This window comes from Anopheles moucheti, chromosome 3 (genome assembly GCF_943734755.1).
Source record: "Anopheles moucheti chromosome 3, idAnoMoucSN_F20_07, whole genome shotgun sequence".
In the NCBI taxonomy this organism is placed as follows: domain Eukaryota; kingdom Metazoa; phylum Arthropoda; class Insecta; order Diptera; family Culicidae; genus Anopheles; species Anopheles moucheti.
Window position 1 is genome coordinate 53,139,165 of NC_069141.1, and position 55,433 is coordinate 53,194,597.

The 55,433-nt window shown below is 42.9% G+C and overlaps 4 protein-coding genes across 12 annotated transcripts; all 4 read left to right on the forward strand.

Annotated features, from left to right (window-relative positions):
- The first annotated feature begins 991 nt into the window (after nucleotides 1-991).
- Nucleotides 992-23,936, forward strand: LOC128300470 (matrix metalloproteinase-14). Of its 9 annotated transcripts, XR_008287334.1 has the most exons (8): nucleotides 992-1,376; nucleotides 6,179-6,486; nucleotides 17,649-18,332; nucleotides 18,406-18,676; nucleotides 18,747-19,123; nucleotides 19,268-19,421; nucleotides 19,995-20,164; nucleotides 21,906-22,856. XR_008287334.1 is itself a non-coding variant. In XM_053036535.1 (7 exons), the coding sequence occupies exons 2-7, from the start codon at nucleotides 6,382-6,384 to the stop codon at nucleotides 22,841-22,843; spliced, it is 1,722 nt and encodes a 573-aa protein (XP_052892495.1). In that variant the 5' UTR covers nucleotides 992-1,376; nucleotides 6,179-6,381; the 3' UTR covers nucleotides 22,844-23,936. The 9 variants fall into 9 exon arrangements, 8 of the variants coding, with proteins under 8 accessions (XP_052892495.1, XP_052892498.1, XP_052892499.1 ...); XM_053036535.1 differs by lacking the exon at nucleotides 19,995-20,164 and having other exon boundaries at nucleotides 22,713-23,936; XM_053036538.1 differs by lacking the exon at nucleotides 19,995-20,164 and having other exon boundaries at nucleotides 22,716-23,936.
- A 3,948-nt stretch (nucleotides 23,937-27,884) lies between these two features.
- LOC128305033 (uncharacterized) lies at nucleotides 27,885-34,311 on the forward strand. Its single transcript, XM_053042311.1, has 3 exons — nucleotides 27,885-28,083; nucleotides 29,303-29,406; nucleotides 34,129-34,311. Exons 1-3 carry the CDS (start codon nucleotides 27,885-27,887, stop codon nucleotides 34,309-34,311), a joined length of 486 nt encoding a protein of 161 aa, XP_052898271.1.
- Nucleotides 34,312-37,642: 3,331 nt separating this feature from the next.
- Nucleotides 37,643-41,415, forward strand: LOC128301094 (adenosine deaminase AGSA-like). Its single transcript, XM_053037415.1, has 4 exons — nucleotides 37,643-37,783; nucleotides 39,220-39,976; nucleotides 40,496-40,846; nucleotides 40,942-41,415. The coding sequence occupies exons 1-4, from the start codon at nucleotides 37,707-37,709 to the stop codon at nucleotides 41,389-41,391; spliced, it is 1,635 nt and encodes a 544-aa protein (XP_052893375.1). The 5' UTR covers nucleotides 37,643-37,706; the 3' UTR covers nucleotides 41,392-41,415.
- Nucleotides 41,416-44,478: 3,063 nt separating this feature from the next.
- LOC128302608 (adenosine deaminase 2-like) lies at nucleotides 44,479-48,437 on the forward strand. The gene is made up of 3 exons (XM_053039471.1): nucleotides 44,479-45,233; nucleotides 45,295-45,642; nucleotides 47,854-48,437. The coding sequence occupies exons 1-3, from the start codon at nucleotides 44,541-44,543 to the stop codon at nucleotides 48,289-48,291; spliced, it is 1,479 nt and encodes a 492-aa protein (XP_052895431.1). The 5' UTR covers nucleotides 44,479-44,540; the 3' UTR covers nucleotides 48,292-48,437.
- The last annotated feature ends 6,996 nt before the right edge of the window (nucleotides 48,438-55,433 follow it).

Consider the following 55,433-nt stretch of genomic DNA (forward strand, 5'->3'; position numbering starts at 1 on the left):
CAATAACAAATCGCTTTAGATATATATATTTAATAATTTTAGCTTCATCTAATATTGTGCCTAACAATTAATTAATCCCAAGAGTGATTAATGTTTCTCGATTCCAAATAGAACATTAAAAGTCTTTCTTTTACATCGAGAGAATGTTTGTTTGTTTCGTTTTACTACATGGTCCAAAGATCCAAATTTAAAAAGCATTTTACCCTTGAATGAAGTTATAAAATTTATTTCATAGCTTATTTGTTTGTAAATTAATTGTTTAAAATATGACTATCAAACATTATTAACAATGTACTAATGCTTAATACTCTAAACATTTTTACTTAATTCCACGAAAACATTTGCATACCTTTCAAACATTAAGTAAATAATGACTTTGTTGTTTAGCTCGTTCATCTCGTTTAGCTTTCTTCCTAAGATTTTAGTCATTAAAAAGCAAACAGCTTCAACAAACATTCAAACAGTATTTTCTCAGAAAAAGGCAATTTATTAGAAAACGTTGACGGTTGTCATATGTTTACATTTTCGTATAGAAATTTCATTAGAAACAGCTGAGATGACATTAAAATCCTAAAGTTATTCGTTCCACAATAGTTATTCGTTACACTGAACAATGAATCCCCAAACGTTGACGGTAATTCTTTAACATTTTATGACCAGAAATTCGATCTGCGCCAACGCACAGTGCACAGCCCATTTTGGAGCTCACGCGTTCTTTCATTCTCTCTCGCCGACTAACTCACCACCGTAGGTTCACCGCCCTGTCTCGCATCTCACGGGCCCGACTCAGCCCGGGGGAGAGATTTCTTTTATAAATATATTGTGCTCCGCGTTATCGAACTTCAATAGATGGTGAGTGCCGTGCCGTTCCAGTAGTCGTGTCGCGAGTGTGGCTCCGTCGAATTGCTTCCGTTGGTTTTACAACCCCCATTCAACCGGCTGTATCCGTCGGTACACCTGTATAACCGCTCCGGTAGGACACAATAGAACGCACACCGTTTTCGCACGCAAAGTCGCAAGTCACAGGCAAACTGTGCGGCAAAGGAAGCGCACGTTTTGCACTGCCTCATTGTGGTTGTCGTTGGTGGTGTTGTGGAATGTTCTACTCTGTTCGCTTCCTCGTTCGAATTTTCGGCGCCCAATTTAATCTCCGTGCTGCCCCGTTGGCCTTCCTTTTAGTTGTCTTCTCCGAAAGGGAATCACATCGTGTTAAACCGAGTCGCTAATGTATGTGCAACTGTGTGTTTGAAGCAAATCAGTGAATCAGTAATCCGTTAGTGAGGTCAGTGTTGCCAGCATTGTGCTATCCATTGGCGTTTAGTTAAGGGTAACAGAAGTGACTCATACCGTCCACCGGGCTGCTCCATCGACGAACGGTGAGTTCGTCGCTTCGAGTGAAAGAAAACCGAAAAGCACGTGCGTTTAGTGTGAGTGATAGTATCCACCACCAAACAAGTGTTGCCAGCGTGATGACGTAGCTGAAGGGAAGAAAATTCCTATGTTGCAACTACCCAAGTGTGTGATCGACTGGAACCGAAATGTTGGAGAGCCTGATGTTAGCAAATTCTTCTGTTTCATAGCGGTTGGCGTTTATGTCTCTTTTTTTTCGTGAATTCGTTTCGATTCGTTGCACCATCGCACGGGGCCGATCGATCTGTCAAACCCGTCAAAGTGGAATCATTCGCGCGTGGTGACAAATTGTCACCGACGCAATTGCGCTGGGATGGAATCGGGACCGGCGGTGTAGTGTTGCTGCAAACGACTGCTTTGTTACGTGCCATTGTAAAGCCACTGTCATTGCCAATAGCCTGCTTTTTCAGCAACCATGCAAATGAAATGCTTTTCAAATGGCTGAAATAATTCGATTGGACATGACAGTTTGTACTTCGAGACGCTTTCCTTCGCGAGTTACGGATGTCCGGCTCCGGTGCATAGTTGTCAATGTTTCATTATTTTTACGTCTATAATTTCCAACGGTCTTTTACACGTTTTATGTATACTTTATAGACGAAAATAGAGCTCGCTCAATGGAATGACCGCAATCTGCAATCTGCACTGCACCTTAACAATGATAACCTCATTCGCTGTTCTACTCAAACAATCGTTGTGAGATAATATGAGCTTCAGGGCAAGTTCTTATCAGACACCGCGTTTTAGCCACATTGATGGGGCTGTTGCGAAGCGCGTCTTTATTATTTCACGCAGAAGTTGAAAACATTCAGCTAAGAAATATTAAAATCTCTTAAGAATTCATGAAATTTTCAAGATCATTAACTCCCAGGAGGGTGTTTGTACAAATTACGTAAGATTATTCATTGGAACTCAGAAAGATTGTGGCAAAAATATCGAAATCTAGCAGCAGATAATGTACAGCAAAACTCAACATAACCACCACTACCCTCACATAGAAACTCCCAAAAAATCCCCTGGTGCCAACCGTTACTATAGCGAGAGTCCCAAACATATTCGGTAACATAACGAAAAACGATCAAAATAAAGCAATAAAAATGCTATGCTCCGTGCACAAACAACCATACTAAACAGAAAAGCATGTTGCTACCTTTTCGCCAACACTTTTCTCTCCAAACTTTGTTTTGTGACCGAAAGTTTAACGCCACCCTTACCTGCCAACTCCCAACCCTTCAAGCTAGTACCGAGCTGTGACTGAATTTTCCTACCATAACAACAACGGTAGTAGCGCTGAAAAAAAAACAAAACCAACGCACACACAAAAGCGAATGCATTTCGCCGCCGGCTGTTGAATGATTTTGTTTTGATAAATTCTCGCTGCGCTCCACACCCGTGGGAATGTGTTGATGGTAGGGCGCGCAAAATTGAGAAAATGCACCCACCGGCCATGTGCAGGTGCGAACGGCGTAAACAAACTGCATTCGTTAATCGCATTACGGCTAGATAATGTTTTGCGACGCCCCGAAAGGGTGATGATGGCTTCAAGTGATTAATCATGCCCTTTAAGTGTATGAGAGTGTGCGTGTGTGAGTGTGTGTGTTTGTGGTAGGAAACAAGCGATCATTTGGTTCATCGTCAACCATATGTCGATCGTGTGAGAACAAAAAATCGTTCGCCTACATTTAGGGTCCTGGAGCACCACCTGCATCGGGAAGGGAAAAAACAGCAATTAATCCCATCTAATGTGCTCTCCTATGAGACACTGATGAGCTGTAAGCAGGGGATCGGTTTTGCATGCCACTATGCGGTGCGGCGATTTATCGCACAAAACGTGACCGTGCGTGTGTGATTCCATGCTTCGGAGCAATGTTTCCGCTCACGCAAGATCGCAATACTTGATCATACGTGCCCGGGTTTTGGTGCTGGTTCGCATGAGTAATCTCACCAGCCTGCCTGGCGGGTCAGCATCAACCGTCTCATCTCACGCCAGGCTACACTTTTGCTTCCCATCCGTGCTTCGTTTAATATTCCACCTGACGCAGCCGCGAAACGATCGATTTGAATATTGACCGCCCGTTAGCCCTTGCTGCCCTTGAAATGCGTTTCGGTCCGACCGGGACTCACCGACTCGGACCAGACCCAGCTAAACAGGGCGTCCCATCCACACTTCCTTGAACCGAATTTGTGTACCACTATCTCGACGCTATTTTCGCTAATGACACTCTAAATATGGTGCACGACATCGGATCGTGTTGGCCGTGACTGGAAAACTTGAAGCCGAGAGTGCCTTTTTTGACACGAGTACGTCTCGTCACGGCCAAACTCCACCGTCACAGGACGATGCTCTGTGATACACTTCCCAAAAAAAAAAGATGGAAAAAACAAGCATACGCAAGTCTTGCGGAGCTCCAAATGCGGACTAGAACCCGGGACACGGTCAGAATTCGGAATCCGATCCGTTTCCTCTTCCCCCCGAAGCGTTCAGCACCGTTTCGAACTTCAAGCCTCGAAGCTGACCCCGCTGACGTCCTTCGGGTTTTTGGTTTTGCGCTCGCACCGGTATAAAGGCCCTTACAACGTCCAGATCTCCCAGGTCCCAGGCAAACACTGCCGCTCGGGTGCGACAAAAGCACTGCGCCCGACCTCCAAACTGACGTCGCAACGCCTGCAAGCGGTCCCCGTGGACGTGCAGATAATTTTTTAACACGGAATTAGCAAAATAATTTATTCCATCCCGATGGTCGTGCCGGTACGGTTCTTTGTACCGTGCTCGGCGATGGATCATCTTCGAAGACCGGTGACGAGCGCGAGGTAACGCACCGCGGGAGGTGCAGAATAGTCTGCGGCAGATGACGGACCGCTGACAAGTGGCCTCTCGGTTTTTTGTTTTGTTTGTTGTTGTTGACAGCGGCTAATTCTTTGTCTCGCTTACTTTGCATGTGCCCAGTGAGTACGTTCCTCCGTAGAATGTGATCTCCCTAAAGGGGTGGTGTGTTATGCAAATAAACTCATTACCGGCCGATTGAAGTGAGATGTTGTTTTCTTTTCCTTACTGCTTTGGCAGCGGTATAAAAGATTCAAAGTACTACCATGTGTCTGGCCCACTGAAGAGTCACAATAAAAGACTGAAAGGTCTTTCACCGTCCATTAGGCTTATTGATTGAATTTCATACAACTCTTTTTTAGATCTGAGCTCCAAAATATTCAGACATTTATATTTCTAAGGGAGATTAAATTGGAGAGCAAAATAAAAAAATGGCACAGAATTTAAGTATATTTTTAATAACACCAAAGTACTTAAATTAAGCAACATTTTAAGAAAGCTAATATTTAAACTGGTTGTTTAAAATACACCATTCTTACATCGCATAACACAACATAAAATCTATGAGGTATCTCGCTAAAAAAACCAGTTCTACTCATCATGCTTGGAAAGGGAACTGTTTGCATAGTTGCGATACTAACCACCAGACTCTAGAATAGATTAGATAGAGCGAATGCCTATCGGGACTCATTTTCGTGTAGGTGAGGCTTTCAATTTCGCAAGCCCTACACATTCCCGAGTTGTCAAGTACGGTGCCACCGATAAGATAGCAAAACACAAGCTCACATTCCGTGCGCTCCCTGACACATGTTGTACGTCAGTGCGGGTGTGATGGTGTAAGTGTATTTCTAAAATAAGCATCCCTTAGCGATAATCTACCCTGCCCGAAGAAGGTTACTGTGGGCGAGTAATTTAGTGGGTTTCTGAAAACACACTCCAAACCCGACCTAATGCAATGCCTAACCGACGCGCAGGGCCATGATCGTGCCCGGGGGTTTTATCAGATCGCCTGCAGCCGACCGATGAATGTCGATGTCAACTTCCGGCGGGCTGTGCAACTACTCCCCATGCATTGGATCGGCCTAGCCTATGGTTCAGAACGGAAGAAAAACCTTGACCACCGATGGTCTCACATGGTTGCCCTCGTGTTGATAAAGCGGAGCGATCTAATCCAAACAAACAACGACGATTTAACTTTTGTTTTGTTTCTGCCCCCCTGGCCAGTAATAGTAAGCGGAAGTGTTTAATCGGGATCGGAAATTTTGCTACAATTTTCCAGCAATTTCCCGACATCCATACGTCGAGTCCACTCGGGTAAAAACCCATAACATCCCCACCGATGGTCGACGATTTGGAGCAATTAGATTGACGTCGACTACTCCCGTTTAAAGCGCCATCCCCGTTTGTGTGCGCGCGGGTACTAGGCGTATTACAGTGGCCTTCGTTGGTCGCAGTGCGAGTGTCGTGCGGTGATGTTTGTCGGCTAAAATATATTCCAATTTTACCGCGGATCACCACGGCAAGCGGCATCCAGACGCTGAAGGTAGAATTCGAGGGTGAACACGTTGTTTAGAACGTTCTGCTCTGAATGGTCGGCCGGGTGAGGTTTACCTTGCATTGGTAATATATTTGTACAACACGTTTTGACCGTTTCGCCATCATCGATTGTCATCGAATATCTGTTCGACGGTGGAAAAATTACCCCCGCGATCAATTTTCGCGTTTAAGAAACAGGAGATTTTTCGTGTTTTTTTTTAAATGTTGTTGCGAATAATCACTTGATCACTTCATCGAGCAGCTACGGATGTGGTGTGCGCAGTGGGAAAAGCCACCCAATTTCATACACCTTCACTCGCCGTGTGCTTCACGGTCGTCACGCAATGGCTTTCGTTCATGCAGTTCTCTCACTCTCCATCTCTCTCTCTATGCGTCTTATCGTTACAGAATCTAGATGTTGAACTAAAGCGCCCCGATCGAGATTATACTGCCACTGCAATTAGTGCCGGTACTACCAGCCCCACCTGCCAGTTGCGAACCACCCATACAACCCACCCCGCACTCCGCACACCAAAACCGCACCCCGTCGGCCGGGTAAGGAAGGAAGGTGAGCGCACTGTGTACGGAGGCGGCCACGATACGACGTCACGATGCTACGCAATCGCGCACACTGGATACGGGCGCTCGCGATCGTGCTGGTGGGTGCATGTGCAGTCGGCACTGCATCGCCCGTCTCGACCACGCCGCAAGCCGAGGTAAGTGGTTCCACGGGCAGGGAAAAGCAGGGAAAACAGTAGGTGAAATGTCATGTCATTTTCGGACACAAGAACTCACAAACGAGATGATTACTTGTCGCTGCACTTCTTGATGCGGGAAGCTAAACGAAGCTAACGATCAATCTGCAAAACCAGACGTGGTCTTAAAAAACAAAAGCATCCAACTACCGCTGCTGTTCCGTGCCGAGTCGGAATTAATTAAGCTCAATTCAATGTAGCGAGCCGAGCGAGTCTCATTTAAATTCCTCACCCAACTGTCCCCGAGGGTCCGGCTGGCAGTGTTGCCAGCACGAGCGAAGGCACCTTTCGGGGTTATCTTCAATATCAACTGTGCGGCCCCAGTTCGGGGTGAGTGATTTTGCGTAGGTTCCACCGTATGTGTCGGTTCCAGTTACTCCTAATCTAGCCGTCAGTTGACCGTCACTTGCCAAACTGCGGCCGGTTGTGGAGCCGCTCGCGCAGTATGGCATCGGCAAGGTCAAGGGTTGGCACCAAGCATATTCGATCACCTGCAATACTAGTTTCTTATCGTAGCTGGTTTTACCTCGAACGCGATCGGAAGTGTGAAAGCTCGCTCGATGATAGCGGAAGAGGAGTGCTACTCAATGTTTGCGTTGCGCCACCTCGTACTGTGCAACATGTTGGAATGGTACATTAGGCTACAAACCCCATCGCCGTAATCTATATTTAATGTCCACCTGCACGAACCTTTACCGGTCGTCCCGATAGTTCTGGGCTTTGTTTTTTGATGATTGTCATCAACGAAAAATCCCCTTTTTTTTGGTGGACGGGAAGTGTCAATGTGTTGTTAGGTTAATGCTAACCACAGGGCAGTTTCAATATTGAAACTCCGATGCACCTGTATCGATAAGGAATCAATATTGACATCGAACTATACATGATTGGACATTCAGACGAGCATTTACTGTATGAGAACTAATAGTTGCTTTTCGGTTTGGATTAAGTGACATTAATCTAATCTCTGATAGTATTCAGCATGTCATCATAAGTAAATGATTCACCTTAATGGCGTTAGTCATTCGGGGTGTATGTTTTATTTTTTAGACAACCAAAGATGCCTTTTAGATATTTTAAATTTTAGATTGTATTATTTTTTGTTTTTAAATATGTATAAAGTATATGTTAATTCTTGAGTCCAATTTTTGAATCCAATTCTTGGATTATCAATTTCTCATATTAAAGATATATTCATAGGAGTTCCCATCGGTTGATTTCATAGGATCATTAGACCTTCCATACGTCCCAGATTGATGTGCATAGAATATTCAATTGCCCATTTCCTAGAACACATTCGTTATGAAGTACGAGAATTTATATCAACCACAACGCCCCGCTTAATAAGCAATAAAAGTAATTCTCAATAACAAACTGCAAGTCAAGAACTCGCTAATAAATAGCCGAAGGAGCAACCCCCACTGACAACCCACAAACGGCTTGTTAGCTAATCCGAGCGTTACAGAGAAGTAACACACAAAAAAAAAACATGTCGTTCCTAAGGTTGTCCGATGGCCATCAGTTCATTTAAGTGCACCACGTCGGCCATAAATTCAACTGCAATTTGTCCACCTTTTTCTAATAATTTATGTCACGTACTGGCCACCAATTCTAGGAGCCTATCGGTCGATGCTCATCTTCCCATCGGAGCGCGGCCGAGAATAAGGCACACGGCCGTTGAAGGCTTCATTTTTGCTGGGTCACAGCAATTCTGTTCTCATTGAACAAACTGCATGCGACCGGTAAATCTTACCCCACGTCCACATGCGAATTTTATTAAAAAGGACACCGTTTACAGTGCGCTACATCCTTCGTGCTTCACGTGCGGCACTGGTGGCGTGCAGTTTCGAGGCCTGTTTAGCCTTCGCGGAAGATGGACGCGAGGTCTCCGCATTGGGACAACACTTTCACCGGCTGAGTAACCGGCTTTTGGAGTCACATTGTTTGCAGGGTCCAACCCAGGGCAACGAAACAAAAGCCACCGCTCACGGTATCGAGAAATGTCACAACGGGGCATATTAATGGAAAACACGACATACCTTCCCGGTTGTGCAAGTTCATTTTGGTCCGTAAACTATTTTTACCTTCGTTGCATTGTTGCAAAAATAGTTACAAGCGAGCGTGTCCGGTTGAAACATTCCACGGAATGGCATTCTTTAAGGTTTTGAGTAATGCACCAAATTCTTCCACCACCAGATGGCGCCATTATTCAAAAACAAGTGAACCTTGCGCTGATGATGGCCTACTGCGATGAACCTTTCCCAAGGATAGTTTTGTAGCCTCACGTTGTAGGTCAGCTGGAGAGTTCTCGCTTAGGAAGAGAGTTCATTCCATTCAGCCATTTCGGCACGTTTTGGAAATAGATTGAAGCTATAATTTGCTCGCACGTACTGCAAGCAGACAGTTCTCAAATTAACCTTTAGCTGCGCTTAAAAATATCTCACGAAAAAAAAAACAGGTTGGTCAACTAAATGGGCTGAATAACCCAACGGATTCCCAACCAAAGGTACCCATTCCCAAACAGAAAGCACGAACCGATCATAAATTAGCACCCGCTAGAGCCACTACAGTCTGGGAGAAGGCCCATGTCAGAACCAGCCCTCTGGTCGGCCAGTTCCGGTTGAACTTTTCAGCTGGAATAGCACCTACATCGATTTTCTGTTGGTTCTCGCTCAAAGTTCGGCTCGTTGAATGTCACCGCGCCGGGACCGTCCGTGGCCTAAGACTGTTAACCTCGCATTGCTTCTTTTCTATTTTCCAATCCATTTTCTTGTTCTGCTTCCCGGCGGTGTCCTTTTTCGAGCGGAGAATTTGTAGACCTCAGCCCTAGGTCAACGCACCCATCATCAAGGGCTTTAGCGTCTGTTTTTTTCGGGTGGGAAGGCACAAATGCTACCGTTAATTATAATTCCTTGCTTTTGTGTTTGAGTACGTTAATCAGAATATTCACCGCCAGGTGTCCACGACCACCATCATATCGACCAGTTGTGGCCGTTGTGGTTTTCTAGCCCCCCGTCTTCTTCCTGATGTAAAATTGCTCCATCCGTTGCGTGACTTTGGCAGGATACGTTTTTTTGTTTGTGTGTTTCTTGCCAACCCATTTCAGTGCGGTGCGACTTACTGTGGCCGGGGTCAGCCAGCCTTCCCGTATGTAAATCGGACCCTTTCGATCGAACACAGTAACATGGCGGAAACAATTCACCCATCCCTCGTCGTCGACCACCTCGAGGAAGGTAGGAATTGACATTCCTCTGGACGCGTTATTGCGTTTCAAACTTACCAAATGTAGCTCCCAAAAAAAAAATAATCGCAACATACATACAGCCCAAGAACGATCGACCAGTCCAGAGCCTTAACGACGTTGGAACGTGAAGCATTTAATAGATTCACCCTCCTAACCCAACCGTGTGACGTCACCGGCACTCAGCAAGCATCGAGGCTTCTCCGATGAGTCACGGCTCCGAACCGGCTTGGTGCGCTTGTGCGTTCGTGCACAAGATAACTTCTGCCACCAGCTCTGGTACCACGGCGTGACTGGGCGACGCGAGACCGTTAATCGCCACGGCCCGCTCGTAAAGCGTGTGTTGGACTTTCTTGGAAGTAAGCATTAGTAATCGCAGCACCGAGAGGCAGCGCCAAACGCGGTCGAACATCTTTCGCGATGATGATGATGATGGTTCAATCAGCAGATTTTCGGAGTGTTTGTGCTTCCTGTTAGCGAAAAAAGAACGTTCTTTGCATGATTCGGACCATAAGTGATGCCTCATGCCACCAAATTGCGAGAATATCAGGATGGAACAGTTTAAAGTGCAGAACGCCATTCTATAATCTATTTTTTTGTATTTAATTAAAACACAAATAATTTCCTGATTTCCAATTACCAACCGAACAATGAAACACAAAGAATTATTAGTCACCTTGGTGAAGTGGTTCGTAAATGTTCCTTCATAAATCAATACTAGAAACGATCGCTCAAACTTCCGCAGCGATCGCCATCTGGCAAATACGCGGGAAAGTTAAATCAAACCCCCTACGCGTATACACACACCCCCTTTCGCGGTTTGTGGATGACAAATCGAGCTCGACTTCGCTTTACCGACCATGATTCAACAGCTGTTCGCAGAAAGCTAGATACCGAACACTTTGTCCATCACACCGTTTCAAACTATTATCCGGGGTTGTAGCGCATCAGGTTGGGAGATGCATTAGCACGATCATCCCCCTGTATCGTTCCGGGGGGGTTGTAACAACAAAAAAACTCCCTGGCGCATTGTTGCCAGTTCAGTAAAGTTCACCGTAGCGTTTATGGGTTTGATCTTTAACTCGTCCATTCAATTAACGCTTAATGAATTGCTACCCCGACTGGCATGTCGGGTCCCTTCGCTCACGACACACCCTACAGCCCTACGGTGTGACACCGGGCTGCTCCATACATACAAGTCATCCAATACGTCGCTAAATACCCATTAACAGGTGATACAAAACGAATCACCGTCAACGGCAACTTACACCACATCCCCTTGTGGCAAGATGCACAAAGGTCAGCCGATGCATTGGCGTTATATAATTAATTGTACGCGAAAAGTTCTTCCGCACTGTGATGAAGTCGGCTGCATTCCTACTCTGCCACTGCAGTAACCGATCAAGTCTGTTAGTTTTAGTATGTCAGTTGTTAGTCTTTTCTTTATCACTCCCCTGGCGGCTCCCTGGCATAGCCCTTAACATTCCCCTTTTTTGCAAGACTTCGTTAGGAAATTACTCACCAAACGGACCCACGAACCCACGTAATCTTGGGAATGTTCAAACCCACCCGATATCGCAATCACTTTCGGACTGTTTTGCTTTTAAGTTGAAGGTTGAAGGTGTACGCCTTTCATCACCGATACGGTGTGGTCTCTAAGCTGATAAGGATTCACCCTGAGCGAGGTGTGTGTGTTGAAATCCTCCCTTTACGCGCTGCGGTTTACGATACAACGACTCCACTACGCTTGTCGCATCGGAGGCCATCTTCAAGGTCCTTGGGAAAATATAATCCCTCACCCGTAATGATGATGGTCAACAACATCGCGCACCAGCTGTTGTACACTGCGCCACCGTCCGATAGAATCTTCAATTGACGCAGCAACATTCTTGGCCCAGTTTTAAGCTTGATAAGCAACCGAAAAGTGTTGTTCTCTCCCCGGGTCCGGATGATGGAAAGATGCCGCCGTACACACGAGATCGTACCGCCGACCGAATCTTGCCTGTCGATTGCTTCCTGATACGATAGGGCAAAATGAGCAAACACCTTCAACAGGCCGCCGTTTGATGCGATTGTGGTGGTGGTGGTGGTGGCGGTCATTACAAAACCGTGCACAATCGTTGCCGTACGCACACACTGGCACAAGTTGTGTAAAAACATGGCGCGGCTAGATAGGGATGAAGCGGGCAGCCAGTGGTGGTTGTAAATAATAATCTAGCAAAGTGCTGCTTAGTGCTGCTGGTGATGAATGTGTTTTTTTGTTCCGTTCTTTGCAAAGAGTTGCAGCCTAATCGTGAGCAATCTTCGGTTATTATCGGTGCGGGGTTTGGGAGGCGAAAGATAGCAATAATAACTACACGAGGCACAATTGTGACGTTGCTGATTGATGCGGCGTAAAGTCGGTTGTAAAGCGAAGTTTTTAAGAGCGATAAACTTATTTCACTCATTATAATAATCACATGTTAAGCAATAAAACAGTTTAGTATCTTCTGCCTTTTTGCTAATAAAAATAGTGATCTAAAGCTTGTGTAAATTGAATCCACTCCATATGATTCATTTCCACTCAGCTGTCTGGTGAGTGGCGCCGTCCCTAAACTTCACCATTCCCAGTGTCTCTACTGCATGGTGATTTGTTTGTTTCACGACCGCAACACCGGCCGATGCCATTTAATCGATAGGGATGGTCAGCCATTAAGTCTCGCCGACAGGCGGTGGGGTGGCCCACTGGTCACGCTGCACTGAAGTTGAATGAACTCGGCGTCACCTAGATTCCGCGTCACCTCGAATCATGTCGCACCGTCCGACGAGATGCCATCGCGCCTTCTGTCCGTCGGTGTCACATTATTAATCCAACACACCGAGGTTCTTCCGAATTTTGCTAAACAGAGGCGATTTATTTTCCGCCGCTGTGTTCCTTACTACCGGGACAGCTAAAGATCTGTCCATTGACGGCATTTTCCACGGCATATCTATCGGAGTTCCCATGAGCGCTGGGTAGCCATCTCTGTCCACCCACAATGGCTCACCGTTCACAGCATAATAATCGGCCGAACTGAACGGGCGAGCAAACGGCCTCGAACGACCCTCGCGCGGTCGGTCCGAAATAAGTGTCACAATTCGGAACACCGACCGCCGATTCGTCGAATCGCTGCAGCATAGGTCATTCAATCCGCTTCTCCACCGCTCCCCCGGCGGGTGCCATTGTGGTAGTTCATTATTTGCACAATCCACCACGCTGGTCCCAACGTTCGGCCGCGTAGAATCATGCGCACAAACTCGCCCTACCAACTCCCCCCCCCCCCCCCCACGCCACATTGAAGCTCCAGCAGCCGGTGTGATACCAGAAGGTGGATTGCTGGTGGGTTTATGATTTTTCATTGCCATCCGCAAAACCCACCCCTCCGCCGGCCGATTAATCCCTTCCGTTCGGTCGCCGCGAATGATGAGCTTTGATTTACTATTCATGCAGCCCGGGTCCGATACCGCCCTGACCTACACAGCCCCTGCATTTCTCCGTCCCTGTCGCTGGCTGCCTGACGGAGTCGGAAATAAAAGAAAAAAAGAGAAGCTGTTAGAATTGGCTGTTAGTGTAGCTTGGCGATGCGTCGGCCACGATTCCACATTGTTGTTCCATACCGGCCCGGGATGGTATGTGCGCGATTTGCTTGCGCTACTGCAAAATGGCGCATGTGGTGGTGGGGGCGCATACGGTTCCGGGCGCTAGTAGGAAGTGACGGACGCGATCGGACACGCCTGAGATGCGATTAACCTTCCGCGTTGATGTGTTTATTGATTACAAATGAAGTACTCGTTTGGTGGCTTTGGCGATTTCTTTTTTGTCTGCGTGTGTGGTTTTCACTTCACTCACATATGCACTGTTGTCCCTAAAGTGATGACAATTATAAAGAGTCAATTGTTTTAGCTTTATTGTGAATAATTATGAGGATCACTGTAGGTAAATTAATACAACTTGAAGGTAATTTCTAACTGATTGATCAAAGTTTTATTTTTTATTTATTGTATAAGAGCGACATTTTCATTAACTTTTGGTGTAAAATTCTTAAAAATACAATAATTTATAGTTAGACAAAAAAACTCTAGCTTTCAAATGTATTTACAATTAAATTCGTTGATAATATATGCAATAAAAAATTGGCAAATTTTTGCGATTTTTCATGCGTGGAACAATATTTTGTGATCTATCGCTAATATATTATCCAAAAAAGTACCACTAAATTTGTAACAGTCACTATCAGAACAGTAAGGAAAATGCTTTTGAGAATATGTTGAAAATGCATCACACCGAATCGGAAAAAGTTTCTCATGGTAAAAGTCTTAGTATTCGTCCAGTTCGATCGATCTGACTTCCTTTATATCTTCTCCTATCTTAACAAAGGAGTGTCAAGTAGAAGTCTTGTCTTGACCACCACATCTGAGAACAATGCGGCATTAGATTAGATTAGATTTGACTTTCCCATAAAATGCAGTAGAATCTAAAGATCAAAGGCAAAGTGAGGCCTGCGTTCTCCCAAAAAGCGGCAGCAATCGGTCAAACATTGAAGATGTACTTAGACCAGATGTACTTTGTTTTGTGATAGTACTTGTCAGGACCAGACGAATGTCACCAGCTTTCCCAACAGGAGTGACTTGTAAAAATTACTTGATTTTTTGAATAACTCGGAATCCGACATGGAACTCTCATCCTCGATGGACGGAATGGCACCTTATAGCAAATCTCAGTCAGAGATTTCAATAATTTTGTATTTTCAGAACAGAGTGACATTTGATAAGTTAGCCCACCAAAACCCTAAAAATATATTGATCTTTTTTGTTTTGGGGTGGCTTTAGCTAAGATTCTGGCCTGTTGGCGTATGGTCGTCCAATTTATTTTTATTCGATTAAACATAGGATTTCATAAAACTACAAATTTCATTAATTCGCCTTTATTAAGGTTAATAAGTTCATCGTTATTTATAACCAACTAAAGCTCTTTCTAAAGTTCTATCCGTCATGTTCTATGACTCAACCGAGAACAATACACATTTACTTTCTTGTTGACAGCAAACAACAGCTTATTTTGTACATTCGCTCATTGCAGAGCTTCTGAAACCTGTTTACTATTTTAAAATCCTCGCTCAAAACGTCATAACGTGCAACGAGAGCGCCATAAAAGTAACGAAAATATCTTATCTCACAACGCTGTTACGAGCTTATTACTCACTTCCTCTCATCGCACCTCATCACAAACCAGGCGCGTGGATCTTCGCGTGGATCGTAAAATGTCCCATATGGTCACACTGCACTCGCACGTCTCGCTGGCACTTATCCTTCCGTCGCTATATCGGTCCGGATGCTGTATGGCACGTTTACCGCCACTGTAGCATCCGGTACTGCTCGACGCGAGTTCGATTGGAGCTGTAAACACGTGCAGTTTTATTTCCTTTTTTACACCCATCACTCTGTTGGTAAACAATTTTTAGGTCATTTAAATATGCATCGTCGTGGTATGGGACATGCAGCAGAAACGGACAGCCACATCTCAAATGTACCGCTTCCAATCGACCCATCAATGCACCAGCAAGGCTGTTGATAAATTCTTCGAGCCCCATGACGCATTCGTGGCGTCTGTAAACACTTGATAATCGTTTCAAAGTGCGCAGAAGATGAAAAGTGGTCTTTCTTACCGTTTTCACATCGCTTGATGAGTTGATGAGACGTACAATTGTCAAATATACAAACTCTTTCCGAATTTCGGTTCCATGGTTGCAATCCTCCGGATAAAGAATGAAGTGGTGCCTCAAATATTGTCCGCCAGTGATTATTACATTCCCTGAGGAATAACGCTCATCGGCTGTCGTGTGATCGTGACCGTGGCTTAACTTATGCATAGCGTCTCCCTCGACCGAGGAACCGCTAGTTATGACTTCCTCTCACTTTGCTGAACCCATCCAACGATTCGATCGATCGCGAAATTACCACCTCTGAGGTTCCTGTTGCAAACGGTCTGGCCTTGTAGCCGGCACGTGCCGACGACCGCTTTTCTAATCGCTGATAACATCTTACATCACCCCCGAGTACCAATTGGTACCAAACCGTTGGATTTCAGCGTGGCTTGTAGACGTTTCTTTTACTTACACCGTGGGCGGATTGTTCTAATTACCATTTGATTCAATTGCAGCTGATTTATGTACTAGCGCCACACGGACCGGTGGCGATATAGTGGAGTGACCTTATAACTCCTGTTGCCATTCATGCGATGATCCTCGCTTATCGGAACCGAAGCAAGATTGTACGTGGTACAATACGGTAATTCTTGTCCATTGCAGGCTAATGTCGGGGTGTCTAGCATCCCAAACCCAAGCAGTCATTACACTGGGGAAGGCCAAAACAAAAGGAAAAGAAGGAACATACAATTGCAAGTGATAGGAAAGGCACCAATGAGAGCACCAAGCTGATGCTGATTCTTTGTAGCGATGGCATTTGTTGATGGGCAACTTTGTTTTGAAACTGGAATTTCCGTCATAGGGAAATCATACATCGATAATTTGTTTGATTTTGTTTGAAGCATCTTTCCATCATTGGAAATAAAAGCGATAGAAGAGGAGCTGACAAATCTAAACACAAAAACCCACTGCTCCAGCCGGACAGCGCGACTTTATGTCAAACGAAATTTATCTACATTATCATGCTTTGCTTTGGATTTCACTGAAATCCTTTCGAATCGTAAACAGAGAGATAAGCGCGAAAAAACACCACCGCAATTAATAAATCTTTCCACGCCGTAAACTCGCCCCAAAAAACTGCTTATCATCGCTCTCTCATATCATAACAAAAAAATACACTGACAACGCCATTCACACTTTTATTTGTTCACACAATAAGTCCACTCGGAATGTTCCTACCGTGCTACAGACTTCAGTCACCCTGCGTCGCACAAGCGTTCGGATCCATTTGCTAACAGAAAAATGCGATTACAAGCAATTACATCTGCTCCGTTCGCAATCCACCCCCGTTGTTGTGCGGGGTTGTGTCACGCTTCGGTTACAAGATTGGCTAATTAAGGCAAGTACTCATCCCCCATCGGGGGAAGGTTCATTATCGCGATTAGAGCCGCTACCAAACCCGCCCCGAGCACCGCTGACAGCTGACAAATTGTATGCGAATATGGATACCATGCAAATGATACTCTTCCCTTCGATACGCTGACCAAGTTTAACCTTTCGCCCTTGGGAAGGATGGAGATTTCGGATGCAACGGATCGGTCGGATTTGGTTTTTAGCGCGTGTTCTAGGCAAGGTTCTTGGTAGATCACCATCAATCTTGCACCTTCATGTGTGTGGACGCTGCTATGAAAAATGCGCTTCTTCTGGTACGTGTTTGTGTCAACTCCGGTCGGACGGTTCGTGCGCGGAATGTTGTATCATAAATATTAATTGACGATCGATCAGATTGTGGTTCCACGATCACTGGTGGCTGCACTTTTCGGACGTCTCGACGTACCCCGGGGCATCGCAACCGTACGATACGGGCATGTGCCCGAGAAGGGCTGTTGTTGTTGCAAATTTTACGCTCATATTTTGCAAATAAACAACCATATTCTTTGCGTGCGGCACCTGTCTAGAATCGCTAATCTGCGGCACCGGTCAGAATAATGACCCATTAGAAGGAAGGGCAATACACCACGTGAGCCTAGCGTATGGCTCAGGTCGAGTTCCATTCGCGAGCTTTGCGGCCCATCATCAGTTTTAAAGATGAGCATCTATTGGGTTGTTGTGTTCCTGAGCTGCACTCATGCATTTCCTGTCAGTCAAAGTCCCCGACGGTGTGGCGGAATCGATTACTAATGGCACATTCTCTCCCATTTATGCTCTTCTCTCGCACACAGCTCTACCTCTCACAGTTTGGGTATTTAAGCCCCAAATATCGAAATCCAACCAGCGGGAACCTGCTGGATCAGGACACATGGGAAAAGGCCATCATGGAGTTCCAGAGCTTTGCTGGTCTCAACGCTACCGGCGAGCTGGATGGTGAGACGATGCAGCTCATGTCACTGCCACGGTGCGGCGTTAAGGATAAGGTCGGGTTCGGGTCCGACACACGCTCGAAGCGGTACGCCCTCCAGGGAAGTCGCTGGAAGGTGAAGGACCTCACCTATCGGATATCGAAGTACCCGAAGCGTCTGGAGCGGACGGCCGTAGATAAGGAGATAGCGAAGGCATTTAGCGTGTGGAGCGAGTACACGGATCTACGCTTCACGCCCAAGAACAGTGGTGCCGTGCACATCGACATTCGGTTCGAAGAGAACGAACACGGTGATGGTGATCCGTTCGATGGCCCGGGAGGTACTTTGGCTCACGCGTACTTCCCAGTGTACGGCGGTGATGCTCACTTTGACGATGCGGAACAGTGGACCATCGACAAAGCGCGCGGCACCAACCTGTTCCAGGTCGCTGCCCACGAGTTTGGTCACTCGCTGGGTCTGAGCCATTCGGATGTAAGGTCGGCCCTGATGGCACCGTTCTACCGTGGGTACGATCCCGTATTCCGGTTGGATTCCGATGATATTCAGGTAGGTGTCTTGGAGTGCAAAGGTACAAAAAAAGGATGGGTTACTCAGTACTTCGATTGATTCCACCCTGCAGGGCATTCAAACGCTTTACGGTCCAAAGACGAGGACTGGAGGTGGAAGCGGTAATGGTGGCGGAGCCGTTGCACCAACGAGGACTCCCAGACCAAAGATTCCAACGGAGCTGGATTCGGAACTGTGCACGTCTCCGAAGATTGATGCCATATTCAACACTGCCGATGGCAGTACCTACGCCTTCAAGGGCGATAAGTACTACAAGCTGACGGAGAATGCAGTCGCCGAGGGATATCCGAAGAAAATCGCCGAAGGCTGGCCAGGACTACCAGGCATGTATCCCAGAGCCTTTGGAAATGTCGTGCTTTCTAACTAATTGGAACTTCTTCTTTTTCATTGCAGGCAACATCGATGCCGCATTTACGTACAAGAATGGCAAGACTTACTTCTTCCAGGGCACCAAGTACTGGCGGTATCAGGGCCGCCAGGTTGATGGTGATTACCCGAAGGAGATCAGCGAGGGTTTCACCGGCGTGCCGGACCATCTCGATGCCGCAATGGTGTGGGGCGGCAACGGCAAAATCTACTTCTACAAGGGCAGCAAATTCTGGCGGTTCGATCCACTGAAGCGGCCGCCGGTGAAGTCCACCTACCCGAAGCCCATCTCGAACTGGGAAGGCGTGCCGAACAGTGTCGATGCCGCACTGCAGTACACGAACGGGTACACCTACTTCTTCAAGGACGACAAGTACTATCGGTTTAACGATAGAACGTTCACGGTAAGTGACGTTCACGGAGATTAGGTCTGGATCGTATCGCGGGCGGCACTTAGTATGCTCGAGCGCGCGGGAGACCGCGAAACGATCAATGACGGTGTGCCGTCCGGAATCGCTAAGCAGCGTGATGCTTCTGTCCACTTCCAGGTTGACCAGTCCGATCCACCGTTCCCGCGACCGACGGCCCACTGGTGGTACGGCTGCAAGAACACACCGTCGACCTTCAACACGCTAGGTAATGTACGATTGCAAAAATCCGACGAACATCCCGACGATATCACCAATTTGATTCTGGATGCCGGTAAGTGAAACCGACCAAACCTTCTGTACACCTGTCCCTTCCTTCCCTCTTTCTTGCCCTCCTCTCCTCTCCTATCTCCTATCTTCTCCCTTGCAACGAAAGGCAAACCATCTCCATGATCACGAGGTCAGGATCGTGCTGTCAGATTTTTGACAGCAACCAAGGTCGTCGTACCCCACATCAACTCCGCTTCATACTTAATCGCTCTCCTACGCGTTCTTCAGCGGAGTTTTGTTTGTTCGTAATCGTTCGCTAGTCGCTGGTGTGTGCGCAGAATGCCTAAGTAGCTGCTAGGTGTCCGCCTCCTTCAGGGCCGATGTGTTTCACCGTCTGTGCGTCTTCGCTTGCGGAGTGTGTGCTCCTTCATGGTGTGGTCATGAGACAGCTATTACTTAATACTCTGCGCATTTGTGTGTGTATGTGTGTGAACTGAGCAAAATCTCGATCCCGTTTGAAAATGTTCTGTAGCTTGCCGGACGCATTAACAAACGATTCGCGCTTCTAGTGGCCGGTTAGTAGCGGGGTTTTGTGTCTAATGTCTATCTCTGTTGCTCTGTTGTCGTTATCTTGTAGCTACCGCTGAGTATCAACCGTACAGTCGCAACTCTCTGTAAAAACTCCATGGCCGGACGCGACGCTGGCCGTTTCCTTTCTACTGCATCCGCTCTTTCATTTATTGCTATCTTCCAACCTGTGTACTTCCGTTTCTGTAGCGCCTTTTGAGAGCTATCCTAAGAGCTAAGGTTTGTGTTTACTACCTCTGTATCTTACCATCTCACTTTCATCCTTCATTGAATGCTTATCCGCGATCGGTCTCGGTTTTTCAGAAAATGTGGAAAGGTTTAACAGCGCTCTCAAGAACAGTCTATTAACTCACAAATGTCAAGGGAAATCCCCCATAAAGATGAAGATGTACAGATGCTATAGCAAAGCCGAGCATAAAGCGCCCCTTTCATATTCCGTCCAGAGTAATCTAACAACAACGAGTCCATTCTAACCGTCGTTTCAATAACTGCATTTTTCCTAACCAGAATAAATGCGTCAATATCCGTCTGCTACGTTCGTCGTTTTGTTTCTAACCAAAATAACAAGCATTCCTCTAAACTAACAGCTCATAATGCGCTCCCAACCACTCAAGCTGTCTTGTTCCGTGCTGTTTCAAAACAAAATACCCAAAACGGATTGCATCTCTGCCTGGACACTCGTGCATTTTCCCTCTCCAACAAAACAGTTACAGCCAAAGCAGGTCGGTTTCACACCAACGATGCCCGGATCGGGTGAACGAGTCGTACCCGCCCGGTATCCGAGCCAAATCTGTGTGATAGACACTGTGTAGTAGCACTTAGCGCACGCACCCGGAGTGATGTAGTAGCTGCCTAGTCTGTAGTGTTTTTTGCGCATTATATGGAACAAATTGGCACACCACCGCCTGAAAAACCACCAGCCAACGGGCAGCAGTAGATGCACTAGTTTCTTGTGGTAGAAAGCACGCACGGTAAAACAGTGTTGGATATGGCACGCTGCACACACTTTTCGCGCCCTAGACGTTTGGATGTATTCGGTAGCCCAAAAATGCTTGAGTAGTTTGTTGTAACTTGACATTTATTTTGTTTTCATCAAATTGCACATTTCTTGGAGGGGGTGTTTTGCATTTCATGGTGTAATATTTAATCGAGCACTGGAGCTTTCCACTTTCGCCACTAAACTAATCCGTTACGCAGGTGTTCAACAGTGCATGAACTAACGAAATTGTCACACTAAATGGGTGGGTAACATAATAATAGTTCTTGACGGGTTGATCAGCTATTGGGTTTATTGGCAACCGAAATCGTAAACCGATCGAATATTTCGACTTTTAGCGTTACTTGCTGCGGTATGAGCACTATCGGTATCGGTAACGCATGAATAACTGCAAAATTCAAGAGAAAATTAATTATTTCAAAAAAAGGTTTCAGAAAATTTCACGAAATTCTTTATCACGCTTTGCACATTAAAATGTTGACTGTACCGTATCAGTCTCGTACGTAGTGAATAGAATATAGCACCGTATTTTTTGTTAGCTCGCACATACTTGTAGCATCACCTCTGCGTAGAAGAAATTTAGACGCTTCTCAGCACACAGTCCTCAGCAGTATCGAAAGGACATCTTACTTTGCACATTGGCACATCTTCAGAGTGTTACTGCACGAACGAACCTGATAGGAAAAAGTCCTGGTACAACTGCACGTAATCACCATTCGTTTTGGGTAGTAGCATTGCATCCGTAGTTACGCTACAAAGCATTCCATTGCCACTGATTAAAACGACCCACTGATTTGATTTATTTTGTTTCTTCTTTTCTTTTTCTTACATGAAATTATTATAATTTTCTTTGTGCTATGCAAATAATGTCAAACGTTACGTTAACTGCGCGTCTGTACCACCAATGAACCCGAATACGGAAATTGGAATGGTGGGGCTTGCAAAACTTTCTTCCTACCTCAGCATGAAGATCGCCACCCATCAGTCGACTGGAAACAGCGTTACAGCGGTGTGTGTGTGTGTGTGTGTCCGCAGATGTGCAACACAACGCAACCACCGCACGGTCACTGAACCTCCCGCCTGTTTAGTTGTTTAGAAAGCGAAGAATACTTGTTGCAAACACAGAATCAATCAATGCGCGTCCAAATACTGCACTCGCGGTTCGATCGGATGCTTGAGCCTAACGCGGCTAAACCATGTGCCAAACGTGCGTCCATTAGAACACTCCGCAGCCTTGCTTTCCCGTGCGTGTTAAGCGTGTTACGCGTTAGAGTTGTGAATCGAAAGCCATGCCGCTAAATAATCCTCCCAAAAATTCCGCCTTTGATGTGCGGCCGGTGAAAAAAAGAAGAAAGCAGGAGATGAAGAAAAAAAAAACGACGCGTTACGTAGCGTTACTTCAGCAGGGCTATATTAGCAAGCTTATGCAAACAGTTTTGCCGAGTGCGATAGATATCGTTTAGTTTGTACCCTTTTTTTGTTTTGTTTTGTCATTCGCTACGCCTTACGTACACAATTTCGTGCTGGTTGTGCTTTTCTTTCTTTCTTTTACAAGCTACCGTTTCCATTTAGCTTAGCGTGTTCCCACCAACAACACGGCTGTTGCGAGCGTCCCTATGCACGTGGCGTAGTGGAGCACCTTTGCCGTGTGGTCGCGAGCGTGCCTTGCGTTATCCTGAAGCAATGTGTTATCCTTTTCTTCTGCCATTTTTTTTACTCTCTTCTCGTCCCACCCTACCAAAACACCGACACGCAATTTCCACAACACAGCAGATACGGACGATCAACCAGAACCGGACAGCTACAGCGGCAATGGAGCTTCCACCGTTACTGGCGTCAAACTCAGTATTACTACCCTGTTGTTTGCTGTGCTGGGCGCGTACCTTGTCAATCGCTGTTAGTGCTACGTATTGGCATCACGCTGAACATGGGAGACAAAAACGTAGGAGCGTAGGAATTTCAATTCTGCTGCAGAGCGACAGGCGTGTCCTGTCGATCGCGACAACTCTCCGGACAATCTCGATCGCGAACTGCCACCATGAGCCGGATGGACCAAAACAGTAAACTACAGACGCGCGAGCTTATAGAAAAACATCATAACCGAAATTGATCTCAACGGTGGGCAGCATTAACGGGTGAGCAGACACAGACACAGGACTTGCGGGTGGATTTCATACAATGCATGGGATGCCTGCGATGCGAGTTGCGAGTGTGCGTGGGATTAATTAAGATTTCGAAGTGTCCACCAAGGGAGAGTAAACCAAACGGACAAAAAATAGGCAAACAAAAATACAAACGTTAGCGGAGCTTTGGGGCGTGTACTGTTGAGATGTAAACGGGGCAAGTCACTAGCCATAGGTCTTTTTTTGCTAGCTAATTGGTGTTAAAGAAGGGATTGGAAAGCTGGTCCACGAGTAACCTGGTGCCTTTGTAAAAGTGTGCTAAGAACACGGAGTGAGCGAAACGTATCAAAAATCGTAGCAGAAACACAGCAATCTGTACATATCACAACCCACTGCAGAAAGGGCCACAGTGCACATTCCGGTTTAGATCGAGTACGATCGTATTCGATCGTGCACGTTAGCAATATACGAATATTATGTCAACTTGTTGATCGAGTGCGCGATGCGTAGAGTGAGCGAGCGAAGGCTAATCGAAACGGCACCCAGTTTACAGTGTAATGTTAGATGCGAGTTAATTTTAATGTACTGTACTGTTGCCCGTTTTACCCATGCGGGCGATACGAAACAACAGCAACCTATACAGCGTAACCCTAAAAATCCCGTCTTCAATCGCAACCGCATAATCAACAGGGTGCAGAGCAGTCGGCCGGTGGGCCACGCTCGGTGACCAATGCTGTACCAGCATTTTGTATATATTTATTACTGTCTATCGTATCGCGGCGGGTTTTTTTGCGGAATGTTTCCCGTGCAACCGATCCGAGACGGTTGTTGAGATGGAAGCGGGGTGGAAATAAAAACTGACATGTTTTAACCAGAAGCTGGAACTCTTCCTGGGCAAGGAGCTGTGCTTTCGGCTGAAAGAAAACTTACTCGTTGCTAGCGAAATTCGTACACGGTGACCATCGATCTCCCCCACGCCGTATCGGAAGTTTGCATATTAATTATCAATTGATGATGATTTGCATAAAAATCAGGTCACTGAATTGTTGCCGCACTTGGGCTGTCATGCTGAAAGAGGTAAGGTAAGGCGACTCACAGCGATGTCTCAGAATGGTACATGATAAACGGTTTTCTCGCTAGATGCCACGTTCTATGTCACTTGAACTTGGAACCGCACGGTTCGGGGAGGGAAAATTAGTATTGGTGGAAAATTAATGTCTGGTCTGACCTTTCCCTTGGCATCATGGGCGGTTTAAATATGCGAGAAAACTTTTCAACTGCTGTTCCGTATATCTGGGCCTGTCGATAGGAGATTCGGGGTTGAGGTATGAGTTTGTTGAGGTATTTACATACAAATTTAAAACTAACTGTGTTTGTGAGAGAATGAAGTAAATCTCAACGTTTGATTAACATATTTGCTTGGAACTTTTTTCATTAATAGTAATTTAAGAGTTTGAGTTAAAAAAACATGGTTTCAGCTGTTGAGTGTCATGCTTTTAAGAATCAGACAATCACATCAATCATGTTTGTTTGGGAGATTTTTTGTGGCACAATAATTTCTTTCCTTTTCTGTTTTACTTTTTAACAACTTGGGGGTGATTGTGATATTATAACTTTCGAAAACCAGTTTTTTTTTAAATACCAAATTACACTAACTTATCGTTTGACGAGCTTGTAAGGTAGCTTGTACACAAACAAATCTCGCACGCAGCAATTGCATGAAATAAAGGTGGTACGATATGTTGCCACAAGAGGGCGCTGTTGGAACATTTGAGTTGTGTTTTAAAATGTATTTATTTTATTTTACATGCTTTTCTTTCGAGCTCGAATTAAAGTAAAAAAATAAATAAATATCAATTGATGACTGCATGACATTCAACTTTCAGGTATTTAAAACAGCAATTAAAATTTACTGCAATTAGAACTCTATAAGACAGGAAAATAAACCACATAACTAGTATGTGCTATGAGATAACGTCTATAACTGACGAGTAGTTGGGCATTGTGTAATTTGGGTTTGCAAGGGTTATCAAAATTCAGACACACAGGCCAAATATGGCACGACGATTGATCTGATAAAGCTCAAGAGAAAACATTTTAAAGCCTCAGAAAGAACACAAAATCTCGTCAACTGGAGTCTTGAGATATTTTTCATGTGGATCAATGTTGATATTAAATTGTCCATACACTACGAGAAATAAGGATAGCATTGCCATCGATTTGTATAATACATTTGAAATTACCTATCCAATTAGGCTAATTTCAGTTGGCAATGTTGTGCAAAATCCAATCGATCAAACCAAATCAAATCAAAGGGCATATTTTAAAGGGTTCCTCATGAGACCCATTACTTAAAAGTAAATAGCTCTCAAAAATACATTTAATATGATTAAAATATTTGTAGCATAGAACTTACCAATATTCTCAACTTTGGTATGAAACAATTTTTGTGGCAACATCGGTATCAAGCAAGCATAATTACAAAAAACATGGGGATTTGTTTGTATTTTCAATAAATTATTTTTGGGGTTAAACCATAGCGCCATAATTGATGTATGATTTCTACATTTTTATTATGTCCTGAATGGAGAAGTACTTCCTGTTGCACGAACTTCATAAGATATTGAACCTTATTCCAGATCTGTGACATTTTTTAACAAGGTAACTATCAAAGACACCGGAAACCCCAGCCCGTAAAGTCCTTTTAGACCGTCCATATGGATAGACGAGGCGTTGTAAGCCAATCACCGATAAGTATCGCCGGATAAATCAGTAAGAGCGTCAGAAGTGCCAGCCATTGTTCAACAATATATTATTACAATAGTGAAATGTTTTATTCTACTTATTTCATAATTTATACAAATTCTTCCATTCAGCATTACTCTAAAAGCTACTACTTTATGCTTTGTACGTTTTCAGAAACTACATTAACATTACATTTAAAAATATTTTATTTCATTTATTTCTTTATTTCTTAATTTATTTACTTATTTATTTAATTATTTATTTATTTATTTATTTATTTATTTATTTATTTATTTATTTATTTATTTATTTATTTATATATTTATTTATTTATTTATTTATTTATTTATTTATTTATTTATTTATTTATTTATTTATTTATTTATTTATTTATTTATTTATTTATTTATTTATTTATTTATTTATTTATTTATTTATTTATTTATTTATTTATTTATTTATTTATTTATTTATTTATTTATTTATTTATTTATTTATTTATTTATTTATTTATTTATTTATTTATTTATTTATTTATTTATTTATTTATTTATTTATTTCATCAGCATTTACACAAAACTCTGAGTTTTAAGAAATCTAAAGCAAATTAAATCTACAATAACGTTATTAGCTTTCAAGCGGCTTCACTAGTGGCTTTTTATTAGTCGAGTTACTGATGTTAAACTTTACTTTGTCCTCTAGCAATTTTCGTTCAACCATACTTCTTTCTTTAGCAAAATAATGCGTTCGTCAATTCCTGCTATTCAACCATGCAGACTGGCTTTTCCCAGTCAAGTTAACAACATCCCCAAGCTTGACGAAATACCAATTAAACTCTACACATTAACGGTATCGCACGCTGCTACCGGTACCATAAATCAGACACCAGTCAAACAGCGTCATCGAGGGATACCGACTTCTTCCGCCCGCCCGCCTGCCCTTCGTTTGCGTTTTGAACCGTTGTCGAACCGAAATCAGATCTTCGGATCAAGCGATCCACTTGAACCGACTAGGCCGAAGGACGTGGAAGCTTCCGGTTGGTGGTGCTCGCGTCAATGCAGGACATCCTGTTCCTCCTTTCTTCGAGCCAGTGGGTGTGTGTTTTTTCTGCCTTCTGCTTTTTTTTTGTTTTGTCTCCCAACCGTTTACGTTCGCACACAATTAAACGCAAAAGTACCGGATTCGATTTCCCGTCTCGGTGACCCATCATTAATTACTGTCCCACGCCAATCGAGAGCCTCTACCCACCAACGACCGCCATCCTCGATACGAAGCAGAAGTCACGCCGGACGACTCAACTCGGTGGCATTGGCAATTAATGATTTTATGAGCCCAAAACAAAGCCGACGGTGTTTGCCATCGAGAAGGCTCATAAAATCCCATATCACACCGGCTCTTCCTGCACTACCTCCAACCGGCTCATCGCCTTCCGCTCGCGCCACAGAAAAGCTCTCAACTATGGCGATTATCTTGATCCAGCAGGCTCACCGTTACGAGTGCACCGGGCCTTAACTGGGGTTGGGTGCGAACGAAAGGCCTCAATTGAACGGTTTGTGGCGTGCCGTTAACAACAAGTGTCAATTCCGCTTCGTACGCATCCCGCATTCAGCTGGTGGCCCCGAGTCTTCCTGTGCCGGTAAAACTAAAAGTCAATTAGTGTAGTTTCCGAAGATTGTTGCTCGTTTTCTTGGGACGCGGGCCAACTCGTGCGTGTACGCGTGTGTCAATTATCGAATCGTTCTTTACGGTTTCGAAGTATCACGCTTCCATTTTCCCATCCTTGACATTAGAGGGTGTGTGTGTGTGTTGGTGTATGTAATTAATACGAGTCCATTGCAGACAGGCTTGGGCAAGACGGAAGAAAGTTTCCTAGTGAAAGACGCTCGGTAGAATCGTCCTGAGCAGACTCGCACCATCATTCGCTCATTATCCTTGTGAGAAAACGGACTCCCAGGACTCCCACCCTCGGAAGCTCGGTCAACCCTAAAGTGCATTCAGCACGAGTGTGTGTATTTGTTTCCCGTGTGTGCTTGCGTGTGTGTTCGTGTGAAAACTGCTTCAAACGACCACGGAAATGTTGCAGCAACGCCGACGGGAACGCAAACCGAACAAACCCGGCCTGGGTGTTGCAGGCATCCTGTTGATTGCCATCGGATTAGTGGGAAAACTTTGCACCGCAAATGGGGCCACTACCGTCCACCGGCGGAACGCTGCGCTGGGCAAATCGGCATCCACGCCTGCACAGCTCTACTTTGATGCCATTGCACCGGAAGGTAAGACCGGCGAGGGACGAACGAAGACGTACGGGGCATCGGGACCATCTCCCAACATCTTTCACAGCACCACAAGCAACGCCTGCTTGACCAACTTTCAACTGCTTTTATTAGTTTTAATTGCAGAACGTTCCGTCAAACGATGGCCAGTGCTAACATCCGCTGAGTCCTGGAATTAGTTTTCCTAAGCACATTCGCCACGCACGGCTGCAGGCGTATGCAATTATTGCAACCGAGCCAACCGGGTGCGTGCCGGTCTATTTCCCGGCGAATTAAAATGATACATTACGATCATTATTAGCTGCAAAAACCATGCTGACGAGCCGATCGTCGGGTTGGTTTTCAATCTAGTTGCGAATTGATAACGCTTTTCGCATACTATCCAATTCGATTAGCCGTTCGGGGCTCACCTTTTTCTCTTTATCGTCAAATTAATTATCGAACCCGTTATCATGCACAATCGGTTCACGTGTTTGGCTTGTTGCTGGTGGAATGGTTTATTGGTGGAGCTAAATTTGATCGATTAATTACTGAAGGGGTTATTTTCACATGATTCACGCGAAAGTGGGACACAAGAGTGAATTTTTCCTTTTTTGCACATACCCTTTTCAGTATCATGTAAGATTGCTATTACAGGCAGATAAGGAATATTATTTTTCAATGTAGACCTATAAAAAGACATCACTCTTTTATTGCAATGTTTTTTTATATTTTTTATTTTCTCTTTGCACTAAAGAGCTTTTTTGAAAAGTGATTGTTAGTTCATTTATAATAAAACACAACAGATTTCTTTATGTTCAAAATTAAATCAATTAAAAATAGCAGCAAAGGATTAACTTCTAATGAATGAAAGGATAAGATTAACGAAACATCTCTTCATCAATTATGTATTTCACCAATCACCTTCCGTCAGCTCTTGCAGTCGACTACGCCAGCGTATATCGGGCGCTGGAAAATGGTGTTAACTAATGGGACAAAAGTTTGCAAACCATCTACGGCGCAATACCGTTGAATGAGTATTTGCAACAAAAACTCCACATAGACTAAGATTGATTAGAGAGTGCTAGTGCTTTTTGCAGACGTACCGTTTGGCATCTTTGACGATGAACTCCCGGCAAAACATCAATCATTATCCGACTCTTGATTCCGTGACTGAACGCACTGCTTCTTCACTCTCAATTTAACTCCAATCCCGTCGGTCTCTCTCCTATTGCTGCAGATCGAGAAAACTTCATCAAATACCATCTGGACAAGGCGCTGGAAGGGCGTTTACCTCATCACACCAGCACCATACCGAGGGACTTTGAGTTCGTTACCTACCAGGTGAGTAAACGCTGGACAGCAAGAGGTTTAATTCGGTGATGGAAGGAATGCTACCGCTCGTTCGCATAGCCCACCGCCCCGCTGTTAGAACGGTCTCGGGACACAGATCGAGGACAGGACGCTCATTTTCCTTGTCATAATATTGTCTTCCCATTCACGAACCGATGGCCAGATAGAAAGGTCAACTATTCAAAGTGATCGTACCGTAAGTTTAAGGATGGCGTTTCGCCAGAACTGCAAACGAATCACACCAACGCTAGCATGGAGTGCAAGTCTTTGCGTTTTCGGTGCTGTGTCTGCCATTTGCTTTTTTGTTTGGTTTGTACTCATTGTTTCTTATTCTTTTCTTGTATACGTTTCGAAAAGGGATGCTTTATGAAATCACTGTGAATGGTTTTGTGAAGAGGGTTCCGCAAGCATCGTTCACAGTCAATTAAGAGTCGGTACATTGGAACAAGAGAAGTGCATTTTGCCACTCAATTACGGCACGACAAACGTCTGCAAATGTGCTAACGATGGGATGGTTTGGGTTTAAATTTAATTTTCTCCGTTATCGACGAAGAAAGTTTCTTGATGCAAATAAACTGAGAATAAGAAAGTTTCTCGCCAATTGGTACAACACAAAAATCATGGTTAATAATATTTTTATTATTTTCTACTCAACTGTTTAGGAAGTAAACAATAACAACAATGATTATTTGTTTATTAATAAAAGTCATCCAGCCTAATGTGGCCTAAATAACTTTACCAAACCTCATAATATGCATGAAACATTTTAAAACGTGCTACGCAAGATTAATTTAACATTATTCATACTTGTGTTAAGATCGACATAGTTATTTATGGAGCAATATGATTTAACTATTTTTAATAGAGAGTCGTTCGAGCCAAATTCTGTAAATCTAAACTCAGTAGTCAAAAATGGTCGTGTTCTTTAATACCTACTAGGAGCATGAAAGTTTAGTTTGTTCTAGAATGTACAGAATGGATGGAATGGAAACATTCCAAGCATTTAACACATTAATTATCATTTAACAAACTAAAACAGGAAATGCTCTCGGAAATCAAATAACTTAAGTCTATAAATCCTTGCTATGATTTTTTAAATCTACGAACTTTATCTAATCTACGAATTCAAACATAGTATCCTGGATGTCATCAATATGAATGTATATTCGGTGAAAACTTACCGAATATGGTCAAGTCGAGGTTGCTAACTGAATAAACCACCAGCAGCTTCCTTTTATTAACACCCCACTGGAACACATTCCACCCCACTGGAACGATACCGGCAGTGACGAATAACGCTATAAAACTTGACGAAAACTAATCCAGTGGAGTTCAACCACCACAAGAAGGCAAAGTTTCCGATAAACTCCACTATACATTTTCATCGGCGAAAGTTCACCATCCGAGTCTACACGACCTGGCAAACAGCTCTGTCGCGACATGCTTCCCATACCCAACGTTCGATTGCCGGTTGCTTTTGTCTCGATTGACATCACGACCAGAAATAGTGCACGAGTCGCTTTCATTCGCCAGTCATTGCCAAAAGTTTGAGTAGTTTCGTCGGAATCAATTTGCACAGTTCATTAAAGCTGGTCCCTGGTCTGGCAAGTTGGTCACAATTGCTTGCATTTCTCGCCACCACACCACCGCAGAAAAAAAGGCTCATTCTCCTGAGCAGCCCGATAAAGAAGCATTACCGCTTCCTTTATCAGAACGGAGGGCAGCCAAAAATAGCACCATAAAACCATGCCCCAGCCGTGTCTTGCTCGAGTGGCTCAACGAAGGTACCGAATGCTTGAACGATACCCTATGCCACCGAACCGTCTCGTTAAGGCTCGCCAGCTTGTGTGGCGAAGATCGTCGCGTGAGTTTCGCACAGCGTCTTAATCCGTCCAAGCGTTGCGGTGCAAACGATCCTTGCCCCGTGAAGGATATTCTGCAACGGATCCACACCGAGCGGGGGTTTCATGTGAGTGCGCTGCAATGATCCGAGTGACCTGCCGGTACGTGTCCTTCCTTTCGCTGGTCGGCTGGCGGTAAAGATGAAAATTTAAATATAAATTAATTTTCCTCAATCTATAATATAAGCAGCGAGTGAAGGAGCGTCTTGCTGCAGTTACCGCGTCGTGCTGGGCGGTGCTTACGAACGGATGGCCTTTCCGGGGTGCGTCGGATCGCTGCAGACCGTGGCCGTTGCGTCGTTCCAGCTGAGGGTCGTAAAGTTTGGTGCAAAAGTGTAGGAGAAATTTTATAACCTCGCTTAATAGCATCTTAGCAGGTAGAGGATGCAGGTCGATTGTGACCCTTGGCGCTCTCTATTCCAATAATAGACGATATTATGCCAAGAACACCATTTATGATGGGTGCGTTTCGTTGATGAAATCTTCAAAAGCGAATAAGGTGATCTTTTTCGTACTCTTTTTAGCAACATTTACAGACACATAAAAAATAACTAAAGCTTTAGCTCTTCTGAACTCTCGTTATTACAATTTATGTTAAATTATATTATTTATTACCTGCGAGCTTTTACTATTTTCAAGAACTACTGTATGGTATGACTTTTGCTGAACGAAATTCCTAAAACAAATAAAAATTAACTTATTTACTTCTCTATCAGGCGCTACAACCGCTTGTCGTACTTGGCTTGCTGCAAGAGTCCTCTAAACCGCTAACGTTCGAGCACCATTGTATGGTACAAGGCTCTGCTATAAATTAAAGCTTGTTAAAAAATCTGGAAGTAATAAAATTAGCAGTTTAGAATTGATTAAGGTATAATAATTGTTTAGGTCATCGTTTAATGTTATCAGGCGCTACCACGGTTTCGCGGTCTCTGCAGGAGTCGTCTAAACCGCTCACGGTCGAGTGCCGTCGTCAGGCAATGCACGATCCCTGCCATTCTAGCCTACCACGCCTAATCTTTTCATGTGGAGTACCTAGAAGTGCTTTACGGGTTATGTCGTACGTGACATGAACAGTTCACCAGAGCTTAGCGTGGGGCTGTACGACAGTGAGTTTAACGTACAGCTCGTAGTGTTCGTTTTTGTAAAGATTGCTCCATTGCCCTGTCAAACATAAGAAGCCAATTTTCGGTACTAACTTAACATATGTTCAAGCCAGTACTTTACAGCATCCTTATTATTTTTAGTATCCGCTTTAATCATTTAATTAATCAGTTCTTCACATCTTGAATCTGAGAGTTACTACAAAGCTTGTAGCCATATATTTTCCATACAACTGGGATATAAGTATCTATTTCTTTGGTATATTTAGGTAGATTATCTTGATATAATACCCCGTTTTAAGGCAAATAATTCAGATTAAGTGCATGTATTGCGTTATTAATTAATGTTTTCATGTTCATCCATGACACGTATAACACAATATTTTACAGTTTTCGCTTTAAACTTTTATATTGTTTTCGTACATCATAAACTATTTTCAACGTCAGATGCTTTAACGTACTGCCGGCATACTTTTATAACAAACAACATCATTTTGAACTAATATACTAATTCTTTCGCCATCTTCCTCCCTTGCTTTCACACGCAGTTCTTTAGTTCCTTTTTTTCACAGAATGGGTAAATTGACTATTACAGATGTTATAATAAAATGATAAAAACAAAATTCCTTATAAGGGTTACGAAATTACTAAAATAAAGAAAAGGTAAAACTGCTTTTTACCGTTCCAAAGTTCACAACGAAAATCATTCTTAAAACAATACGTCAAACTGAAAACAAAAATATGACATTTACTGTTAATTTAACACACTTGTGTTTTATAGACTATGTAGACAGTTTGGGTAAGGCAACAAATGGCTTTACAGTATTTGGAATCAGCTTGTAAGAAACATAAACTGTTTTCCAAAATGATCAAACCACCTTGAATCCAAATATCTTGATTCAAGTTACACCATCTGTTAACCAGAATCTTCTACATGTTTCCATACAACGAACAGAAAATATTTCATCCTACAGCATCAACAGGTTGTTGGTTCTAGCTTTCCAAAAGTATTTATTCTTCCCCGGCAAAATCCACATCCCTTCGCTCCGTCTATCGCTTGCGCACAAATGCCTCTGTTGAAAAATAAAATCAAAACGTCTGACCAAATGAGTATGCAAACTCCGTTCCAATGTTCAATCGATGAAAGTCCTGCACCCGGTGAATCGATAATGATTTCCTACCAGCTCGATAACGGGCCAATGGCTGGTGTGATTCTTCATTCGCTTTACTCCTCGTGCCGACTTTAAACAAAAAAAAAACACAAAACCATCTCAAACAAGTGCATCCGTTGGTGTTTCCGGGCTTCGATTTCGACTCTATGTCCGATGTCCCTGTTTGCATTCCGGTGTGTATTCCTTCCCTATCCCGTTTCCCGTTTCAACTTTTTCGGTCAAAACGAACGGTCCCCGGGAGCGGAATGTTGGAATGTTGATTAATATAGATTTTCCATTTAACATACTGCCGATGCTGGAGCGGAATAATTTATCACTCCGGACGCCAACATTCGAAGAAAGCAATCAGGTTCCGTATCCGTTCATTCCCGCTACTGATCAATTTCATCGGCTAAATTGCAGTCGGCTTCAGGAGCACATCTTCGGGAACGTGGGATGGGAGCAATAGGGAATTGCTAAAACGGTGCAAATGTTTCATTAAACCGACCCCCGGTGCGCCGTTTTGGGCACTGTAAAAATACTGTACCATCTCTCCCACAGCACAAGCAAACCGAAAGTCATCAGCATACCACCAGATCCTTGCAGTTGGAAAAACCCACTGGCACGAAACGTTCATCACCGATCGTTGCTGGTCACCCGTCGTTCATTAGATATTCGATCGTCTGCTACCGGTCCGGATGCATCGACACGAGTGACATCGGTAACATCTGCTGCCCGTTCTGAAGGGTGGAGTCACACCATCGATGACCAAACATACGGCCAAAATATGCACACACATACACATGTAAAATCGTACAAATCGAGCTTTCCTTCGCATCGCTTCATCCGGGCCGCTTGCTTCATACATCCATAAACAGCTTCGTGTGGTAGTTAAATTTCCTGTATATGTCGATGGCGTTACGAGTTCGGATGTTTCTAACAAACCCTTTTTCGCACCCCGCCCCATTCATTGCAGGATGCGCTCGAGCCGGAAAATTTTTCCACCAACCTGTTGGACCATTTTATGATCGCTTACGGTCTGTCGGAGGTGGACGTGTACGCGTTTGTGGCGCTGAATTTGATCTGCTTTCCCTCCGGCTGGTGTTTCAATCCGGACGATGTCGGCAACATTTGTTGCCCCTTCTGAGCGCGACGGCATGGGCATGGGCGGCAGTAGCTTGATGTGTAAATAAGAACCTTGAAAGGAAAAGCAACGTAAATGCAAACAAGCAACGAAAAACACGGGTTGGAAGTGTATCGAACCACAGGGAAATCCCGAGCCGAGGTGGTTCAGTACGCCAAGCAAAAACCACATGTTGACAAAATTAACATCAATAAAACCAGAGCAAATTGCTAAATCAATTAAGCCACCCCTCACCCAGTTTCCGGGGCGTTTTATTAAACATAGGCGTTTACGTGGCAGTGTTTATTTTTCGTGCGGTTTTCAGTACAGTTTTGTTTCGTGCATTTCCAGCATTCCAGCAACCCATCCATTCGACCCTAATCGTTAGACGTTTAATCACAACCACGAGGATTCGATCTGCAACACTGTCAGCTCCGTTGCACTGATGTCCCAGTTGATGACAATGTAAATTACCCGCTTTGCACCGCACTGCAAGTAATCAATCCGAGCCAAACTGAAACTTTGTGTCCACATGTTCGGTCAGCGGGAAAATGGAGCAACCGATGGAACCCATCTGGTCGGCAGCCAGCGTTCCGGCGGTCGGGTAGCGATCGATGGTCAGCCAATTAAACGAAGCTAATCGTGTAAGCCTGCATTAGTTCCGCGATAATGGGGTTTTGTTTTCATTGAATCGTAATTATCGGCTGTTGATAAACAAATGATAGAAAATACATGTCATTAGCTAACTCGTTTTTGCACGAAACGAGCTGTCGTACTGGCGACGTGTTTGACTTTCCATAATTACTGTTTATTTCACGATACGATCGCGTTGATACGGAGTTCTATACAATTGTTTATTTGTCATAACACAATAGAAAAAAAATGTGCGAGGAAGTATTAATCAACCTTATTGATTCTATTCGAACCTTATTTATTCAACCTTATTGCGATTATTGAAAGGTTTCCCAAAGAACAAAGCATCGAGTCTTCAGAAATATAGTTCTAAAGTGCTGTTCATTTAGAATTCGGTCAGACTATTTTATGTACAGTAGCGCCACCAGTGGTGCTATATGGAACTTTTTGACATTTATGTGTAGGTACTGGAGCACTCATTCAATTAGTGTAAAAGTTCGTGCAAGTCCGTGCAAACTTACAGTTGTGTTTGACCATGGAACTAGAACGCCTTAAATTAATTGTGCCCCACCCACTTAGAAAATCCAACTTGGACCGGGAGAAAAATTGCCAAATTAATGAAAATCACCGCTTCTACAGCTGGATGTGTATTGAAACGGTTTCAGGAGTGTCAAAGTACTACTAGAAAGGTTGAAATGAAAGAAAAAAAGAAAAATGAAAGAAAGAAATGAAAATAATACTGAAAAAGACAGTCAAAACCACCAAAACAGCCTCTGAACCACCAAAAAATAGCTGCTGAAGTTGCTAAATCGGTTGTGCGGCAGCTGATGGGAAGCATCAAGAGAAAAGTCCATGATTTCATCCGTATATCAAAATTATAATTTTTTGCTTATTTGAGTGAAAAACAATTTTCAAAAACAAGGATTTTTATCCTTTCATTTGATGTGAAAATTATACTTCTATGTTAAAGAATGGTCCTTTTACAGCTTGTGATGAGTGACCGAATTCTAAATGAACAGCACTTTAGTAAATCGATACCGATCGTATGATATACAATTTTGGACGCAAATTTTCGATCGTCCCTTTCTGTAACTTGAACTATAACTTTTGGATCATTTAGGAAAACTCGTCAAGGTTTCATTCTTGTAAAGTTCCGGAAGCATGCAGCAATAAAACAATTGTGTTTAAAGCTTCTCGGTGTACAAAATGATGCCGAGGTAATACCGAAAAATCTACCCTACTCTGACTTTCAGCGAAACACATCTTGAAACCATGTTGCTTAAATCAAGCATTTAAAAATTGAGTGAAAATTTAAATTTAAATAAATCCAACTGCACAGCTGCTTAATTTGAATATACAGTAAATATTCCGACAATTTTAAGGGATGAAATGATACAGTAAAAATTTGAAAGTTTAAATTCAGTTTAATTTTTCCAAATTTTTGAAGACAATTAGTACGTGCATCAACTGAGTTGATTATTTTTTATTATCTATCCTTTTTCGTGAAGTCGTTGATGTTCCCTCCCCAAAACGAAATGTTGAGGAGTTTTGATGGTTATTTATATACTTAGTTACTAAAGAACTGTTGGATTAACTGCAATGTTTTCATGCTAAATAAAAAAGTATCCTTTGACATAAATATCTATAAAATATAGATTCAACATCAAGTTACAAATCTAAAACCAAGTCGTTAAATATGCGTTTAAATGTGTTAGTCACATAAAAAGCAATTAATAAAACAATTATAAACATTAGCAAAACGGTTATTGCTCCTTTCGTATGAATCCGACACTTTTTCTCTGTACCTTATCATCTATCGATTGTTTGTTTGTGTACGACTAGCGTATTTATGGTACGGGAGGCACAGCATCTTTTCCGCTCATCACCACGTACACAACCTCATGCTAGATAGAGAGTATTGAGATCAATGAGTACGAATACTATCATGCTACTACACGGCACCAGCATGGGCACCTATTAGTGACATCACAACAGCAGCCATACGGCCATTGGGTCTTAGCATGGTCGGACCAAACAGTACCACATTGTCTTTCACACGCGCACACGTGCATCACTGTGTGTGGTTTACAAACGAACTGCAGCACCTCCATCCGATCCGACGTCAGTTCATCGATGGCAGTTGATACGCGGCAGCCGGCCACAAACCATCGCGTCCCGCGGGTTCGCATCACCGCCGAAAAACGGGTGACTTATCGACCTATCCACCCGAACTAGTGTCGAAACGAAACTGACGCAGCACTGCCATTCCGTTGCACCGAGTGCTCACGCTTGATTAAGAGATCAAAAAGATCACGGTGAAATTGAACGGTTCGATTGAACGGGCTTTTCCCGCGTCCGTACAAATTGCTCCGCTCGGTTTGTGATGGCGCTCACAAAGAAAGCATCGCCATTGCAGCGTAGAACGGTCGTTTTTCAACCATCATTGACCTGCTCGATCAGGTACGTGCCTGTGTGTGTGCTTTTTTTTCTTCTCTCGCGTGTGTAGCAACATTCGACAATGAACAGGAATCACCATTAGGACGGCAAAGAAAAGTCTCCACGAACTACACACACGGAGAACAGTTCAATCCGCCGCCGTGACAGCGGAGGCCCGGTTAACTCTTGCACGAAAATTTCGCATTTGATTGACGGCATTTCGTGGTGATTTTGCACGCTGACAGATTTCAAACGTGCATCGCCAAAAGCCGGACGTACGGCTGCATCCGATTGCTACAAATTTGCAGCTTCCACATGCCACGACAAAAACGGCCATTTTCGGTCATATTCTTCCGGTACAGGGCTTTCCGGTTTTGTGCAGGGCCGCAGCAGTGGAACGGTTGCCAAACCGGTGGCATTATTCATTTTCGCGCATTGTTTTTTTTCCTCTTTTTGGGCGATCACAGCCACTGCACAATCAACGGTTGATGCTGCACAAACAAATCATGTGCCCGGTTGCAAATTGGAACAGTGAACGATAGGAAGCATGGCATGACACGGTTAGTGTGGCGGAACATAACTACGTACACAGCATAAAAAGAGTGCTAAAGGTTATACACGAAGTTAACAAAAAGGTGTTAAATAAAGTGAAGGTTGTGATCTGTACACTAGTTCGCGAATAAACTGTCGCGAATCAGAATAAGTAAACTAAGTGACCAAAATTGGTTGTGTTTCCATGGAAACTGAATCGCAGATTGTTCAAACTAGGACGTACAAATTAATAAAACAAGTTAACGGACATTTTCAAACAAACAAGCAACTCATCTGCACCGCGACAACCTATCCTAACTAATCTTCAAAAGAATTTATTAAAACAAATCCAAAATAAAAAAAACAAAAGTGAAACACACCGCTTATCAGGATTGAACAAGTGTTTTGATAATTTCATAAAGATATTACAGACATTTCAGTACCAATATTTAAAATTTTGGTAAAACTGTCAATTAGTAAACATATTTTTTTCTGAAATACCTCTTCATTGTAGTAAAAAGAATTGCATTTATTAACAGATAGTAGGCACTAACCTAAGAAAAGGAAAAAGTGCTCCTGTATTAATTCTTTATTCGATTTCATGTGATGTTTTGCGTATTCGAACAATTATTAGACAAAACTCCTATAAAATAGCAATAATAAACACAAAACGTCATGTTATTTACTCGTTAAACTCATCCAATACTTGTTAGTGGGTTTATTAAATTCGAGTGTCCATTATTGGGCTCAAAACTAACCTAAAAAAATGACCTTGACATCCGAGCAGTAAATGTGCTTCAATATTCGGTAAACTTTAGTTGTTACCAAAACCACCCACTGCTTCATTATGGGTAACAATGCGGTCAGTTTCCATCGCCATTGGAATTTTATTTTTCATCGCCCTTCTCCCTTCTACCCCCACGTCCAAGCCTCGGTATGCTGCTAATGTGCGGTTTGCTGGCAATGCTCTCCGCCCCGGAGGCGCATATGATCATCGAACGACCTGCACGTCTAACGCCAGAAGAATACCGCTACCAGCGTGGCTTGTTAGCCGAACGTGAAGAACAGCAGGCCCTCGGAGCTGACATCGTCCTGACCACAAACGAAACCATCGTAAACAACCACCTGATGGATCTGAAGAGAGACGAGCTGGAAATAGGTTTCATCAATCCGTACAACTTTTCTCCCGCTCGCCATTTCTTTGAAGTGCTGGACCAGATCAACGCATCACCGCTGTTCCGGTTCATCCGCGCAATGCCCAAGGGTGCCGTGCTCCATGCGCACGACACCGCACTGGCCAGCACCGAGGTGATCGTGAACGCAACGTACTTTCCTGACCTCTGGCAGCGAGGCACCTTCACCGACCAGCATGACCTCGAGTTCCGCTTTTCGCGCGTAAAACCGTCGACCGGTGATGGTTGGGAACCGGTCCAGACCGTCCGGAACCGGACGGGTGCCGACCGGTACGATGAACAGATCCGTCGGCTGTTTTCGCTCTACGATGCGGATCCGCTCCACGCGTATCGCAGCATCAACGATGTGTGGGACAGGTTCAGCCAGATTTTCCTGGCGCTCGATCCCATCGTCACGTATAAACCCGTCTGGGAGCATTACTTCCGGGAGGCGCTTCGAGAGTTCCGCGAGGATAACGTGATGTATCTGGAGTTTCGGGGACTGCTGCCAACGGTAAGCGCACTGCAAACGGAGGACAAAATAGGGCAAGTACATGCTAACGACTGTGGGCAACTGGGGACTCTATTCGACTGTCATCGTGTGATTGATGGCATTTCGTAGTCGACGCGTTGGCCCTGTCGTGAGGGACGAAAATAGACAGGTGGATGAGCTTGGTGATGTAACGGTTCACACCGTAAGTGTCTCATTGTTGCAATCAAACCATTACGTATTCACTTATAAGATAATGGCATCGGCATGTTCTGGCAGATGCCTTGAATGTTTGCTCCCAATACCAGACATTTGAAACTGGTCTAAAATGAAGGTGAAAGCTTTGGAATTCACTATCCAAACGAGACACAATAGAAATTGTAGGTTTAATTGTTGCATAATGTAGGGTCAGGAATTCGTTGAACAATCGCCATCTGTTTTTAAATCAAAACTGCATTCACTTTGCATTAATCAGCAAAGAAAGAACAACGATGGTCCTAAAATGAAATGATTTTAAATTTTCCAATTTGGCAACTCTTGCAGCTGTACGATCTAGACGGTAATACCTACACACCCGAGGATGTGGTAGAAATATATCGAACAATCACGGAGGAATTCAAAGCGGCCAATCCACGTTTTGTCGGAACCCGGTTCATCTACGCGCCGCTGCGGTTCGCCGACAACCAAACGGTGGATCAATATTTGAGCCTTGCTGAACGGTTGCACCACCAACACGGTGACTACGTGGTTGGGTTTGACCTTGTCGGCCAGGAGGATACAGGTCGTCGCCTGCTGGACTTTGTCCCGCAGCTCCTGAGCTTACCTTCATCCATCAACTTTCTGTTTCATGCCGGCGAAACCAACTGGCACGGTATGCCGTCGGATGAAAATTTGGTACGTACCGCCGTAATTTGCCTTCGTACTTGCGAAATCAATCAATAATGCTGGAATGAACATCTCGTTTCGTTTCGATATATCGTATCCTCTAGTTCGATGCCATCATGCTTGGTACGAAGCGCATCGGGCATGGGTATGCCCTGCTCAAGCATCCAGTGCTGGTGGAAATGGTGAAGAACCGCGACATTTGTGTCGAAATCAATCCCGTCTCGAATCAGGTTCTCAAGCTGGTAGCCGATTATCGGAACCATCCGGGCAGCATTTTATTTTCGACCGATTTTCCACTTGTCGTATCATCGGACGATCCGTCATTTTGGGGTGCCGCTCCGCTGAGCCACGATTTTTACATGGCCTTTCTGGGCATGGCATCGGCTCATCAGGATCTCCGGCTGCTGAAAAAGCTAGCCCTCAACTCGTTGCGCTACAGCTTAATGAACAAACAGGATAAGGCCGCGGCGGAAGCAATATTCTACCGGTCTTGGGACTATTTCATCGATGCGAAAGTCGAGCAGATATTAGCAGAGAAACGAAATCAAGTGTAAACTCAAGCGGCAAATATAACACGAACCGAGCACTGAACAGAAAAGACTCTTTCTTTTATTTTGCCTTATCCGATATAAGCACTTCGGGTGAAATTTAGTCTGCTTCAGTTGCAGAGTAAAAAGTGTAATTACTATTTTTTCATTTTGATGTAGCTCTGTTGGAAGGATTCACATGGCATGTGAACGTACAGCGAACAAATGAAACGAACCAGACGATATTGTGAAATATAATTCAACTAAAATTTCAAGATTTTCGTGTTTAGCTAGCAACGTTAGGAGGCAGTTTTGGGATCTGTTTAATCACTTCGGATCAAAGTTTTCTCGAGTGACACATTGAAAGCCCTACACTCACACATTATCAACGATTATAGGATCATGCGATCGGTACTAAATGCACTCCATGACCGTTCCCTTAAGCACTGATTATCCATGTACGTAGAACACATTACAGGGTTTACAATATAATCTGGTAAAATCGAAGCTATCTCAAGATTCGTTTATAATAGAGCCAGAATGAGCCGAGATGGATCTGGAGTAAATGCGAACCCTTCACACAGAGAAGGCCACCTAATTATCAAAGAAAGTTTATGTCAGCTCTAACCTTTTTAGACTGTAATATTGTATGCTTTGTACGCGTGTGAATTGAATGATTTCAGTGAATTTGAACTGAATTTAAAACATTGATCTGAAACAGTCTCATTTTGTTAAAGGTTTAGAAAGTACAGCTGTTGTCAGATCTAACTCGTTTTATTTTGACCGCATTCCAAAAAAGCCCTAACTTCCCCAGATAAAACCTTGAACTCTGTGAGTTTACAAAAACTGTTATGAAGTTCATTACCCAGGAGGTCGTTACACCTACTGGACAAAATCAGACCCGTTTCTGGAAATGTAATTGTCTTAAATAATGTTTGTAAATGCTCTTGTTGGATGAATTTTCTTTTATTTTCCTCGGAAGATATTCTGTTTCTGTTTTCTTTCTGTTTTTATACAAGGCAGGTTTGACGCTGTAATATTGGATGGATTGTCTGTGGTTTGTAATGCAAGCTTGGACATAGTGGTGTATTCTTTACTTTTTGTTTGCTTATTTATCAACAGAGCTTTACTTTTCAGATCTGGCATCTGAAGACGAGGCCACCTTCTTTAGTTGGTAGAGCTAAAGTGTGAGCTGGAATTCTTAGCTTCCCTCTGCACCATACAAATCTCGTTATTTCTGCCTTGATTTTACTAATCTGTGAGTTCAGTGGAGAAAAAAGGGCAGCAATATACCATATCTTGGGTAGAATATACATGTTTCAAATTTTTACCTTTTGAAATGAATTCAAAATTCTGTGGTTGTGGAGCAATATTACGTTATTTACGTTACGTTACGTTATAATACGTTACGCTATGATACGTTATTTTTTTCACAACCTAATCCCAGTTCTTTTTGCCCATGAAATTGAATATATTCAAAGCTTTTTCGACTAAATTGAATGATTTATTTAAATCAATAAGATGCATACTGTGCAAAAGATTTTAGATCTATTTCGGCATAGTATAATTCAACTTGAACGAAATATAGTAATGCTCCCCAATTTACAAGTTAAACTAAAGAAACATCTGTATAGTTGGTGGAAAATTTATTCATGTCCAAAAAAGGGAAAAAAATCAATTCATCGCTATTTTCCTATCCATATCTTAAACAAAACTGATAATGTTAAACAAAAACTGGAGATAAACATAATACAAGGAATACAAGGAGTACAATTCAAGTAATGCTGTTTTTATAATATTTTATACTAATTACTTAAAATGTTAATATAGTTACTTATTTATTTGATTGTTTATTTGCTCGGTTAACACGGCTATTACAGGGTTTACGAGTTTGCTTGACGTCAACGGGGTTTTTTCCTGAATCGATTCAAACAGAGCTAGCATTGAAACAGATAGACCCGGAACCATTCACATCACTTGGAACTAGCTCAAATAGAAGCTGACTTTTTTCCCCACAAATCGGAATTATTCGTCATCACAAATCAAACTTTCCATTTGCAAGGTGAAAAATTATTCTTCTTTAGGTGAAATTGTTGTAGTAGCTACGCCCAAAAAGAAACATATCCAAATATATCATCAATCTAAATTTTAGCAAACATCGCCAAGAAGTTCAACAAATTCTATATGTGCGATATGTTAGCATCTCATTCGCCGGCAGCATATTCCGCAGATTGATTACTTTTTCGCTAGCCTCTCAAACGTATATCTCAACTACCACAACAAACGTTCGACAACAACAATCGCTAACTAGACAACCCTGGTGGTCGTTTACCATCGACCAGAGTCTTATCTGCTCTGAACCACACATATCAAATCGCCACCACTGAAATGTGATAATATAAAACAAAAAAAGAGAATATTACACACCCCGCAGTAAAAGGGACAACTAAACAATACGCCACCAAAACGCTACTATTATTTTTAAATCCACAGTTCCGACGCATCGGGGTGCGAAATGTTGCGAATGGGATGCGAGAATGATAAGTGTACATTGAAGGCGGCGGCAAACAAGCAACAAACCATTTGTTTGTTTGCCAACAATAATAAAATAAACACAACATACACCCTTCTTCCGTTGCACAGTTTCCTTTCTGCCAGACCGACGAACCGGACGCTTGACTGTCAATGTCTGTCCCGCGTAACCACCGCACCCGGCATTCTGGCAGAAGTGTGGTCGCGTCGAAGTGTGTGGTTGGTTCTGATAATCCAACCCCACCGTAGTGCCTCGAGGGCAAGCCATCGATCCACGCCACATTATCAACCACGTCAGCGGATGGTGGGGTTACCATCTTGCCACCCCGAACAATGACGTCTATCACACCGTCCGGATGCGGATTGCTGATGGTGGTGGTAATTCAACACCGAACCAAACACCACCACACATCGTGCACCGCGCGATATCTCGTGGAGATCGCATTGAAATTATCTTTTACTTGCCGTTCTTCTTTATGGCGTCGGATTTTGATATTTTTTTTGTTCGTCGAGCTCACGCCGAAGAATCGGTTCTCTGCGTAGGTCGCGATTGTGTTGCCCTACTCAGTACTGTCGCGAACACGTTGCGTGGAGCTCCGTTTATTGTTTCTGTCGGTGCAAGTTTCCCCGGTTTGATTTAGCGAATGGCTCGCCACTCGTACGATGAGTTTTGCCGGCTGCGTGAGGAGTTCTTCGCCCAGGAACAGAATCGTGGACTTGGCGCTGATCTGGTGCTCAGTGATGACGAGCAACGGCTTAACCGGTATGTGATGCACCTCAAGCAGCAGGAGCTTGCTAAGGGTGTGGAGAACCCATACGAGCTTGTTTCCGCCCGACATTTCTTCGAGATGGTCGAGCGCATAAATGAGTCGCCGCTGTTCAAACTCATCCAGCAGATGCCAAAAGGTGGCGTTTTACATGCACACGATACGGCCATCGGTAGCACGGAGCTGATCGTGCGAGCGACACGCCACGAACATCTCTGGCAGAGTGGAAACATTCCGCAGACGGACCGTGATCCGATGCCGGTGTACAAATTTTCGCGCACCAAACCGACTGCTGAAGGTGATTGGCGTTTGGTGGTGGATATTCGCACCGCGCTCGGTAACGAAGCGTACGATGACGCCATCCGGAAGATGTTCACCCTGTACACGAAGGATCCGCTAAACGCTCACCGCGACATTAACGATGTGTGGCGCAAGTTTATGGCGCTATTCATATGCTTCGAGCCAATGGTAACATACCGCCCGGTCTGGGAAGAATACTTCTACGGATGTTTGGGGGAGTTGCTTGCTGATAACGTCACTTACTTGGAGTTCCGAGGACTGCTGCCACCGGTAAGTAGACCATGTCCGATCACAGCAATCCAAACTAATAAACGGACCTGTTGGATCGTAGGTTTACGATCTGGACGATCGCACATACTCCCCGGAAGACATCGTCCAAATGTACGTCGATCAGTCGGAAAAGTTTCTCCGAGCCCATCCCAAGTTTATAGGCGTTAAGTTTATCTACGCACCGCTAAAATTCTGTGACGATAGTACGTTCGACGGTTACCTTACTCTGGTGCAGAAGCTTAAAGAACGCTTCCCGCGCTTCATCGCCGGCTTTGATCTCGTGGGACAGGAAGATCTTGGACGGCCGCATACGGACTTTAACGAGCGGCTGCTGCAGTTGCCAACGGCGATTAATTTCTTCTTCCACGCCGGTGAAACCAACTGGGTTGGTCGACGGGACGAAAATTTGGTGAGTAAACGATAAGATATCTAACAAAAGCATGGCACTCAATTCTTCTGTTGATTTGATAGACGAACCATTCTAATCTGGAATGCGACAGATTCAATCGAACGATTGGGTGCGTAAATATCAGATCGGTTGTGGTGTGTGGTTAAACTTGAAATATGAGGCTCAACGTCACCGGCACGCTAGTGATAGTAGCGTTCGATAAGAACGAAAGGTCCATTAAGCACCAGGACAGCTTGTTGCCATATGATTTGATATCACCTATTGACACCATACTCACTGCACGTGGCATTGGGATAACCGGCATTGATAAGATAAGCCATAGTAGTTTTTGACAACTCCACTATCTAATTAAAACATTAATTGCATAATTTGTGCGAACAGCAATATTTCAATTATTCGTTATATCCCTGATATTGTTGACCTTATTGTGCAAAATTCAAAAGTATTTCCATTTTTCAGATAATAATAAATAATGATAAGGGCTCATTCAATTAATACGTAACGCTGATAGGGGGGGGGGTCAGTACCAGCGATACGATTTGTTACATAGGGGGGTTTAACTTTTTGTTACGTAACATACGATAAGATGGTACTTAGATTTCCGCTTCATAGTCTATGTACGAAAAATTAACTTATTTTAAGGATTTTTATACAAATTTCATGTTATCTATCTACTTGTCGATTGTTTAAAGGTCAAGTTTCTTGATATCTTCTGTTACCCATTTCAACCATTGATAACTACTGATTTCCACTCAGATGGTGATTTTGGATTCCTGTGTGTAGTAGTGGATCTAGTTTGCATCAATTATCACAAAACAAGCATCTTCGTCTCATGAACCTTAAATTTAGATTGAAGAGCTCCCGGTTGCCGTGTTTGAAGTCAGCATACCAGCTAAAATAGTTGATTTTAATGGTGCTGAATTTGAAGAAGCTTATCAATTCATTTTAACCGTTTTTTTTTTTCCACACCAAATGCCAACCACCATAACCTAATGCCTAGCCAAATAACAAATATTGACATTCTAAAATTCTGATGTTCCATTGGGTGTTAAACTAGAGCTATATAAGTTATATATACTCCCAGCTTCGTTCATCTGAAAATAATTCACTAAATCTATTTTACCAACAAATGAAGTTATACTTTTACCATTTTTATAGAACCTTTAAATCTATGTTTAAAAAAAAAGTTAGTCAGTGAGTAAAAAAGTGAATTCATAATAAAAAAAATAATAAAAGACAACTACGCAAAAAAAAGGTTGCTAGAAAAATAAGAAGCAGTACTGATAAATCATTTACATACGAATTCTTGTTCTAAATAGATTACTTCGATTAAGTTGATATGTAATGTAAACTTCACAACGAGCTTCTTAAGCTTTTTTCAGTGGCCGATTAGCGAATGAATAATGGTCCTACGTTTGGGATCTGAGGTGATTGAGGACTTGTATACGAAGCATCTTCCGGTAATTGATATCTTTATGCAGAACCTATCTCGCCTTGGATTAGTTAACATGGTACATGTCAATAATACAAATTATATTGATGAAAGAAACGGATAGCCATTGTTAATTATTAACAAATATTGATAAAAAAATATCGTATGCAAAATCTTAGCTGTATAGATTGAAAAAAGTTCTAAAAACCTCTAAATATTAGCAACGATGAAGCAATTCAGCCTGGCGTGAATAGTAAATTTATTAGGCAGTATGTTTGTTTCATTTTGCAATTGTCGGAATACGTTGGAATTACTTAGATAAATTAAGAAAAATTCATTTTTTTTAAACAAGGGGGGGGGGGGGGTTAACGAAATATTACGTAATTAATGGAGGGGGGTTGCGTCCAGTGTTACGTTTTGTTACAATAGGGGGGGAGGGGGTCGAAAATTGACGAATGTTGCGTTACGTAATAATTGAATGAGCCCTAAGTAATAATTACGTATGACAATCAATGCCATTATTTTAAATCATTTTATTTATTTTATTTATAAAACTAGGAAAGGAATTTTCTTTTTGGAAATACAATATATTTAGAATTATCTCTCATGACAAAGCTTTTCATATTTCAAATTTTATGTATTTCGTGAAGAATAGTCTGACATTACCAACGCAAAGTAAAGAAACAGGAACATAAGCCAACGAAGCAAACTTACTCTATTATCATTCATCTTCTGATCAAATAAATCGATACATATTCATGCAACACGACTACTTTCAGATCGACGCTATCCTGTTGGGAACGAAGCGCATCGGTCACGGATTTGCCGCTCTGAAGCACCCGGTCGTGCTGGAACAGATTAAGCAGCGTCAAGTGTGCATTGAAATAAACCCCATCTCTAACCAGGTGCTGAAGTTGGTGCAAGATTTTCGCAACCACCCGGGTGCATTCTACTTCTCCGACAACTATCCCGTCGTCGTGTCCTCGGACGATCCATCCTTCTGGTGTGCAGCACCGTTGAGCCATGACTTTTTCGTCGCCTTCATGGGACTGGCGTCGGCCCGTGCCGACATACGGTTGCTGAAAAAGCTGGCACTGAACTCGATCGAGTACAGCTCGATGGAGGCCGATGAGAAAGCGGGGGCGCTGCAGAAGTGGACAACTGCTTGGAACAAATTTGTTGCGGAAACGCTTAAGATTGTTCCTGCTGAATTTTAGTTTCGTTGGTGATCGTTTAACCGCAAATCCGTTGGTATCAGTATTTTGTTACTCTTAAAAATTTTGTAAAAACCCGTCTTTGTGTTGTGTTGTGAAGCATAAAACGACATAAATTTAAATGGCAATGTGAATAATTTGGCAACATGCGAACGTTAATAAAAACGTGTTTAATTGAAAAATGGAAAAAGAAAGGAGCTGGAGAATTATTACTGTATTCACGTTGATTATTGAACAATCCGCTTGCAAAATCCAATACCTTCGACCGCGAAATTGCAAAAACATTGACATTAAATGTTCCCACCGATAAACGATACTGTCACCAAATTCACTCACCACTCGCAGCCCATAAAAACACATTCTTAAGACTCCACCATTTGTCCTCATCGCTGTATTACGCTTTATCCTGCACTCCATTTTGGACGATGTGTCGAGTGATACGCCCCTGTTTGTCCACCGTGAAAATGGTCGTCCTCTCGACGTGACACGAGCACTCGATTTCTCGGTCAAGCGTATGTTGATCATAAAATCCTATGTTTAGCACCCAGGAGCCACATTCCAGCGAATTGCAACCATCCCCTGTCTCTCATCGTTTGTTATTTTTTTTGTTTCGCCTACCCTGCGTTGTGTGTGTGTGTGTGTGTGTGTGTGTGTGTGTGTGTGTGTGTGTGTGTGTCTGGCACAGTGGGAGACATTTTTCTACGGCTCAAGAAAAAGCGCTTCGATGGCATCAACAAATTGGTGTCCGTTAGCTGTCGGACACTCCCGGTGAACGGTACGATCATCTTCAAGGAAAGCAACCAGCGTTCCTTTGCTGGACAATCCGTGTGCTGTGGAGAAAGTAACCGACGAGCCGTTGGTCAAAACAGTGTTTCAAGGAAATGAAAATATCGTCATATTATGAAGCGCACAACGACTTTGGAATGAGACGAACGTGTCCCGACTGACCAAACACACTGGGCAGTTGCTTCTTTTTGCGGCGTTTTACCTTCCCCGATAGAACAATGGCTACAACCATCCAAACCGTCCGGACCGTCAGCAATCGGTTCGATGTGTTGGGTCGGGTTCATCATACATCACAAAAACGGAACAGCGAAACGTTGACGGCAAAGGAATGTGTCCTTGTGTCTAGTTAAAGATTTTAGCAACAGCGATAGCTACCGAACATCAGGTCGGTGTGGCGAGGAGAAATTATCGACCAAACTGTACGTGATGACAATTCACATACATTTGTCCGAAGGCCTATAAATCACACCATCAAGCCTCGTTTTGAACACTCGGACAGCCAGAATGAAGTAATTTTCCGTGTTATTTATTGGATGATTGGCTAGGATCTGGACCACACGGCAATGTGTCACGAACGGTAATGGTAGCCTTACTTTAAGCGAATTGTTTGATGATCTGATAACATTTATGAAAGGAAACTATTGAACAATTCTTCGAAAAGAGAGCTAATATTATCCGAACTTCATACTAAAACGAACAGTTAAATCAAAACATTTCACATCTGATATCAAATATTTAAAGTAATATATAATAATCAGTCCAATTAGAGTTAGAACCTATTTATTCTATATCAAAATCACAACTGTCTGGTAAAAGCTTCTTATTATGCATCAAGCCCAGCCGGCCTGCGGGAGCCGCGTTGCGCTGACTTGTTGTAACTTGCCACGTGTTGTAAAAATGATCCATGAAGTGAGGTGCATGGTGACGTACATTAAGCGATGGAATGTGTAACTAAATGTTGTAGAGTTCAGTTTCAAACCATTATGGCACCGACTTTGTATTTACAAATATTGAATACTCCTTCTTAACTTAACGGCCTACTAGGTTATGACTGTCATTTATGGATTACAGACAGTCCCCGAGATACGCGGTTCCTCTTATACGCGGATTCAGTGATACGCGGTTTTTGAAAATTTGACAGATGAGCTAGTTTATAGCACAAAATCTAATCAAAAAGGTGAAATTTAGTCGAAAATATATTTTTCGTTACATAAAACAAATGTTTTTAACTTATTTTAATGTTATATTTCTAAAAATCGTCTGATTCGCTGCATAAATTAAATGCAGAGAAGAAGGTCGACTTTGAGGTATAAACGAAATTGCAACAGGACTCGAACTACGCGGAAATTCGAGTTACGCGGATTTTCCCGGGTGCTAGCGGTCCGCTATAATAGCGTATCTCGGCGACTGCCTGTACTAATCTTATTTTTCCAAGTAGCCGGATGATCAATTTTTGCTACCGGGGATTAGCTCCTGATGAAATTTTGGACCGCTCCTGTCATGTGAAGACTGGCGCCGCTTACCATACCTCTACCAGCCAACCTCTATAGAATCTTTTGACAACTTTTGAATTGATCTTCGTATTTTCGTATTATTTAAATTGAAACACCATCTAACAATATGCCTTTGATCATAATTATTTTAAAATAATGTTGGCACATGCATTGCAAGAGTTACAAGCGATTATTCCAATTGATTAATAAACCAAACATTTTAATTAAAATCAAAAGTGGTTCATCAAATCGTGCTGGAATTATTCTACCTACCAATAATTTATTTACAACATTGCCGTACGTATCCGTTCCATTTCAATACCACATTCGCTGGACACTCTGTGAAATTACGCCGGCAAAAGCTCAATCACGGTGCCAGAAATCTAACCCATCTCCATCTTCCTGCTGCAATCTAATTCTCCGCCCGATAGATTCATTAGAAGATAACAAGGAAATAAACAACGTCACATGTCTCCTGCGCACCGTTCCCAGTTCTGCGCTTGTTAGCTTAATCGAGTGATGGATTCTGGGTGGTACGGTTGGAACGCAAAAGGATTCCTTCTTACCGGACAAAACAAAGCGATCAGACGCACGGGGCAGCAGCGAAGCTAAGCATTCAAATGAAAATTGATGGCATAGCATAAATCTGGCCATCGAATTTTGCTGCCACACAACAGCGAAAGAGCCAATGAGCAGAGGGACTGGTCGCTGCGTTTGTTAGGAGCGGACAAAAATGAACCGAACACGAGACTAATTCAATTTGTCCAACAATCACCACGCTGCGTTCGGGCGGCAGAGAAACACCTCATTAGCTTAGTGAGTCACCGATCGATGTTTGGTTTGAATTAAAGAGAAAAAATCGCTTTATGCGCTTCAGGATTCAGCCGGGTCGGACAAAAAGTACACACAAAAAATGCTGCTGTTCAACGTCTCCCCGATGCTCGTGTTGCAGATTACTGCTGCTCGATAGAACTTTCGCAACGAACAGACATTCAGGCATAATCAACGTTATGACGCGAAATTTATTGGAAAATCATTTTTCTACCGCATGCTGGAAGAGCTGCTCAAAAACGAAATGTATAAACCGAACGAGCGGAAGTCAATTTAGAGCCGTCCGTTTTAATTATCTTCATCATGGAGTCTGTGCGATTTTTGCGATTGGAGATTCATTAGCGGTTATTGATTCATTTTTCTGTCGTCTTGTTCTTGTTTGAAAGATGCATATTTGGAGAGAGCAGTTTTTATCCTTCCTAGTAAAGGATAATTGTTGTTGATTAATTTGGAATGGGTTTTAATTTCTCTAGCTACTAGAAAAAAAAATGTGACTGGTCTAGGACCTTAAACTCAATCGTAAAGTGACGTACTGGAACATATTTTTTAAGAAGAATAAAGATACTTTTAAAATACAACTCGTGTTGTATTAGAACGGTGATGAATTTGTGATGATGAAGTTGTCGTCCAAAAATACGGCCTGGTAATGAAGTTTGGAAGCGGTGCTGGTCTCACAACATAGGGGCTTTTGAGTACGTGATTAATTAAGTTTAGTTAACCAGAAATAGCAGGCAGGTCCTAGTAGGTTCTAACGCCACGAAAAAGTAAGAGACATCCAAGCTTAATCTGCTACTTACACAGCTTTAGTATCGCGTTGCCCTGTTGCGTTTATGTACCAATAAAGTTTTTTTTCCAACAGTATCATGAATACCCTAACACTCTTTCCAACAAGAAGAGCACTAAGCATCAATGAACGATATTAGTTCACAACTCAACAGCACACCCTGGCTCCGGATTCATGCAGTTCTATCAGAGAGAGCATTCGATTCATTATGGTATTTCCAGCACAAGGAAAAACCCATTGTATTTCCCAACTGCCACTTAACAAGATCAATGTTCGAGTATCATAGTGCCCTTCCAGATCTGTGGAATTTCTGGGTCATTGGGATTGTGGAATTTCCAACATTGACCATTGGCGTATATTTAAATCCGTTTAGTACTGTGTTCGTGTCTATATCTTGTAGGTTACTCACGAGAACCCAGAATCATATAAATTATAGTAGAGTACAGCTCAAACTAATCATTAATTTATGCTATACGTTCTTTGCCACACTCGCACTTTACAACCTGACAGCGCGAAGTGCTTGGCCAATAAGGTTCTCTTTCCTGCAACGGTCATAATTATCGTAAATATATCAGATGAGAGCAATGTACAAAACCTACTTAGAGTTGCCTAACGCTGTTTTCAGCAGTTAATCTCCAATAAAAATACTATCATAACAATTTGCTTGCTAGAAAATAATTACTTTACTACAAAACAATACCACGAGCTGCGCACTAATTGACTACGGATTTAAATATTTAAATACATCCAACATTCCGAAGCTTGTAGAAATGTCCGTGAATCGGAAAATAAACCATAACAAAAGATTGAATGCACTCTTAATGCTTTCCGATCATTTCCATCTGTGCATTTATCAATATTTCCATTCCATTAACCACAATGATCGCAACACTCAACAGATAGCTTGATGGATAGCATTATATGAAATAATAAACACTTATCGTCGATATTATACTTAACTTTTTCCCTAGAATTATTTATTATTTAATAACTTTTGCGAATCATATGCATGCAGAAACGTAAGTCAAGCAACTTAAAAGCTCTCGAAACGACGCATTCCACTACGGTCCTCGAATGTATTTCATCGCACTCCAAAACGAACGCAAACCCCATAACCCCAAGGTTACTGTTGTTATGTTATGCGTGGAAAGGGCAAAAAATAAAATACAGCAAAAATAATTATAATGCATTAATAAAGAGCTGCGTGGAAAACAAAACACAAACTGCAGCATGCGAAAGGTGAAGCGGGCGGTAAAATCGGTAGGTGCTTCTTAACCTACGGGGCCAAACATCCGCCCCGTCCATGACAGTGCACCACGATAACGCTTTTCAATTTGCACTTAACCACTCACGCAGGTTTTTTTTTGTTTTGCATTCAACGATGCAAACGTTTCCCTCATTGGTTCCTTCCAACACGTTCGATTGGTCATTTGCAGTGAAGGGTGCAGGCGGGTCGTGATTCATTTCCTGAACCACCGGCCAGTCCCACCACCAGCTCAAACGTTCACCATCACACGCGGTTGCGGTTGTTATCCTTGTTAATGGAAATGGATTAAAATTTTATTAGCAACTCTGCAGGGTTGTTTGTCGATGCGCTAGCGCCGCCATGCTCTGTCGCAGGACGTTATTTTACCGTATTTATTCGCACGTACGCTTGCGGGGAACCGGATCGGATAAGGATTTGCGAAACGAAAGTGTACTTTTTCTCGGCTGCAGCAGAACTGCTGGTAAAACAAAATGTAATTATTTACGTTTTTTTGGGCTGTTTTTATCATCAACAAAACAGTATACCCGACAGGCGTGATACTCAATGACTTTATCCGATATCCTGGAGGCAAACGTTACTTTACACATCCTGTTCAGGTCAACTAAAGATGCTTCTTTCGCAACTGATGAATATAAATTATAAATCATATTGCATGTCTCATGTTAATAAAATTGATAATGATTTATTTTATAACACAAAAGAGTTATCACTACTTAACCCGTAAAAGTTGTATAGTAGTATAGTAGTAGTTCTTCAGGGATCGACGTACGTTTCACAGACCATTCTGAATAATTCATGTTTCATATTATTTCAATTAATTGTCGGTATGAAGCACAGATAACGAATACTTCATAAAAAAAGAAGGATAATGATCAAATCGAAATTCTTTTTTAAACAAAATTCTACCAAAAGTAAATTTTTGAAATCAAAAAGTAAATGAAAATCAGAAAAAGAGAATATTTATAGATCAATTATCGAAAATTTTAAATAAAAATTACATTAAACATTGTAAAGTCAAATTAAAAAAAGAATGAAACAATTAAGGAGGGAAAATGCAACTACTTACAATTCTGCATATATTGTGTTTTAATTCTTCTCTATTTCTTTAAATGATTTATAATTCAGCCATTCATTACCTTAACAATTCAGTAGTAAAATATTTCGGATTTAAACATAAATAAGTAATAAATGCATGGACGATTACCTATTCATCTTGTTGTTTTATTTTCCTTATTCACTCTCAACCCTACGTTCCGTCGTGTATGCCATTTTCCAATAAGTTTTACATATCTATTCCCTCCCAAAAACTTCCGTAATTGATAGCTGCAAACGGCTCGGGTATACACGATCTTTCACTTTTTGCCAAACACCATGTCTAACACCATCCAAGGTTTATGCAAAGTTTTTTCACTTTCCTTCGATGACCTTTAGTGAAATTTTCACTTGCCGCGCTACTTCACTCAACCCATTTTCTTTCGCATTATTTTTTTGTTTGTTTGTGTGTGAAGTAGTTTTAAGAGCTCGCATGCTTATCTACTACCCTTGTTCGGTTTGTGTCTATTATTTCCATATGTACATACGTATTGTGCAATGATATATAGATGTATGTATATAATCACAAGCACACACAACAGTACAACGCACCGTCATCGAATCCTATCGTTCTGTTGTGCTAGCGTGAAGGTTGGCTGTGTCTCTTACTTCCGTGTGCTCGTGTGCAGAATAAATAATTCTGAAGTAGTTGTACAATTGTAAGAATGGTTGTGGGTCTGTCTGTGTGTACCGTGCAGTACCGTGTGTTTCTGTAAACAGCTTGTTCTCTAACCGCAATACACGGTAAGATGTCCCGAGAGGGATTAAGTATATATAGTTTCTTCAATCCGGTTTTCAATGTTCTCCTTTCTAATTCATGTTGGAATTCTTCAGCATCGCTTGCAGGAAAATTAATCAATGTTTCGTTTTGTCTCACCATTTCTTTGTTTGC

Excerpts from the sequence above, each read along its gene's own strand:
- LOC128300470 (XM_053036535.1), top strand. The coding sequence starts at position 6,382 with ATGCTACGCAATCGCGCACACTGGATACGGGCGCTCGCGATCGTGCTG. Across the intron at positions 18,677-18,746 it reads AGGCTGGCCAGGACTACCAG|GCAACATCGATGCCGCATTT; the intron begins GCATGTATCCCA and ends TTTTCATTGCAG. Across the intron at positions 19,422-22,712 it reads CAATTTGATTCTGGATGCCG|CAGATACGGACGATCAACCA; the intron begins GTAAGTGAAACC and ends TCCACAACACAG.
- LOC128305033 (XM_053042311.1), top strand. The coding sequence starts at position 27,885 with ATGTTGCAGCAACGCCGACGGGAACGCAAACCGAACAAACCCGGCCTG. Across the intron at positions 28,084-29,302 it reads TGATGCCATTGCACCGGAAG|ATCGAGAAAACTTCATCAAA; the intron begins GTAAGACCGGCG and ends CTATTGCTGCAG. Across the intron at positions 29,407-34,128 it reads TTGAGTTCGTTACCTACCAG|CACAAGCAAACCGAAAGTCA; the intron begins GTGAGTAAACGC and ends TCTCTCCCACAG.
- LOC128301094 (XM_053037415.1), top strand. The coding sequence starts at position 37,707 with ATGGCGCTCACAAAGAAAGCATCGCCATTGCAGCGTAGAACGGTCGTT. Across the intron at positions 37,784-39,219 it reads TCATTGACCTGCTCGATCAG|CCTCGGTATGCTGCTAATGT; the intron begins GTACGTGCCTGT and ends CCCACGTCCAAG. Across the intron at positions 39,977-40,495 it reads TTCGGGGACTGCTGCCAACG|CTGTACGATCTAGACGGTAA; the intron begins GTAAGCGCACTG and ends CAACTCTTGCAG.
- LOC128302608 (XM_053039471.1), top strand. The coding sequence starts at position 44,541 with ATGGCTCGCCACTCGTACGATGAGTTTTGCCGGCTGCGTGAGGAGTTC. Across the intron at positions 45,234-45,294 it reads TCCGAGGACTGCTGCCACCG|GTTTACGATCTGGACGATCG; the intron begins GTAAGTAGACCA and ends GTTGGATCGTAG. Across the intron at positions 45,643-47,853 it reads GTCGACGGGACGAAAATTTG|ATCGACGCTATCCTGTTGGG; the intron begins GTGAGTAAACGA and ends GACTACTTTCAG.